The sequence below is a fragment of the Pelophylax lessonae genome (assembly GCF_965119305.1).
Source record: "Pelophylax lessonae genome assembly, chromosome: 2".
Taxonomy (NCBI): domain Eukaryota; kingdom Metazoa; phylum Chordata; class Amphibia; order Anura; family Ranidae; genus Pelophylax; species Pelophylax lessonae.
Genome location: NC_138769.1, coordinates 382,405,635 through 382,477,723, shown reverse-complemented (window position 1 = coordinate 382,477,723; position 72,089 = coordinate 382,405,635). Strand labels below are relative to the sequence as shown.

The 72,089-nt window shown below is 43.3% G+C and overlaps 2 protein-coding genes across 2 annotated transcripts in view; one reads left to right on the top strand and one right to left on the bottom strand.

The window, feature by feature from the left end:
• Nucleotides 1-5,708, bottom strand: part of LOC309548123 (putative nuclease HARBI1) — a gene marked incomplete at both ends in the record, with an annotated part of 9,089 nt that extends 3,381 nt beyond the window's left edge. The window contains one exon of the mRNA XM_082248088.1: nt 5,586-5,708. Within this exon, the coding sequence (XP_082104214.1) occupies nt 5,586-5,708 (123 nt within the window). The remainder of the gene's footprint in view (nt 1-5,585) is intronic.
• A 20,364-nt stretch (nt 5,709-26,072) lies between these two features.
• Nucleotides 26,073-58,737, top strand: RAD51D (RAD51 paralog D). Its single transcript, XM_082247204.1, has 10 exons — nt 26,073-26,156; nt 28,388-28,449; nt 31,619-31,737; nt 37,725-37,806; nt 38,559-38,693; nt 41,721-41,816; nt 56,008-56,098; nt 57,279-57,349; nt 57,950-58,108; nt 58,199-58,737. Exons 1-10 carry the CDS (start codon nt 26,075-26,077, stop codon nt 58,280-58,282), a joined length of 981 nt encoding a protein of 326 aa, XP_082103330.1. The 5' UTR covers nt 26,073-26,074; the 3' UTR covers nt 58,283-58,737.
• Nucleotides 58,738-72,089: the final 13,352 nt, after the last annotated feature.

Sequence of the window (72,089 nt, the reverse complement as noted above, 5' to 3'; positions counted from 1 at the left end):
TACACAGTATACATGACTTTATTTACACCCTACGTGTTGTCTTACATTACCATGGTGTTAACATTTTAAAAAACACTCACCACTAATTCAGGCATGTTCTTGCTGTGGCTGCTGGAATGGAGTCTTGACTAGCTATGGTAAGGGGGTGGTTCACATGACCACTGCCTGATTACACTTCCAGCCTCATGACACTGGCCATGTTAACCTCCAGCTCTATTCTAATTTCTAACAGCCATGATGAGGCTTGAATTGGGGTAGATGAGTATCTGACAACTTTTAACTGCACATTACTGTAAATCAATGTAAAATCTGTAAATAAGGCAACCTGAAATTAGAGCTTAGGCTCCTTTTCTTTTTATTCAATAATCCTAATAAACTCTGTGCTTTGTGCTGTCTACTAATTAAATATACCAATCCTATGAATAAGCAAATACATTGTAAACATATAGGAATAAAAAAATAAAATAAAAATGGTGTGTAACACTTTCCACAGAGAACGTGCAATATGCAGCAAAATCCAATATGCTTATCCACCACAACCACCACATGTCATGCACTGCTTATCAGAGGATGAGACCCCTTAAAGTAGAACTATAGGCAACAGTTTTTTTTTTCATTTTGAATAGAGTAAGGGAGGGTTTAACCCCTGTAAGGTTTATCTTTCTCTCGTTGGGGAGATTTACCTTCACTTCCGGTTCCATAGCCAAACAGGAAGTTATAGGAAATCCTTGCAAATTAAGGGAATTCTTGGGGACTACCCCCCCCCCCCCCATCACCAGAACTAGTGTCCCTGTTGGAACACGTTTCCTCTATTACTTTTCTGGGGACAACCCACAATACAATTTTTTTTTTTTTACTTTCACTTTCAATGATAATGGTAAACAGGACAAATAGAGAGGGTGATTTTCCCTAATGGGGACACAGACAGGCATAAAAACCCAATAGGTGTTCTAATCCCTTTCCATTCAGTCCAAAACTAAAAAAAGTTTTGCCTTTAGCTATACCTTAACTATAGAAGGTCAAATGTAGTGGCCCCTCATTTAAGGGTATAGTATGATATGTAATGGATTCCCCAAAGAAGGTATACAACATAAATGGTGAAAAAAGTTTTGTATGCTTCCAAAAACAGCTTGCAAATGATCCCCCACTGTGGCCTAATAACATAGTTATTGTAGTTATGCCCAGGAAATGGTTATTGCAGTTAAAGGAGAATTAAACTTTATAGGAATTCTGCTTTGTGTCCTTTTTTTTTTTTTATCTAGATAGCGCTAAAAAAATAGGCCACATTTATCAGCGTGACTGGGTGTCTCTTATTATCCGACATATTATAAAAATAGAGTATCCCAGTCTGAATTTTCACTGAATAAAGCTGGCCATAAGCTGGCCAATAGGCTGAATGAAAGAAAATCAGATTTCCCCATCCACACAAACGAGGTGGATAGAGGAATCCCCCCTCTGGGACATTGTATTCTGACAGTGGGACCTGGCTGCTGCCGCTGATAAAGAAACAATCAAAATATTACAGCGCTTGCTCAAAAAATATGAATAACCACACATGTACCATACTATAGAGTCAGTGAAAATACTACAAAGTCTTTCAAGGTTGTCTTGTAAAGTGCTCAAGTGCTCCAAACTCCAAAAAACAAAGTGCCGAAGTACTTTATGTAAACATGCCATGAAGTGTACCACACTCCCCTCTTGTATCCCCACTCACCAGAAAAAATGGACCCACAGCTTTGCAGTCTGAGGGTCAACCAAGCTTGTATCTGGTGAGATGGAATCCAGCTTGCTTAGCAATTAAATCAGGTCCTACCAATTGTTGGTCTTGACGTGGTTTTAGTGACCTTGGAACTCAGTGAGATAAATGGTACCCATAGTGAAGTACAGTAAAAAAACATGTATTGCGCAGAATAAAAAAAAACAAGAATTGCAGATAACATCCTGTCCTTGATGATGCCCTGGGGAGGGGCGAAACGCATTAACGCATTTCTGGTTTTCGTCCAACAACGACGTCACTCCGTGTCCTCTGTGGAACGCACGCCATCAGCGGCGAACCCGAAAGAGCCTCGAGCATTGTTTTATGCCTGTGTTATCTGCAAATCTTGAAAGTGATTTTTTATTCTGTGCAATAAATGTTTTTTTTACTGTACTTGACTATGGGTAACATTTATCTCATTGAGTTTCGAAGGTCACTAAAACCACCTCAAGACCAACAATTGGTGGGACCCAGTTTAATTACTAAGCGAGCTGGATTCCATCTCACCAGATACAAGCTTGGTTGACCCTCAGACTGCAAAGCTGTGGGTCCATTATTTCTGGTGAGTGGGGATATGTAAGGTTCTGGCACTCTCAGTGCCTCCTATCACATCATTTCCGGGTGCTTTCCATCTACCTAGATAGATGAAGCACATATAGGTGTGTTTCCCTTTAAGAGTGCTGACATCATCACTGAGTGCCGGACTGAACAGCTATTTAAATCACCAGCTCTCACTCACATGGGTTCATTCAACCTGCTGTGTGCCTAGATGTGCCTTGATGCTAACCTGTCTTGAAGCTCTCATGCTTGTTAGCATACCTCGCTGTCGGAACCACGCTGCGCTGATCCCTATATCCCGCTACCGGATCATCCGCTCTTGTCGAACCTCTCCTCTGCTACATTGCTACTAGTGATAAGTACCCCACAGGGGAAACCTCAATAACCTTCATACTAAAGCTTACACTGTCTAGCTCTGCATACTAAGGACTGTTACTACATCTGCACTATCTAGATTGCTAGCTCTTGAGCCTACTATCATCTGCTCTTGCACTGGGTTAGTCTCTCCTTTATGTCATCTGCTATCCTATCATCTACTACCATACATAATTGCTAACCTATCTGCATCCCACCTGTTACTATCTCATTCTCAAGAACATTCCTCTCAAGTGTCTGTCACCTATCGTCTCAACTCAACCTGTCTCTTCAGCCTATCACCTCTATACTACTATATACATAGATCACTCCAGGAACTTCTTATTGAGTGTGTGTATTTACTTGCTGAATTGAGATCATCCACACATGATGAGTCTTTGGGAGTTGGGATTGGTGTCTCAGCGTTTCTCTACATGACTACTGAAGTGGAATATTTCTGCAGCTGTAAATCCACATCATACATAAAACGCAGGAGCGTTACAGGATACAAGAGGGGAGTGTGGTATACCTCACAGCATGTTTACATGAAGCACTTCCACACTTTGTTTTTTGGAGTTTGGAGCACTTGAGCACTTTACAAGACAATGTTGAAAGACTTTGTAGTATTTTCATTGACTCTATAATATGGCACATGTGTTGTTATTCATAATTTTTGAACAAGTGCTGTAATATTTTGTTTCTTTCTTTATTAGCGGCAGCAGCAAAGTCCCACTGTCAGAATACAATGTCCCAGAGGGGGGATTCCTCCATCCACCTCGTTTGTGTGGATCCATTATTTCTGGTGAGTGAGGATACAAGAGAGGAGTGTGGTACACGGTACACCTCAGGGCTTGTTTACATAAAGCACTTCAGCACTTTGTTTTTTGGAGTTTGGAGCACTTGAGCACTTTACAAGACAATCTTGAAAGACTTTGTAGTATTTTCACTGACTCTATAATATGGCACATGTGTTGTTATTCATAATTTTTGAGCAAGTGCTGTAATATTTTGATTGTAACTTTCTGAGTTTTGCACTTGGTGAACAGCAGCTGCCCATTTATCATCTTTTGACCATATTATTTATTTACATAGCGCAAGTTCTTATATGAATTTGCTGATCAAGAAAGTTCCTTAGCCCCTAAACAGAAACTGATTGGGGACAGATACTAGTTGATCGAAATTCAGCTGGTCCCTGCTGAACCAGCTAACTTTCAATCAGTGTATGACCAGTCTTATGCTGGCCATAAACGGATAGAAAATCGTTAGAAAAAAACATTTGGATATCTATAGATCTTTTAAACATGCATGCGATGGTGCCATCATTGTATCGATAAAAGTTGCCTAATTATCAATATTTTTATCGGTCGATAACAACATAAATGGCACATTTTTCATCGATAGCTTACACAATGTGGGGTTACACTTTAACACGCGCATGCGCTGTAGTTGTTTTTTGATTGATTACACTATTAATGTTTAGAAAATTGATAGTTTAGGCTCAAAAAATCCGACATGATGGTTCGTTTTTTTGCCATAAATCGTTGCATTTCAGTAATCGAAATTAGCCCACTAATGCTTTGTAAGTCACACATTTGAGCGTGTCAAATGCTTTTTCGAACGATTTTCTAAACGTGTGTAGCACCATCTAGTGTGTGCTAGTTGGTGAGATTGGATTTAGGATTAGATACGTTTTACCCTTTAGGGTCCTTTAACATGGGCGTTCCAATCAGATTTGTCTGTCAGTTTTGCAAATAGATCTGAACAGAAACTCATTGTTAGTCTATTTGAGGCAAATGTATAAGTATCACATAAATTACATCCATTCTGTTCAGCCCTGATTCAGCAGGGGATGTGTTCGTGATCCCCTGCTAAGTGAAGTGGATGTATTCCACGTGAAAAGGCTCTTAAGTTGAACATACGCTAGGAAAATTCAGTTCAAAAAATTACATTTTAAGAACATTTGTTTAAATTTCTAATCATTAGTGGGGTCAAATGGACATTCGACACCCGCTGATTGTTTGTTGGCACCCGCTGATCGTATGGTACACAGGCAGAATGGCGATCTGCCTATGTAAACAAGGCAGATTGCTGTTCTGTCAGTAAGAAAGGGATTGATCGTATGTTCCTGCAAAGCAGGAACATGGATCCATGCCTTCCCCTAGTAAAAGCATCTCCCCCACTGTTAAAAAGCTGGTTAGGTATCCAGTTAACTCTTTGATCGCCCCCTGATGTTTAAGCCCATCCCATGCAGTGTCATCAGTACAGTGACAGTGCATATTTTTAGCATTAATCACTGGTCCCCAAAAAGTGTTGGTTAGTGTCTGCCACAATATCGCAGTCCCGCTATAAGTCACTGGTTGCAGCAATTACTAGTATAAACATAAATAAAAAAACAAATGAATAAAAATATTTCATAGTTTGTAGATGCTATAACTTTTGCGCATATCAATCAATATACGCTTATTGGGATTTTGTTATCAAGCGTATTTAGCAGAATGGAAAGAAAAGGGGGTTCAATAACCCCCTTTTATCTATGGGATAGTGACAGGTATAGCAAAAGTAAACTAGAGCTAATTTGGCGGGCTTAGAGTGTGAGGAGACCTTGTTGCTGGGGTAGAAAGGGTCTGTAGCGCTCTGATAGGTGAGAATAAGCCCCAATCAGCTTAAGCTTGCCCCTTTAGCTAGGGAGAATAGGTTGCATACCTATTTCTTCCTGTACTTCCCGCCTCAAGAGCTCACCTCAGCGCTATTAAAGGGAGCTCATCAGTGACTGGACCTCACATCACCTCACAGAAGTCAGCAAGTGCTGTTCTGCTGTTCCCTGCCTCAGGAATCCATTCAAGATGAGTTTTCTTCGGCGCCTCACTACGTGCAGGGGTAGAAGGAAGAGAAGCATGGATGCATTGTCTGGCCTTACCGTCTTCTGCGAGTCAAGTGGAGCCGCCGTGAGCCGTGTCTCATGTGTCACCTGTGCTGGAGCCATCTGCCGGATGGAGCCGCAGACCAGATGAAGTGGCCGTCGGAAGAGGATGAGCGTCATTCAACACCGGAGCCGGACGAGGAGTCGCGGTCATCGGCGGAAGCGCGCAGGAGCGGCGCCCCGGGGCCTTCTACAATCTGCCGGTGCAGCGTAGGAGAGACGCGCACCCCGCCGCTGATTCCCCCACCCCGCAAGGGCCCGGTCAACATCCAGGCGGACCCCGCTCTCATCACCGGGTGGCAGAAGAGAGAGTGGCAGGACAACCTCCTCCAGTACCGGACGGCTGGCCCGAGTCTTCAGGCAGCCTCTGCTCAAGCCCCTCAGACGCCGGAGCATCCCTCCCACCGCAGACCAGGTGAGGAAGCTAACCCCCTTCATGTCAGTTGCAGGGCTTCTTTCCTTTAGCTCCTGCCAGCTTGTCTCCCCACAGAGGATTTGCAGCAGCTGACTGACAGGAGCGGCGAGTCTTCAGCGTTGTCCTCCCCTGTTGTAATTTCAAAGCTGTTGCAAGGTTTTATGAATGAATTGAAGTCTCTTGTGATTGTTTACACTGCCTATGCAGCAGCCTCTAAAAAAAAAAAAAAAAAAAATAAAATATTTCTCCTATTGCCACCTGGGCGCCATCTAGTGGCCCTTGGGCAATAGGCACATTAACGCATGATTTAATTGAAATATGTACATATAAAGCCTTGTAGAAATTACTTTTCTTTATTTTAGGTTTGTTGAATACGGAACCAGTGTTGCCAACCGTCCGTAGATTTACGGACAGCCCGTTAAAACAGGGCACTTTTCTCCTGCCCGTAAATGCCCGTAGCAGGAGAAAAGTGCCCGTAAATCTACGGCGGCGGCGGCGGCACTGTCAGAACTGCGCATGTGCGGCGCGCAGTTCCGGAGATCCCCGTCGGACGAGTGCCACGGCCCGCCTCTGCCTCAACCCCCGACGCCGCCTCCGCCCCCGACCCGGAGTTAATTACATCGGACGAGTCACTCTGCCACCCACGGCCCGCCTCTGCCTCCACCCCCGACACCGCCTCCGCCCCCAAGAGTTATTTACATCAGACGACGAGTGCCACCCACGGCCCGCCTCTGCCTCCGCCTCTCCTCATTTAAGTTTTCCCGCCTGTGTCCCTGGCCCTGCGTGATGAAGCCGGCCCGGGAGTCGGGACTGGAGGAGGAGTACGAGACTACGGGGGGCGTGAGCTATGGAGGGGGGTCACCGTCACCACACCATCACCTACCTATCCGTGCTGCTGGGCACCATGCTGGCCACTGACCGACCGTCCGATCCACCGCAGGGTAAGTCAGACTCAGACTGAGCCGGATCCTCTCATCTGGATGGAAGGGTGAGGGGGGGGGCACACACTGGCCCTGGCATCACGAGAAGTTGGAGAAGATGTTTCATGTGTAACTTGTACTGCCTTGCAATGATATGAGGGGAGCTACTTACCTACCCGTGTAATATCAGGGGAGCTACCTACCGGGTAGGTAAGTAGCTCCCCTGATATCACATAGGTAGGTAGATGGATGGGTATGTCCTTCATGTCCGCAGTGTCTGCCCACCCCCTTCACCATGTCCGCACAGTGTCTGCCCACCTTCTGTAACATGTCCGCACAGTGTCTGCCCACCTTCTGTAACATGTCCGCACAGTGTCTGCCCACCTTCTGTAACATGTCCGCACAGTGTCTGCCCACCTTCTGTAACATGTCCGCACAGTGTCTGCCCACCTTCTGTAACATGTCCGCAGTGTCTGCCCACCCCCTTCACCATGTCCGCAGTGTCTGCCCACCCCCTTCACCATGTCCGCACAGTGTCTGCCCACCTTCTGTAACATGTCCGCACAGTGTCTGCCCACCTTCTGTAACATGTCCGCACAGTGTCTGCCCACCTTCTGTAACATGTCCGCACAGTGTCTGCCCACCTTCTGTAACATGTCCGCACAGTGTCTGCCCACCTTCTGTAACATGTCCGCAGTGTCTGCCCACCCCCTTCACCATGTCCGCAGTGTCTGCCCACCCCCTTCACCATGTCCGCAGTGTCTGCCCACCCCCTTCACCATGTCCGCAGTGTCTGCCCACCCCCTTTACCATGTCCGCAGTGTCTGCCCACCCCCTTTACCATGTCCGCAGTGTCTGCCCACCCCCTTCACCATGTCCGCAGTGTCTGCCCACCCCCTTCACCATGTCCGCAGTGTCTGCCCACCTTCTGTAACATGTCCGCACAGTGTCTGCCCACCTTCTGTACCATGTCCGCAGTGTCTGCCCACCCCCTTCACCATGTCCGCAGTGTCTGCCCACCCCCTTTACCATGTCCGCAGTGTCTGCCCACCCCCTTCACCATGTCCGCAGTGTCTGCCCACCCCCTTCACCATGTCCGCAGTGTCTGCCCACCCCCTTCACCATGTCCGCAGTGTCTGCCCACCTTCTGTAACATGTCCGCACAGTGTCTGCCCACCTTCTGTACCATGTCCGCAGTGTCTGCCCACCCCCTTCACCATGTCCGCAGTGTCTGCCCACCCCCTTCACCATGTCCGCAGTGTCTGCCCACCCCCTTCACCATGTCCGCAGTGTCTGCCCACCCCCTTCACCATGTCCGCAGTGTCTGCCCACCTCCTGTACCATGTCCGCAGTGTCTGCCCACCTCCTGTACCATGTCCGCAGTGTCTGCCCACCTCCTGTACCGTGTCTGACCAGAGTCTGCAGACTCTGATGTAAGGGGGAACTCTGTGCTGGCTGGGTTATGGTAACCCAACCTTCATGTAAATTAGAGAAATATGTTTTTTGACTTTTGTTTAACTTTAACACATTGCTAATAGCACTAGCTATATGTTTATAGTTAAAATATTGATATTTGCACGCTTTAGCACTGAAAATTGTTATTTTAGGTACTTTTTTCAGTGTCCGTAAAAAATTGGTGCTGTCCGTAAATTTTGGACGTTCTGCCAGTAAATTTCCCTCCGGGGGGTTGGCAACACTGTACGGAACATTTTCTGTGTAACACATTGAGAGCGAGGTACTTTAGCACACATAGAATTTACACCGTCAAATTACAAGGCCCTTGCAAAAAAAAAAAAAAATGATATTAGATAAATATAAATAAATACATAAATAAATAAATAAATAATTCAACAAAATATGCATGTCTATGGGCAGCGTGGTACAACCTTCCCTGTTCATTACACATGGCAGGGGGTGCTTTCCTGTATAGCAGTTTATATTGCCTGTGCTTTATTGTTCCTTTCTCAATGGCAATAAATCAGCTCAGCTCAGCTCAGCTAACCAAATTAAGAGATTCTAGAGTGACTCGAGGACAGACTTTGGAAGTAGACTGTCATAAAAAAAAAAAATATGTTACTAAAACACGTAAGTACTCTAGTTTGTGTTCAATATTCAGCATTTTTGTGTAGTGGTGAGTATGTTAGTATTGTGGTAAGTATCCCCGCCTGTCATGGGTTCGGTTCCCCGACGGGGAGGCATACATTTTAGGTCCAACAATGATAACACCCTGTGTGCTCACTGTTGTGTGTCATTATTTTAGGCTTATTTCCCATTTTTAATAAAATACATAAATGAAAGAACAAGGGGTTCATTACCCCCTTTTATATATGGGAACGCCAGTGAGTCTCGACACAATGCTCCCGTTCAGCTCTACCCATGATAGGGGAAGGCCACCTTAATAACCGTGGCTTTGGTGAAGGGTTCACTTTGCCAATAAAATACATTTTCAGGTTATTGTTGTAAACTTCTTAGAAACCTAACATCTGTTTAAGGACATAGCTGTTGATAAAATCATTACTTAATCTCCTGTCGGGAACATTTTTGCTGGTCCTTTTGTTCATCCCACAGAAAAGGAACCATATACATACAGGCTTGTTTCACCATTTGTTATCCCCCTTTGGGGAATCTTTCAATGATGTAATAAGCAAGGATTTAGCATCTATCCAATACTCCACTTTTATGCCTTGGCTGATGGCAGAAACGGTCGTCAAGTCTGGTTCTCGTTTTCCGCCAGCTCATCTTGATTTCTTTAACTCCTTAGGTTTTTTCTTTATGGACCGTTATTATTTTGACAGGTTCCCCCCCCCCCCCCATGGGCTGCTTCTTTTCATGTTTTATTTTGAATGTTTTTTCATCTTTTAAGGTGGATCATTTACTATAAGTCCAAATTTAATGACTTTGTACATTATTTCGATGATTGTTTCAGGTCAGGGGGGATATTCGGACTGTTTGCATCTATTATACCTTTTTTCGATCTGCGCGAGCAGTTCAGCATTCCTATGGCGCATGAGAAGACGGAAGGGTTTTGTACATGCGTCCAGTTTTTTGGGTATTACCACCGATTTCATGCTGATGGAGTTCAGACTACCTCGGGCTGATGATGATCTGTAGGCGCTAGGTATTGTTTGAGGAAGTGCAATCGTTGTTAGGTTTGTTAGCTTTTGTATCCAGGACCATCCCTTCGGTAAATTATTCGCTAGTAAATCGTATTCTGCCGCCTCTGGTTTTAAATCTTTCACAGCTCATATCAGATTGTCTCTGTTGGTATGGTTTTGGTTTCTGATTTATTTTAAGGTAGGTCTATTTGGCAGGAGGAATTTTTCCTTGTAAAAGATTTTGCTTTGTGGTTTCGCTACTATCTGGGGCACCTACTGGTGCGCTGAATCTTGAAACAGATGGGTGCAATTGGGTTGCGCTCGCAACAGTGTTCTCCTAGAGCCTTTTCCCTTAGTGGTTGCCCTAGAAATTTGGGGACATTGCTTTACGAATAGACGCATTATTGTGCGGACCGTTAATAGGGGATTTATTTTCGCATGAATTGTTTGCCCTCCAAATCGCCCCCGTGATCAAATTATTGAGGTGTCTTGTATCCAGATGTCTGTTTTTAAATATCTGGAGTAAGGCTACTTTTGCCGTGTCAGACCCCTTGTCTAGTCCACAGATGGAAAATATCTTTCAGCTGTTTCCCAATGCAGATCGGACGAGTTTTTTTTCGGTACCCTGCCCATTTGCGGAACTTAGTTCGAGTCTCGTTTACAGCAATATATCTAAATTTCTAACCCCGGCTAATATGGCCGGATATCAATCGGCATGGTCAATTTGACTGTCTCATTTGCATTTCCTGGGGGAGCCGCAGGAGCGTTTTTTTTCTGCACTTTTGGTCTTGCCATTTTGAATTTTATTTTGAAACAATACTCTTGGTCTCACATCGATAAGACAATAGCTGGTGTTTCCTTTTTGGCCAATTTGCGTAATTACCCCCCCCCCCCCCCTGTTCATCATTCTTCTCGGTCCGGCAGGTTTTAAAAGGCTACCGAAGGAGTTATTGGCGTCAGGATTCTAGGAAACCCGTTACACCTAAATTTTTAGAAATGCTGTGTACAGCTTCGGTGGCTGTCTGTTATTCATTCTATAAGTCGACTCTGTTTAAGGCGGCCTTTTTTTTCCTCTGACATTTTTGCTGCCCTGGGGATTTCGGAGCTTGTGCCTGATGGGAGGTATAAGGATTCGGGTTTATTGCTATCGGATGTTTGCTTTCTTTGACTCAGTCAGTCTACTATTGCGTGATTTGAAAACCGACCAATTGGGTGTGGGTAAGTGGATACATCTACATTAGTACAACGATTCTATAATATGCCCTGTATTGCTATTAAAAAAAAAAAATTTCTGTTGATTAGGTTCCCCGGCTCTGGGGTTTTTTCATTTCTCACTCAGTTTAACCTTTATCCAAGTGTCAATTTTATGCTGTTTGATGATTTTTGATTATGATTTTTAAAGTTTGACCATCTAAAGCTGTCATACATTCATTTGGGTTCGGCGCAGCTACTGCAGCTGCCAGGTTGGACGTTGATGATGAAGTTTTCATACAAAGTAGTAGATGAAAGTCGAGTGCTTACCTTTTCTTACATTCGCACTAATTCTCTTTATTGATATTTTAGGTCACAGGTTTTCAGTTTGGCTCGTTGGCCATTCATTCGTGCATTGGGCCCGGTCGAGAGCTAAAAGGAAGATTTATACTGAAAATGTTGGTCTGGATTCTCAGGATTTCCAGGTTCAATGGTTCAGTAAGCGGGGCGTGCACTAGTCTGAATTCATTTTAAAGTTTGTATGTTATTGCAAGTCATTTACCCTCCGGACGTTCTTATGGTTCATCTGGGGGGGTATTAACGTCAAAAGCTAAGTTAAATCTTTAGACTTAATTTTCAGAATTAGTGATGTTTTCCAATTTCTTGAGTTGTCCAGTCCTCGGACGGTTTTGTTTTCTCTGAAATAATACCTAGGTTAGCATGGTTCAAGGACTCACATTTGAAACCATTGGAAAATATCAGGAAGCAAATTAACAGGGCTTTAGAAAATTGTTAGGCAGCGCTGGGATTTTTTCCTTTAGACATATTGAGCTAGAGGAAGGAATTGGCAGACTATACAGAAGCGATGACACTCACTTATAACAGCTATAGGTCCACATACTGTATCTTTAATGCTAATCGTGGCACTTTTGCCAAACGGGCCATGCTGTGGTGTGGTGACAGGCGGGCGTGAGCCGCCTGTCTGGTGGATAATTTATTTATGGATTATTTATTTGTTTTAACCTGGGCCGTAGTGGCCGGGTTATTTTGAATGCTTTGAATTGATGTTTCAAGTTACAAGTGTTTTTAAAAACAAATTATAAACGGCCGCGGCCTTTTTATCCAACAGTAAATGTGCAGTGTCATCATTTTAGTATAAGCTTTAGAGTATAAGAAATCCTGTCTACTATCCCATGGAAAGAAAAGGGGGTTCAATAACCCCCTTTTATCTATGGGATAGTGACAGGTAGAGCTAAAGTAAACTAGAGCTAATTTGGCGGGCTTAGAGTGTGAGGAGACCTTGTTGCTGGGGTAGAAAGGGTCTGTAGCGCTCTGTTAGGTGAGAATAAGCCCCAATCAGCTTAAGCTTGCCCCTGTAGATAGGGAGATTAGGTAGCATACCTGTTTCTTCCTGTACTTCCCGCCTCAAGAGCTCGCCTCAGCGCTATTAAAGGGAGCTCATCAGTGACTGAACCTCACATCACCTCACAGAAGTCAGCAAGTGCTGTTCCCCTCCCCCCCCTCCCCTTTTGTTTTGTCGCGGCCAGTATTATTATTTGTAGGGTCACCTTTGCATAATGCAGAGGGGGACGATATTCTATTGGTTTTGTTCAATGATATGTTTTGATTTAAGTTTGGATAATTTATTTATGGTATGGATTATTTATTTGTTTTAACCTGGGCCGTAGTGGCCGGGTTATTTTGAATGCTTTGAATTGATGTTTCAAGTTACAAGTGTTTTTAAAAACAAATAATAAACGGCCGTGGCCTTTTATATCCAACAGTAAATGTGCAGTGTCATCATTTTAGTATAAGCTTTAGCCCCGGTTCACATTTGTGCGAGTGCCGGGTTCGCATGTAATATCGGAGCGCACTGCTCCGACATTACATGCGATCAGCTGTGCGGTGCGAGTTTAGCCATACAGTTTGTATGGCTAAATTCGCATCGCACCCGGAGCAAACACGCACAGGATGCATTTTTGCAGCTGCATCAGGATCGGATCGCACAGCGGTTCACACTTGTGCGATCCGCTCCTGTGCGAACTGCACGATCGCACTGCGATATGCGATCAAACTGGGGGTGTCATTAAGATTACATTGACACCCCCAGCGTATCGCATATGGCAGTGTGAACTGCCGGGGGTGCGTGTGCGATGCGGGAACAGGCTGCGAATTCGCAGCCTTCCCGCATCGCATAAATGTGAACCGAGCCTTAGAGTATAAGAAATCCTGTCTACTATCCCATACATATTCGCCTAAATTGATGAAGAAATTTGATTGTTTCATTTTTTTTTAACCAAACTTTTTTTTTAGTAGACATGTACAAGTAGAAAAATCAAACTTTTCCGTACATTCATAGCATAACAAGTTGCATGACAAAGGTAAACAAATACAGTCGAGCAAGTGTCACTAAAGCTTCAAAACATCGTTGAACCCTATAATTTCTTGCATAGCTACTGTGAAGGTAGTTCTTTCTCCACACACTAATAACTACTACATATCATAAAAACTCATACTTTTCAGATAACCTGCTAGGTTAGGAATGGACAGCAAAGAGATACTCGTCACCCCCAAAGGGAACACACTGTGATCGAGTACCCCTTAGTACTGCTATTTTAGGAGGCAAGTGCGCCACTACCGGCCCCCTTAACCCAACAAGGTTAGGCTGAGTCTATCAAAATTTTAGCTAAAAGAACCACCGCCGCCCCCAGGCTGGCCTACAATAGGGTTCTCCTGGAGCCCGTCGTGAACCTAAGCACGAGATTAGGCTGGACAAGGGTAGGAATAAAGGGGTAAATAAAGGGAGGTATGGAGGGGGGTGGGGAAGGGGGGGAGGGAGAGGGGAACAAAGAGAAGGGGGGGAGGGGCAACTGGATGCCTGCCACTGGAGGAAAAGCCCTGAAATTGCTCAGTCGCTTCAAGCTAGCGTCAGAGGACCTGAGAATCCTAAAATATCTGTACTCAACACTAAACATTGTCAGTAGAAGCCTTCAGCCAAGAGTCCCAATTCTTATGGAACTGTACCCTCCTCTTGATATCAGTAATACAAGGGATTGTAGGAGACCTCCAAAGTGCGGCTATCGCTATTCTAGTGGCAAACAATATATGCGCCGCTATTATTCTACTTTGAAAATGGAGTTCATCCACTCCTATACTTAAGAGTGCCATAGCTGGGTTCAGGGTACACTGTCGTTCACATATGTGTGAGAGTAGAGAGGAAACCTGTCTCCATAGTGGGTGGACCTTCGGGCAGTCCCATAGCACATGGTACAAGTTACCCCTATCCTGGCACTCCCTCCAACACAAAGGTGAGATGCTAGAATCTATCGCGTTCAACCTAGAGGGGGTCATGTAGTACCTATGCAGAATTTTTTGGGCATTGTCCCAATGGTCAACACAGGCCGAAGCCTTGGTGTTAATTCTTATGGCGGCAGACCACTTAGTTATGTGATATTCTTGATCTAAGACTTGTTCCCACTTTAGCATAGGTTGGGATTTACGCACTAGCGAACACTGATGGAATAGCCTATAGAAGAGCGAGATACCTTTACTTTTAGATTCCTGGGAGCCTACAAGGAATTTCCAGATATGGAGGGGCACAGTAAGATTGGGGAGGGGGGTGCTTATATGCAATGAGTGTATACGGTCAAGGTGAAAGCTTCCAACACACTGGGCTGTTGGTTAGTAGGTTCATGAAAATTGAATCCCTGCTGTCGCCAAATGGATACTGAAAGACCCGGAATCAAGTGTGGGTAAACGGCTAATGGGATGGAAAGCTTTTTTACCCTCAAGTCGCCAAAGTCAGTCCTGGATTGTTTCATTTTTTTATTGGATGTGTTTTATAGCAGAAAGTAAAAAAATATTAGCTTGTTTTTTTTCTGAATTGTCAGTCTTTTTTTATTTATAGTGCTAAAAATAAAAACCACAGAGGTGATCAAATACCACCTAAAGAAAGTTCTATTTGTGGGGAAACAAGAACATACATTTTATTTGGGTACAGCATTGCCTGATCACGCAATTGTCAGTTAAAGTAACTCAGTGCCGTATTGCAAAAAAATGGCCTGGTCATAAAGGTGGATAAATCTTTCGGAGGTCAAATGGTTAAATGCGTTACATGACTACTCTTGAGAAATCTGGTAAGCAGGTACCTTATCACATTCTTGGTGACAGTGGCTGCTGGTGACATTGGTTTGGTGTTGAATTCATTTAACCACTTGCCGACCACCCCACTCAGAATTACTGCGGCAGGGCAGTAGGTGACTAGATCTATGTGATTATGTGCACATGGAATCGGCGGCGCGCGCCTGTGCTCCCGCTGTGATTAGACACAGCGGGAGCCAGACCGGGGGAGGAACGGACTGGATCGCCGCCAGCCTCCTGGGATCTTCATAGAAACTGACCGTAGACCCGCCTGCTTATGTAAACAAAGCATTCCCCTACACAGTCAGTAAGCACAAACAGGCATACATTTAACCCTTTGATCACCCCAAGTATTAACCCCTTCCCTGCCAGTGTCATTTATACAGTACCATTGCATATTATTTAGTACTGATTACTGTCACTGGTCCCCAAAAAGTGTCAATAATGTCAGTTAGGGGTCCGATCTGTTCGCCGCAATGTCGCAGTCCTGCTAAAAATCACTGATCGCCACCATTACTAATAAAAACAAAAAAAAATAAAAAGTCCAAAAATCTATCCCGTAGTTTGTAAACGCTAAAACTTTTGCGCAAACCAATTAAAATACCCTTTTTGGGATTTATTTTACCAAAAATATGTAGCAGAATACAAATTGACCTAAACTGATAAAAAAATTTGGATTTTTAATTTTTTTTATTGGGAATGTTTTATAGCAGAAAGTAAAAAATATTGCGTTTTTTTTCAAAATTGTCGCTCTTTTTTGTTTATAGCGCAAAATCTAAAAAACGCAGAGGTGATCGAATACCACAAAAAGAAAGCTCTATTTTTTGTGGAAAAAAAAGAACATCAAATGTATTTGGGTACAGCGTCGCACTGCAATTTTTTGTTAAAGTAACGCAGTGCCGAATCGCAATAAATGGCCTGGTCAATAAGGGGGTAAAACCTTCTGGAGCTAAAGTGGTTTAAGGGGTTGTAAAGGTTCAGATTTTTTTTTTTTAAATAGCAAACATGTTATACTTACTTGCTCTGTGCAGTGGTTTTGCACAGAGCAGCTATGATCCTCCTCTTCTGGGGTGCCTCGGCGGCGCTCCTCCTCTTCATTGGGTGCCCCCACGGAAAGCCATTCGGTCCGTTCTCATCCGATCCGCTGGACGGATGGAAAATAGAGTTTCCATCCGTCCAGATTTGACGGATCGGATCGGGTGTCAACAGACATGTCTCCGCTGACATCTGATGCCCCATAGAGATGCATGGGGGGACCGTTCAGATCCGCCAAAAAAACGGACAGGCGGATCTGAACGGTCCATCTGTGTGAAAGGGGCCTTAGAGCCTTGCTCTCCTCAATAGGAGATCACATGAAAACAGACCTCCTGCCTGTTTTCATCCGATCCGATCCTCCAGACCGAAGGAAAATAGGGTTTCCCTTCTGTCTGAATTTCAAGGACAGGATCGGATCGCATAGCACCAGGTGTTATAGCACCATAGCACCGCTGACATCCGCTGCCCCATAAAATACTAACATGCCCCATAAAATACTAAAATACTGACAGGCGGACCTGATCGGAAAGCCGTGTGAAAGGACCCTTACTCTGTTGTCCCGCAAGGACTGAGTCCTGGCCAGTGTCCTGGAAAGACAGTGGGGTAGATTTACTAAAACTGGAGTATTCAGAATCTGGTGCAGCTGTGCACGGTAGCCAATCCACTTCTAGTTTCAGCTTGTTCAATTAAGCTTTGACTATAAGCTTAGCAAACTATTTCAAACCGGCATTTTAGTCCGACTTCAGGGGCGATTTGAGAGACATCTGTGCAGGTACATGCACAGATGTGTATTGAAATCGCCCCCGAAGTCGCCAAAAGTAGTGCAGGAACTATTGTTAGGAATTGGTGCAACGCCGCGCCAATTCAGAAGGTGCCGTTGCCAGCAAAAGGCTCTGATTTGGCATGCGATTTGACATGGCATTCCTGCACAACCAGTGTGTTGCTGCTTCTACACCCCCCCCCCCCCCCCTTACGCAGCTGAGAACATAGAGAATGTGATCATTTATTTTAAAAAAAGGGAAAAAAAGGTATTTATAATGTTTTTTTTTTTTTTTTATATGTAGACAAAAATGTTTTGTCTTCCATTTCTATTTTAAACAGAATGGGTTGTTTTACAAGGGGATCGTTTACAATCACCTTAATATCTCTATAAACGTTTTAGGTCACAGTTCCAGCAAAATTATCTTTTTATTTTATGCCTGGTTTTATATTTCACATAAGTATCCAGACATCCCAAGTCTCCTGCGAGGTGCGGGAGTCTCCCACATTTGAGCTGCTGCTCCCTGACACCCGCAAGTGCCGTGTGATATCCCGGCTGTCAGAACAGAGCCTATGCTTCCTGTATAGTTCTGGCTCCGTCCTGGAGTGATACCAAATGCACTCCACCTGTGAGATGAGAGATACAGGAAGCATCGGCTCTGCATGCTTCCTCCAGCGCCGCCCATAAAACTCCATTGATCATGTGACTCAGAGGAGCGAGCATTTCTCGGCAGCAGTATTCACCAGCAGTACTAGCCAGTGGTACCCACCAGCATTATCAGCCAGCATTACCCGCAAGCAGTACCAGCCAGAAGTAACCACCATCAGTACTAGCCAGCAGTAACCACCAGCAATACCAGCCAGCAGCACCCACCAGCAGTACCTACCAACAGTACAAGCCAGCAGTAACCAGCCAGCAGTACCCACCAGCAGCACCGGCCAGCAGTACCCGCCAACAGTACCAGCCAGCAGTACCCACCAGCAGTACAAGCCTGCAGTACTAGCCAGCAGTACCCACCAGCAGTACTAGCCTGCAATACCTGCCAGCAGTACCACCAGCAGTACCTGCCAACAGTACCCACCAGCAGTACTAGCCTGCAGTACCACCAGCACTACCTGCCAACAGTAACCCCCAAGCAGTACTAGCCTGCAGTACCACCAGCAGTACCTGCCAACAGTACCCACTAGCAGTACTAGCCTGCAGTACCACCAGCAGTACCTGCCAACAGTACCCACTAGCAGTACTAGCCTGCAGTACCAGCCAGCAGTACCACCAGTAGTACCTGCCAACAGTACCCACCAGCAGTACCAGCCAGCAGTACCACCAGCAGTATTCGCCAGCAGTACCAGCCTGCAGTACCAGACAGCACTACCACCCTGCAGTAAAGCATACTGTAAATATCCCAGCATGTGCAGTGTTTCTGACTCCTACCACCAGGACCACCTCAAATCACTGAAGTGGTCATGGTGGTTAGAGTGTTCCTTTAATATCTCTCAGAAGAAGTAAACCTCTGTATACTGATTCCATTTCATTTCATCATCCTCGAGTTGTGTTAAATGGGGGGGGGGGGGGGCGCGGAGTGCCACCTCCCCCGAAATTAATTTTTGCAGGTTGGGATGTCTGTGTATCCTTCTAGACTTAAGAGTCTGATTGATTTTTCCCTCCCTCTGTATTTTCACGTATAAAAGTCTGCTACACTAGAAGAAAGGATCTATTTATGATAGATAAGTATCTTCACAAACACACGAAGCTGCATGCTCAGACGAGGCATGGCTGGAAGAGAATAGAGACAGGGACACAGAGCGAGGATGCTGATTGGAAGAAGCGGTGTCACATGATCTGCAGTATCTCATCCAGGAAGTGTGAGCACGGAGGAGTGGATGTGCCAGTATACTGTGTATGAAGTAGGAGGCATGTCTGTAAAGGAGAGGACAGTGTGATATCAATGGACTGTGCTGGGCTCTGCACTGCAAGGCAGTAGAAAGGAATTTCAGAGAGAACTGCAGGAAGGCTGAATGGTAGGAGGAAGAATACTGTCTATGGCAGTCCTTGTGTATTGTGTGTAAATCTAGCTCTGTGTGCACTGATAATGATTTCACTCTTTTTTTGTTAACACTGAGCAGGTGATAAACGCTGGGAAAGTATGTTGCCCATGCAGATCACATATAGTGACATGCCTAAAGCGGTAGTAAACTCTAAATTGTACCTATATAAGGCTATAAGAAGGCTTACCTCTAGGTAATGTATATATCTCCTAAATGTGCACTGTTTAGGGGATATTTACTGTACATGCAGCCAGTGACATCACTGGTGCATACTCTCCTAAGGAACGGCCACCTTCGGAGCTCTGTGCCGTAAATGACGGCTCCTGCCCGCATATGCGGGAGTGACGTCATCACGGCTCCGGCCAGTCACAGAGCTGGAGTTTATGAACCTGGGAGCAAGATGGGTGAAGATGGAATCTGTCTCCAGGGATGACATTGCATCACTAGAAGGCTTCGATTTCAGGTAAGTTGCACATGCGATGCATACTAGCACATTATGCCTTTCCCTTGCAGGTAAGAAAAAAAAAGAAAAAACGCAGCGGTTTACAATCGCTTTAAACCCAAAAGTAAACATTTATTATATTGCAACTTACCAATTCTTAGATGTATTAGTTTCCTTTTTTGGGCTTGCTTTCTTCATCTGGTGATCCAGCCAGCAAGTCTGTTGTTTTTCAAAAGAACAAGCGCTTTTTCAGATGTATCAGTTACAGGGAAGTGACAAACCTTTGGCAGGGGTGCTTATAATGATCAGCTTTAATTTATTTGTGTAAAACCTTTATCCCAAAAGGAAAATAAAAAAAACTCTGTAGCTGCTTATAAAGTATTCGCTGGAGGTTGGCTTCAGTTTGTTAGTGTACCTAAATCCGCTTGTACATTTACCCCCCCCCCCCCCAAGAATGCAGCTATTTGCTGTGCCTTCTATGCTCCTTCATCCAGAGTGAAGGCACCCTAATACAGGAGGTGTGTTACTAGCCAGATCACCAGGTGTAACAGGGAAAAAAGCCTAAAAGAATAAAACGAATGCAGCCACCACATCTAATGACTAGTGAGCTGCAGTATATCACAGTTTTGGGGGGGTTACTATTACTTTTAAGTGTGTCTAAAAGCTATTTTTATTCAATTTTGGATAGAGTGAGGGAGGGTTAAAACCACGGTCAGCTTTTTATTGCTGTCTGTGCCTTTGTGGCACTCCCTCTGTTTGTGCTGATGACTAGGGATGCACCAATATCGGTGCCAATACCGAGCATTTACTTGTGAAAATCCTCCCAATACCAAAACCAATGCTTTGTGGTGCGATTTGCGACAATACAAAATGAATATGAGCAAGTCACACTGCAAAGAATCGCATGTGATTTGAACAGAAATGCGGTGCTTTTCCTGTCCGAATCTCATGCAATTTCCCCACGCTCATGTGTGTTTATAGAAAGGGAAATGGATATTGGGCAGTTTATTAAAAATGTTTTAAATCTCATTAAAGTGGAAGTTTAGTCAGGCTGGCCCCTTTTGTAGGTATAGCTATGTAAAACATTAAAAATAAGTGTCTATACTGTTTAAAATCCAGTATTACACTGTCTCATCCTGCTCTGCACATGCTCAGTTGCTCTCTGGTATTTTTAGACACTATTGAATTTGTAGAGGCCGATCTGCTGACAAGCCTTAAAGAGAATTTAGACCCTCCTATTCTTTACATCCAAGGAAGCTCCCTCTGTTTGATCTACAACTGCCATGGTGTTGCACATGTGATCAGTTATGACTCAACCATTTGATGGTTTGACAGTTTGGTTGAGGACACAAGCAAATGTGACAGTAAGAATTGCAGGAATGTAACTGTTTCTTGAAACTGTTAAATCAATGGGTTTAGTTCAACTTTTATGATTTACTGCTGCTCAGCGGCTCTGGGTTTTCAGCAAAATGGCAGCATTCAGTAAGAAGAAACAGGAGCAATGCTGGGAGCTATTTACAGCACACACTCCTTTTGATGGCATAATTCTTAATGTGGAATGTATATACGTTCCTTGCTAAAAAACATTATTTTTTTCATCAAATTGTTATGGGTAAAGTTTCGCTTTAAGTACATATCTGTCCCGGTCCTGCCGATGATAGCAAATCACAGCCGCTGGAGGAGATATAGAGATGGTGCGCTCCCCAAAATCTCCTCACGTTTGTCCTATACCTACAGGTGTCCTGGAACTTTTCCTCCAGCGCTGTGAACACCTCTAGTGGCTGTGACTTTCTATTATCGGCGGGACCGGGACACTATGTCGATTTTTCATTTGACCAGATATGCACTTAATGTGAGTTATAACATTTTTAGTAAACTGCCCACTAGATGGCGATTCTCTTTACACACACACACACACGCGCGATGAGGGAAATCGCAGGCACATTCCTATTCAGATTATGTTTTTTGCAGTGTGATTTGCATCCATTTATTTTGTATTGATACAAATCACACCACAAAGTATCGGTACTCCGTATCATGATTGCTTGACCGAAAGTATTGGTACTTGTACTTGCCGATAAAAAACGGTATGAGTGCAACCCTACTGATGACCATCATCACCAGGATAACCGATGATAATGTGAGGGAAAATCCAGCATTTTGATTTGTCAGGCAGGCAGAGAGTAGGGTTGCCACCTTTTCTGGCAAGAAACATTGCCCTTCTGGTCTCTTTCCTATTAACTACGGGGACAAGGCATGTTTTTACTGGCCAGGTGACAATCCTAGCAGTGAGGGGCAACCTTCAAGTGGAGCACTTGTTACAGTGACAACTGTCTAAGGCCCTGGTGCTCAACCTGCGGCCTTTTAGCACTTTTTGTGCAGCACTTGGGGCCCCTGCAGACACTAATCTATGTTTACCTATTGCCCTGTTTTAGTAGTGATTTCTATTAGTCTCATATACTATGTCTCCAGTCTATGACTATCTCCTGAAGCATGTTCCCAATCTCCAACAATTGCTATAACATACTCACAGTCTGACAATTTCCTGTATCAGGTCTGCAGTCTCTGACCATCTCTTGTATCATGTCGGATCAGGACGGTATCAGTAGTTCGTTATCAGTTTTGCAGATGACACAAAATTGGCCAGGGCAATAACTGCACAGCATGAAGCAGATATCCTACAGAATGACCTGGACAAAATAACGGAGTGGGCAACGACATGGCAAATGAGGTTTAATGTGGAGAAGTGTAAGGTTTTGCACTTGGTGACTAAAAACACAATACACGCTAGGAGGGGAACCCTTGGGGGAATCAAAAATGGAGAAGGATCTGGGAGTCTTGGTTGATGATAGATTAGGCAACAGCATGCAATGTCAAGCGGCAGCTGCCAAAGCCAACAGAATATTAGCATGCATAAAAAAAGGGATGTATTCCAGAGATAAGTCTATAATCCTTCCACTTTATAAAACTCTGGTCTGACCGCATCTGGAGTATTCTGTCCAGTTCTGGTTGCCAGTCCTCAGGAGGGATGTGTTGGAGCTGGAGAGAGTCCAGAGAAGGGCAACTAAACTAATTAGGGGATTGGAGGACCTTAACTATGAAGAGCGGCTGCAATCGCTCGATTTATTCTCCCTGGAGAAGAGACGCCTGAGGGGGGACATGATAGCAATTTTTAAATATCTCAATGGGGATCTCAGCTTAGAAAAAAAGCTTTTCAGTCGAAGGGATTGCATGAGGACTCGGGGGCATACAATGCGATTAGAGGAGAAGCGTTTTAACCTCAGGCAATGTGGGGGGTTCTTTACTGTTAGGGCTACAAGATTGTGGAATTCTCTACCACAAGAGGTGGTTTCTGCGGGTAGTATGGTGGCTTCCAAAAGACTATTAGACGTACATCTCAAGGATCAGAATATTCAGGGCTATGTGAGATGATTACAGCCACACACACCTACACAGGTTGAACTGGATGGACTATTGTCTTTATTCAACCTCACCTACTATGTAACTATGTCTGCTGTCTCTGAGCATCTCTTGGATCATGTCCGCTCTCTCTGAATTTTATGTGTGGCCTTTGGAGATGTAGTTATGTCTGCATTCTCTGACCTACTAAGAAAGTGTTTTAAAGTGGAGTTCCACCCATTTTTAATAAATTGGATTACATAAATCTATGTAATCCCCTTTAAAACGACTTTTACCAATGGAAAGTTTTTTTTTTTTTTGCTAGTAAATACCTGATTTTCTGCTTTATTTATCCTCTTCTCACTTCCGGGTCTGGTCGGCGATGACGTCATTCGGCGATTCGCAGTGTGTGCTGGGATGGCATGAAATCTCGCATTATTACACAGGAGATGAGCTGCACTGTGTGCTCCGCCCCGCCTCCTCTCAGTGAGCTGTATGTATGTAGTGTATTGAGGTTGGGCTCCGCCCCGCCTCCGCCCCGCCTCCTCTCAGTGAGCTGTATGTATGTAGTGTATTCAGGCCGTGCTCCGCTCCGCCTCCGCCCCCGCCCCCGCCCCGCCTCTTCTCAGTGAGCTCAGTGAGCTATAATGCTTTCAGTCCTCGCTCACTGAGAGAAGGCGGGGCGGAGGCGGGGCGGAGCACGGCCTGAATACACTACATACATACAACTCACTGAGAGGAGGTGGGGCGGGGGCGTAGTCGGGGCGGAGCACAGCATGAATACACTACATACATACAGCTCACTGAGAGGAGGCGGGGCGGAGGCGGGGCGGAGCACAACCTCAATACACTACATACATACAGCTCACTGAGAGGAGGCGGGGCAGAGCACACAGTGCAGCTCATCGCCTGTGTAATAATGCGAGATTTCATGCCATCCCAGCACACACTGCGAATCGCCGAATGACGTAATCGCCGACCAGACCCGGAAGTGAGAAGAGGATAAATAAAGCAGAAAATCAGGTATTTACTAGCAAAAAAAAACAAAAAAACTTTCCATTGGTAAAAGTTGTTTTAAAGGGGATTACATAGATCTAAAGTGAAAAAAATGGGTGGAACTCCACTTTAAGAATGTGTTTTTTTCAAAATTGACAGTATTTTTTTGTTTATATAGCACATATTAAAAAGCCCAGTAGTGATTAAATACCAACAAAAGAGAACACTTGGTTTAGAGAAAATTATATAAATTTAATTTGGGTACAGTTAAAGTAGCGCAGTGGTGAATAGTAAAAAAATGGTCTGGTCGTGAAGGGGGTAAAACATTCTGAGGTCAAGTGGTTAAAATAACAAACACGTTACCTGCTCTGTGCAATGGTTTTGTGCCCGAGCAGACCTAAAAGCAAGCCCCCCCTCCCCCCTGGGGGAACTCGTGCAGGTTGGCTCACAAGCCCAGCCATAAGACACACAGAGCGCGGCTCAGTTTTGCCCCCAACTCCTTCCTCACTGGCTCTGATTGTCAGCAACAGAGCCAATGGTTCCTGCTGCTGTTCCTGAGCCAATGATGTGGCTGCGGGAGGAGCTGCATGCCATTGCAACTGACAGCTTGTAGTTCTCAATGATCTTGTAAGGGCCCTGGCGAGGCTCTCATTGTTCAATGATCTTCCTGGACTTCAAGTGGTTGTAAGGGCACAAGGTTTTTTACCTTTATGCATTCTATGCATGAAGATAAAAAACCTTCTGTGTGCAGCAGCCCCCCCATTCTCCCTTTAATACTTACCTGAGCCCCCTGTCGATCCAGCGATGTCCACAAGAGCCTTGCTTCTTCGGGGACTTGCACTCCTGACTGGCTATTGGCTCACTGGCTGTGATTGCCAATCAGGAGACGGAGGGGTTGGGCCAAGCCACGGCTCTGTAGGTGATTGAACACACAGAGCAGGCTCAGGTGGCCCCATAGCAAGCTGCTTGCTGTGGGGCCACCCGACAGAAGGGAGGAGCCAGGAGCGCCCACATGGGACCCAAGGAGAGAAGGATCCGAGCCACTCTGTGCAAAAACACCGCTCAGAGCAGGTAGGTATAGCATGTTTATTATTTGAATGAAAAAAAAATTAAAGCTTTACGATCACTTTCAGTAACTGTCTGTCCATATGGAGGTGCAGGCAGACGGCTATAGTGACAGTCTGTAGGATCTTGACAATGCGCCCACGTCCCCTGATCTGCTGATCCTGAGTGCAATGCTTCACAGGCTCCTTAGAAAAAAAAATAAACAATGAAAATTTTTTTTACCTGCAAAAAATGTGCATTTAGTATTTTTTTAGGGTGAACTTAGCCTTTAAAATGAGGCTGCCATCACACAAGTCATTTTAACTTCTGCCAAGTGCCCTCCATGGTTTAGACTTGGAAAGGTGCCCTGAGCTCATTGTATGTAACATTCATGCTAAGCCAATCCCTTCAATGGCTACCTCCAGTAGGTACGTGGTAATGGAGGCTGAAAAAAGATGCGGTGCGCTCTTCTGCATTGTCTTGTGAATTAGTTAAAATAAATATAATATAGTTATAAAGTATATACTGTATTCAGTTCATCTTTAAGTATAGAACAGTAAATGGACTCTTATATTTCATATCTTAAACTATGTTTTATTTTATTTTTATATAACAGTTCAATGTTTACAAATATATTTCTGTTCAATAATGATTAAGGCTCCGTTCACATGTAGGCGTTTTGGGGCGTTTTTCTGCTCTAGGATCAGCTCTCAAAACGCCCAACAAGACAAATCCTATTCATTTCAATGGCCCCTGTTCACATCTGAGCGTTTTGACGCTGTATACAAAACGCCCAACGCTCAAAAAAGTACATGAGCTTCTTTTTGGGCAGATTACAGGCATTTTCCATTGGTCTCTATTCAATCTAAAAACGCCTGCACAAAAATCGTGGTAAAAACGCGCGAAAACGCTACGCTCAGGTGTGAATGTAGCCTTACAATAAGGATTTTACAACTGCATCTATCTCATTCGACTAATCACTTTTAATGTGTTTGTCTACAGACATGGTGATTTTGCGAGAGGGGCTTTGTCCTGGATTGACATCTGAGATAATTACCACACTTAAAAGAAATCATGTGAAAACAGGTGATTTTTAGTTTTTTTCAGTTTCAGGTTTCACTTAAAAGACAACTGTACACTTAGTAGGACTGGGCTGGTATGTTCTTACCCCCCTGATTACAGCCCTCCTGGTAAAATACTTTTCTTCCTCCTAGGTGCAGCAATAATTACCACACAGCTCTGCCCGATACCACATTGTCGTTCCTCAGACGATGTCTCAGCTGGGTTCTATTCTTCCCCTATGAGAGATGGCAGCATGAGTGGTCCAGCAGAGTACAGCTCTCTAATAGGAATGAATGGACCCAGGTGCAAATGAGCAGTAAGGCCGGCCATACACGGGATGAATTTTTAAAGGATTTTCTTTAGAAAATCTTATCTAAGAACTTTCGCTTGAATTTTGCACCATTAGTGGGCTGCAGCAACAGTCGACTTTTGTGTGGCCATCAAATTTGAGTAATCAGGCATGTTGAATTAGAATGATTTTCTAATCAATGATGGGAGAATTGTGTGAGAAATATAATAAAGAATGAGCACAAGAAAAGAAAATTCCTGGAAAAAAAAAAAAATTCCCGGCCACGAAAATTATTTTCTGCGCAACATGAGGTGAAATTGAATGTTTGATTGGTTAAATTTCAAAAATCAATGGTGGCACCATCAGATCACAAAACGCATAACGTCTGATTTTAGAAAGAAAATAAGTTCAGAATTTGACCCATGTATGGCCTGCATTAGAATAGGATCCAGCAGGGACATTTTCAGTAGAAAGGCTGTGCAGTGCCAGGCAGGACCAGACAGCAAAAGTCCCTGGCATTAGGGAGAGGAGTAAGTATATAACTAGGAGGGTGGCAGTCGAGAGTGGGGGCATAATTTAAAGTACAAGTGTACAACATTTTATGTTAACAGTATTATTGATAATGCAGTTTATTATCTGCCTGTTCCTTACTGTTCAGTGATTGAATGTACATAAGCAACTAGTAAAGCTAGTCTCAAAAAAGAAGAGGGTTGTTCTGCTAATTACACTGCATAATTTGTCTCCTTAAAGGAAATATGTCATATGAAAAAATGAAAGCTGCCGTTACCCTCCTTAAAAAAATGCTAATAACCTTGGTGTCCTGCAGAACTGCTAGCTTTAATACTTTGAAGTAAAATGAGTATGTATATAAACATTCACTTTAGTCTCTGACACACACACACACACACACACACACACACACACACACACACACACACACACACACACACACACACACACACACACACACACACACACACACACACACACACACACACACACACACACACACACACACACACACACACACACACACACACACACACACACACACACACACACACACACACACACACACACACACACACACACACACACACACACACACACACACACACACACACACACACACACACACACACACACACACACACACACACACACACACACACACACACACACACACACACACACACACACACACACACACACACACACACACACACACACACACACACACACACACACACACACACACACACACACACACACACACACACACACACACACACACACACACACACACACACACACACACACACACACACACACACACACACACACACACACACACACACACACACACACACACACACACACCAATTTGGGAAGAAGCCATCAATGCACCTGTCCATCTTTTGCTTTGTGGGCAGGAAATCTATGCAAACAAAGCGAGAACATACATATTCAATGCAGGTAGTGCTTGCAGATAAACCCATCTTCCAAAAAGTAACTGTATTCCTGTGAACAATATGGGCATACACATGGCCGACTAGGCTTTCTCCAGGAGATCAGTGTATTTCTGCAGCAGGTATAGCCAGGTGTTTCTACTTAGTCAAAGACAGGTAGCCCCTATATCAATGATAGTCTGACACTGTGTGTATCTTATTGCACATGGAATGATTACCTGCATTTAGGGATGGTTGTGCACCACTGGATGCAGACAGATCATGCCCAGGGGTGGGTACACATCCCTTGTGCAATTACATGTAGACCGTGTCAGCCTATCAATTATTTGTACAGGCTTCTTCTCCGCGGCTGATCGGAAACACCAGACCTTACCCGCTGCAAAAATACTGATTTGGGTGGTGTGCAGCCTTATTCATCTATTTGCATGAGACCTTTACATCAAATGTTCTAGTTGTCCTATTCTTAGAAATATTTTACATTTTTTATTTGTTTATAGTGGTTGATTTGGTGGCTTCAGATTTAGAGGAACTTGCTCGGAAATGCTCCTTATCATACAAGGTAATGCTTTATCAGAGACTTTGCACATCCTATGTTCACCAGTGGCATCTTTAAAAAAAACATTTAGTTAGAAAAATACACAATCACTATTGCTGACCTCCTAGAAATACTAGTTACTTGGCTGTTTTTGGCTTCAATGTTTTTGTCATTGTTTTGGATAAGCATGGAGATTAGAGAGTCGGAGAGAAGTCAGAAATTCTGCATACATGTTTGACATCAGTACCCCTAGAAGTATTAAAACCACTTGAACAACATAATAAACAGGCAATAAGCATTTTTTGAGGGGTAAGTTATCTTTTGCAGTATAATATTGTGTTACCCCAGGCTTTAAAAGAGAAAAAAAAAAGAAATTCTGCAGATTTAAAGTGCAGCTATTTAGAAATGCTTGTACATACCAGCAGCACCCTTCAAAAGTCTCCCATCAGAGCAGGAAGTGGTGTCCAGGCTTGCCACCACCTCCTGCGCCACACATGGGTGACATTGCTTTTAGAGGAAACACAGAAGAGGGCGAGGGGGTAGAATGTAGGTGTATAGAGGTGGGATTGGTAGGATTAAGAGAGGTTGAGTGGGGAGGAAGAAGCAGCCAGGGAAATCAGGCGAGAGGAGTCCTGGCTCCCAGTGTCAAAGCATGACTGCATCACTATAGCTGACGGACATCCCAGGTGTAACCCAGAGGTAAGGACCTCAATGTATTCAGCTGGGAATGTAAACTAGTTCTAGTAATTCCACTTCTGTTGTAAGGCTTCTTCTGTTCCCTTGATATTGGAAAAGAGATCCTAAATGATTTTTATTTTGTTTATTCTGCAAACCAATGCAACAAAAGGGGGGGGGGGGTTCTTGATTAAGCCCAAGGTGCTTGGATACAATATCTTGTAGTATTCATTAGGGGCTGATGAGAGGGCTTTTGTTTTACTTGTGGTGGAGTAGGAAGGAAGCGAGGTCATGGAGATGTGGAAATCTGTACATTTTGGGGCAATTTATCCTTCACCCTTCCAGAACTTTGAGAGTTTGGGACATGACCAGAAATATGAAGAAAGGAACCTTCACCTTCCCCGTAATTGAGAACAAGAGAGCAGGATGCTAGGTTGTCTGCATTCTCCTCCTAAGGCTTTTTCATATTCTGTTTCCTGTGAGCCGGTGCTAACCACTGGTTTATGTGCAAAGTACAATGGCCTCTCCTCTTCTTTTTTTTTTTTTTTTTTTTTATTTTTTGTTTTTCTTGTTTTGCGAGGGTCAGCTGTAATTTATTTGACCACTTCTGTAAGCACTGTAAAGGCTGTGTCTCATCTCTGCTAATGAACAGTAAGTACAGCATGGAGACTGTATGTCTAACTGAACCCTGTTTAGCTCACATGGATTCAGAAGGTTTTAAAGGGCACGGGCTATGTCCTGGTGGGGGAATATAAAGTAGGGGGTGATAAAGTTGGAGAATTCTACAAAAAAGATAAGAGCAGAATAAAGGGGGGTCTTTGGTGATTGCTGTCAGTGATGGCCTATTAGATCCTGTGCCAAAATGTAATATCCTGGTATGACCAGTTTGTGCTAGGGACTGTGGTTAAATTAGTTTTTTCCACACAGACAACTGCTCACACAATACGACTTTGGTGCACCAAAAAAACAAAACAAAACATGTGAACCTTGGAAGAGCTTACCTTGTCCCTTAGGAATCATGGTGATCATTTCCGGTAAACAATGGCTTCATTTCATCACCACAACAGAATACAGAGCCCTATTGATATCAACCTAACCTAGGACTTGTTACTCCTTTCTCTTACCTTTAAACCCTCTAATAGTGGCCAGTATAGTCTTTCACAAAAGATTGGACAGCTGGTTGGCATAGATGGGACAGCCAACACATTGTCATATGCAGTTAATTTTATATCTGAAACTATGAATACAAGTGTAAATGCGCATACTGTTTCTTGGTTTGTTGGCTTCTATTGCGTACTTCACCATGATCCATTACATTAAAGCGTAACTAAAAGCAAAACTTTTATGTTTTGGATAGAGTGGAGATGGATTAGAGCCTACATTTGGAAAAATCCCAATTTTTAGGTTACCATCAGAACACTAATAAAGGGGCACACTAGTCCCGGAAACACACTGGGATTCCCTCACTTTGAAGGGATTTCCTCTCACTGGCCATGGAACAGGAAGTGCAGGGAATTCTCTCCAAATGGGACACAAATAATAATAATAAAAAAAAAAAAAAAACCTGACGTGATTTATTACCCTCCCTTCCAAAATGAAAAAGTTTTGCCTTTTAGTTACACTTTACCACCATAGATGCACTTGAATGTAAATTATATACTATGCACCCACCCTGTATTATGTCCTTTGTCTTTTCTTTTGAAAATCTAAAAAAAAAACATAGACCTCACACTGGTGCCGTCACCATGCCTGGCGTGCTGCTGCTGACGGGAGTCGGGACTACTGACTCAGACGAGAGTGTGAGGTCTATGTCGCGGATTGAACACCCATGTTGATCTAATCGGGGAAAGCTGCCCACCCCATTTAAAGGAGAAGGGGATCAGCGCCATTCCTACATCAGTGTCTTTTCAAGCCTATTTGGTTTATCTTTTTGGTAAGAGCCCATTATTGTCTTTGCACCGGTGTTATATCACATGGTTGGAGGTGGACATCACGTGAAAAGTATATTTTGGATTACATTGGATTCACTTATTGCACTTACCTTTTCACCGCCGGGTAAGGAGGAAATTCACCAGGTGGAGGGACATCACTGTTATCTATTGATTTTGTTGGATTCCTTTCAAACCTGTATTTTGCATCATATTGATCACAAATTAAAGAGAAACTCTCACTTTGGACTGTTGGACTATTTATTGTTTGTGCTTTGTCACAACACACTTGCATTTAATTTACACATCTTATTTGTATCACTGTTGGATCATTCACCAGCACCAGTTGTTTATATATTTTTATATGTATACCTCATTTTGAATTAGCGCACCTTTTTTATTTATTCATTCATTCATTTATATTTCTGGTAGTAGCTTTTTCAGTGATCAGCGCACCCCCTTTCTAATTACACATATATATATATATATATATATATATATATATATATATATGATTCTTTCAACAAATTTAGGTTATGAAAAGCATGAGCAACTAATGTTTGTGTGTAATAGTGGATGTTGTATTTCAGGCACTTGTGGCAGTTAGACGTGTGCTGCTTGCTCAGTACTCTGCATTCCCCTCAAATGGTGCAGACTTGTATGAAGAGCTGAAGATTTCTACAGCAATTCTTCCCACAGGCAACAGCAAGTAAGAATTCACACACATGAATATGAGAGTACATTGCTTTTTCACAGTTCAAATGTTGTGTTCTACAAGACATATTGTTTAAGTATATATATTATTAAAGCATAACTTTAACAGGGCTAAAGGGTCAGCAGCTCTTGCCAAGTTCTTCTTCTGTCACAGCGTCTTCACTTTCCGACCATTGGGTGGCCACTGATAATGTAACTCCAGTGTGCATGCACAGAGTTTGCATAACTCCAACACCCTGCTCCTTTCCCAGAATCTTGCACATAGTGGGAGTGTACACAAGGTAGGTGGTGTATAAAACCAAGAGAAAGTTGCAGACCCTTTTTTTTTTTTTTTGGCAACCTAACCCAGCAATATTTCTTTTTTTTTTTTTTTTAAGGACTTAGTTCTGCTTTAATTGGGACTTTGTCTTTATCCTATACAAAATGGTTAATATTTAGATAGGAAAAAAAGTGTTTCCAAAGAATCCTGGACCTTCAGGACTAGTTCACACTATATTTTATTAAGTTCTGTATGTGTTTCCGTATGCGCGTTTACATGCATGTTTTTTTTTTTTTTTACAAATAGATTTTTCTTTTATTAAACATATAAACAGAACAAGTAATTACAACTACATTACATTACTCTGCACAAGAAGAAAACAAAACAAAACAACAACAACAACAACAACCAAAAAAAAAATAAAAAATAAAAAAATTAAAAAAAAATATATTTTTAATAAGTTCCTACTTCTGTCATTATGGAACAGGTGAGATTGGCACGCCTACAGCATCAATCCAAGCTGACCACACTTTATCAAATTTTTTTGGGCAATTCCTGCTACCGTATGTGAAACGGTAGAATGGAAGTGTCTTAGTAACGGCAGCTATCCAAGTTGATCGGGTGGGAGGTTCGGGTAGCTTCCATCGCAAAAGGATTTCTCTCCTGGCGTAAAACAAGGTATACATAATGCACATTTTATCGTATCTATCCCCTCCCACTTGTGTAAGGTTACTCAGTAGAGTTACCTTTGGGTCCAAGGGAATCGTAATGTCAAAAATTTCCCCAATAGTATCTGTCACGGCCTTCCAAAAGGTTGCCAGCTCCGGACATGACCAAACTACATGTATAAAAGTACCAATTCCATGCCCACACCTGGCACAGAAGGGATCTTTCATAGGATATATCCTAGCAAGACGTTGTGGCGTATAGTATGCTCTGTGTAAAAATTTAAGTTGTATAAATCTATCCCTAGCCGCTATCATTGAGGGGATATAATTATTAACCGAGTCCTCCCAATCTTCAACCGTCAGGTCAGGGATATCGTCCTTCCATTTATTATAGATTTTCTCAAGAGACCAACCATGATCTGTTGAAAGGATAGAGTATATAGCAGAGAGAGTTTTCCCTATTACCTTGAACGTTAACCCTTTCTCCAAAGGGTCTGATTCCAAGATAACAGGGCCTTGAAACTGAGCCCGCATAGCATGACTAAGCTGGTGGTAACGAAAAACCATAGTGGGAGGCAATGAGTAGGTATACTGGAGTGCGTCAAACCCTAGAAGTCTTCCATCTTTAATAACATGTTTCATAGTGACAATCCCTCTGGCAGCCCATACCTGGGGTTCAGGAAGTTGGTACAAATGTAATAGATTAGGATTACCCCACAACGGAGTGTGGGGGGGATATATGTAGAGGTGTATTATATATCACCCGCGCCCGCGTCCATATCCGCAGCACCGTCTTCATCAGACTGGTTATTTGAGGATGTGCCCGTTCACCCCGGAAAACCAGATTACTAAGGGCCGCATAGGAACCCAGCAATGCTGCTTCTAGTGTAACTGCGGAGTTAGTTTTGGGTTGGGAAAACCACCACCGGACCGTCACCAGTACAGCCGCCCAAAAGTACAGCTTAAAATTAGGAAGCGCTAAGCCCCCTTTTGCAAGTGGAAGATATAACGTACGTTTTGCGACTCGTGGAATACGCCCGGCCCATACAAAGGTTGTTACCAAACTGTCTAATCTCGAAAAAAAGTTTTTAGTCATATCGATAGGGGAGTTACGAAAAAAATACAAAAATTTTGGAAGATAACTCATTTTTAATAAATTGATTCTACCAACCGGGGATGGGGGAAGCATGCGCCATGACGCACACCTTTTATTTAATTGTAAAACTAAAGGGTCAATGTTATTTTGTTGATACACATCCAATGTTGGACCCACTTTGATACCCAGATACACCATGTCCTGTACCCATTTCAACGGTGTCTGAGTATCAATTAAAGGTACCGATGGATGAAGTGGAAAGAGGACAGACTTAGACCAATTAATACGTATACCTGAAAAACGACCAAAAATGTCGAATAATTGTAGGGCCCTATGTAATGAAGTGGAAGCATCAGCCAAATAGATCAGAGTATCGTCTGCATACAAGGACAACTTCTCTTCGATGACCCCGACTTTAATGCCTCGGATTTGTGGGTCCGCCCGTAACATAATTGCGAGCGGCTCCAGAGCCAAGGCAAACAAAGCCGGAGACAACGGACATCCCTGCCGGGTACCCCTCAATAGAGGGAATTTACCCGACAGCGATGAGTTAGTGCGGACCCTAGCCGTGGGGTTCCCATAAAGAAGCTTAATCCATGACACAAAGTTAGGGCCAAACCCGAAACTGGCTAAGATCTTCCAAAGAAATGGCCACTCAACAGAATCAAATGCTTTCTCGGCGTCGAGGGAGGCGACCACACCTGCTCCCTCCCCCGACGCCAAGGCCATATGTGTAAACAATCTCCGGATATTGATATCCGTGCCCCGTTCAGGTATGAATCCAGTTTGATCCGGATGAATCAAATCTGTAATAACACTATTAAGTCGAGTAGCCAAAATCTTTGAAAGAATCTTCCCATCTACATTTAATAAAGAAATAGGTCTATAGGATGAACATAATGATGGATCCTTCCCTAATTTAGGGATAACGACAATAACTGCTTCGCTCATTGTTTTAGGGAGTTCCCCCTCGTTTAGAGATCCTACAAGAGTGGCTAATAAATGCGGGCCCAGAAGGTCCATATGGGCCTTATAGAATTCGACAGGAATTCCATCCGGTCCTGGTGTTTTGTCCGGTTGTAAGGAAGCCACCACTTCTTGGATCTCCAAAAGAGTAATAGGGGCATCTAATTTGGCCCTATACATTGTTTAATGTGTTCTGCAACTTTGATGCATTCCAGGCTTTTTTTTCCTCGTCTCAATTAAGGACATATGCGCTCCATTGCGTTTTTGATGCATTCCAGTGCATTTTTTATGTTTTACTGCCTTCCAGTACAGGGATCAACCCATTATCGGTGAGGCCGATTATCGGAGGCTGATATTCACTTTTTTTTAAGTATCGGCCACAAACTTGCCGATATTGCTTCAAGTGGTTGTACCGGAGTGATGCCTGCAGCTAGAGGCATCACCCCGGCACCGTTATTTAGAGCCAGTCGGCTTTCTGAGCAGCCGCTCATTTGTCATTACAAGGAGGGGGAGGGCACGTCCCCACCCCACCGCCTTCCGCGCCTCACCCAGGTCCCCCAACCCACCTGGAGACCCGAGCGACCAGCTTGCACGTCCGCCGGCTGCCGAAGACCACATTCGGCTTTGATCGGGTCTCCGATGTAAAAACCCAGAAGCGATGTCATGACATCACTTCCAGGCACTGGAGCCTTAAAGGCACCAGATTTTTTAAAAAAAAGACCACATTCAAAATAGCCAAACTTGTCATTTTGAATGCTTTTAAGTGCAGAAGAGGGGTTTGGGGTCTTTTAGACCCCAGATCCCTCCATAAAGAGAACTAGTCACTGCCTATCACTGTCACGGGATGTTTACATTAAAAGTGATCAAAAAAAAAAGACAGTGTAAAAAAAAAAAAATGTTAAATGTGCAGAAAATCGGCACCTAATATCTGCTATCGGCCTGAAGGGTGACTGGAGAATCGGTATTGGCCCTGAAAAAACGATATTGGTCAATCCCTATTCCAGATACATTCTATGTAGAAAAAAATGAAGCATGTTCTTCTTTTGTTGACTGTACTGGATTGCACTGCAGTGGTGCGAACTATGCCATTGAAATCCAAGTAACCCACTATCCATACGTTTTTGATTCAGAAAAAAACACTGGACTGCATGTGGTGTGAACCAGCTCTTAAAGATGTGACCTCGTGGCTGTTATTGTGGACCTGTCTTCACTATCAGGCAGCTCATTAACCAGGAACATACAGTCAGTCAAGCCTGAAAATCCAAATTCTTGAAATCGTGTTTCATGTCCGTAATCCACTAGGTATTGAAGCAGGATCAGAATGACAGACCGAGATCCTGCATCTTTAAAATCAAGTCAATAATAATGACAGCAGCTATATTTTTATCCTTGCATCTGATCTGAAGTTCATTTGTAGAACCATGAGAAAATCAAATACAGCATGTTTTCATGTGCTTTCAGGGAAATGGATTGCTTTTGAGACGTGTTTGTCATATGAACATACTGCTTTCTAAATTTCTTCCATAGAGAAAGAAAAAAAATGCTGACATAAGGCATCAACAAACATACGGTAGGTGTTTGCTGAGAGCAAATTCACATGTGGGGTGACAGACTTTTTACCGCATGGTAAAACATTTGTCACCGCAGGGACATACAGGAAACGATTGTTTCCTGTGTGTCCCATTCACACTGCAACGCAGCTTAGCACTGTGCTGCAGCATGCAATGAAATTCAGACATGCTGCATTTTATTGCAGCGCATCGGCTCAAATCGCTCTGCAGTGTCAGGCAGCACAGCGCGGTTTACCGCCCGACATTGCAGTGAATAAAGTATGTTTTGTACACTTTAAATAAAGCTTGTACAGAAAAAAAAAGGGGAAGGTGTGGTGCGCTGAACCGTGCACTACACTGCCCCTAGCCAGCCAGCAATGCAGAGTGGCACTGGCTGGAGTGGTGAATCGCTCCAGCTGCTTTGCGATTTGTCTGAGGGCCAGTGTGGATTGGCCATGAATCTTTCAGGAGCCCATAACCTTACTTTAACCAAACATTTAACACAACCTAAAAATTTAAACAAACCTTGGAAGTCATTCAGATTCAAAACAGGAATACACGTTTGCATTACTATATTGTAAACGCGTACATATTTATTGAAGTAAACTTTTTTTTTTTCCTTTAAACATACCTGTTGAGAACTAGTAAAAAGTAATCAGTAAGCTCTCCTAGCAAACCAGGTAATCGCCAAAATTGTTATATTAGTTATGGCTTTCCCTCAGATATGAAGTAAGGGGATATGTATATCCTTTTATCTTAAAAAAGGATACTTTTTTTTCCCCTACTAGAGCTGCGTATATACAGTAAATGTATACGGGTATATACTGTAGTGCATATAGACTTTCTATATGCACAGCACCACCTAGTGTCAAAGGAAGAAAGATTCACAGCTCCTACCATAAGTTGTCTCAGTTTTCTGAGGTTCTTCAATCTTGAAACTTAACCTAGCCTATAAATGTAGTCTTGTCCTTTCCCTAATCCCTAACCCTTACCTTTTACTCCTAACACAGTGTCAATCTTCCTTTACTGAAAGCAGAACTGAACTCCTTACCTCTCCTCCAGTGATGTGATGTCTGTGAGTTCCTTCCATGGCATTTTCTCTGGGTCCTCTTTTGGGTTTCATTATCTTGATTGGCTGCAATGCATCTCCAGTGCAATCCTTAATCCTGACTCCAAGGCATGCTGAGAATGTATGTTGAGCTGCGCAGCTCAGTGTACATTTTAAAGCATCTTGAGAACAGGAAAATGAGAAGATTTGTATTGCATTAAAAAATATAGTAATTTATCTTCTGCAATAAAGCAAAACCTTCCTTTTTATAAATGTTTGATGTGACAGTAAAGCTGCTTTAAGTTTAAATGCAAACAGCACTGAATGGTCATCACCAAGAGTAGCTGACTTGATATATACAGTATATTATTTTTTTATTCTATCTTTGCTTCTAGACTGGACCTCCTGTTGGATTCGGGTTTATACACTGGAGAAGTCACTGAGATTGCAGGAACAGCAGGATGTGGCAAAACACAGGTTTGAACAATGTAATTTATCTGGTGTAAAATAATCATTTAGAATGACTAGATCTTGTAAATATAGATAGATGGAAATATTTAATTGACCTTTTATTGTTACAAATGATGTTATTTATGTTGATCTGAATATTGTTGGCTTAGTTCGTTTCAGTGTAGATGTTACTTTGTACCGAATTTACATCTCTTCGTCAATAGACTTAAAGTGTTGCTAAACCCAGGACTCTGCATATCTGGTCTCCCAAAGTACACAGAACATGGAAATGCTAATATTTTAGTAAATATAAACTGCTAAATCCCTTTTCTTATCAGCAGTATATTGCAGTCTTGTGACTTCTATCAGTGTCCGGCCAAGCGCTAGTTAAAGCTTGTAGGAGTGTCCTATGAGGCTGCATGACCCCTGATCCTCTGTGTGGACATTGCTGATTGGCCCTGTGCTGATCACATGCACCCTCCCAAAAAACCTCTCTAGCAATACACACTAAACTAAGCATGTGCAGAGTGCCTCCAAGGCTCTCTACAATAAGCAGATGGATTGGTGATAGTAAAAGAAGGGACTGATCAGAGAAGACCGGATCAAACAGCTTTTTTACACAATACACAGGATTATCCCCTTAGGTTCCACAGTGAGTATACAAAGCATGCTTTACTGCATATACAGACTGATTTTACTGTTGTGGGTTTAGTAACACTTTAAAGAGAGGCTTATGGTTTGCTATAGGGAACCTAATTCCAAAATTTGCTTTGTTTTAGATATGTCAAAGCATTGCTGTAAATGTGGCTTGCAGCCTAAAGCAGAGAGTTTGTTATATAGACACCACAGGAGGTCTGACTGGCTCTCGTCTCCTGCAGTTAATACAATCCAGGACAGAACAGGAGGATGAACAGGTAAGCAGTGGCTTTGTACCCATAAAAATTCACAGTTAGGGGATGTTTGATGGCCTACGTATGCCTGATGAGTGCAAACCGTGCAACAAACAAAGGCCTACTGCCAGCTTCCAGCATATTATAGGAGCCCAGTTGATAAATGTATTTAGGGGTTTTCACAGGGGAAAAGTTACCCATTTATTATTATTATTATACAGGATTTATATAGCGCCAACAGTTTGCTCAGCGCTTTACAATTTGAGGGAAGACAATACAGTTACAATTCAATACAGGAGGAATTAGAAGGCCCTGCTCGTTCGAGCTTACAATCTAGAAGGGGGGGGGGGGGGGTCAAGTGACACAAAAGGCAATAACTGTGGGGGGGGGGCTGATGGAGAAAATGGAAGTATAGTTGTTAGGTGTGGATCGGATAGGCTTCTCTGAAGAGGAGGGTTTTCAGAGATCGCTTTTCAGAAAAGCTAATAGAGTGGGAGATAATCGGACAGATAACGGTAAGGAGTTCCATAGGATTGGAAAGTCTCTGGTAAAGTCCTGAAGACGAGCATGGGAGGAGGTAACGAGGGAGCTAGAGAGCAGGAGGTTTTGAGAGGACCGAAGAGAGCGATTAGGTTGGTATTTTGAGACTAGGCTAGTGATGTAGCTGAGGGCTAAGCTGTGGATGGCTTTGTAAGAGGTTGTTAGTATTTTGAATTGAAGTCATTGGGTGAGCGGAAGCCAGTGGAGGGCTTGACAGAGAGGAGCGGCGGACACTGAGCGATTGGTAAGATGGATGAGTCTGGCGGCAGCATTCATGATGGATTGAAGGGGGGGATAGCCTGTGTAGAGGTAAGCCAATGAGAAGGGAATTGCAGTAGTAGAGGCGCGAGATGACCAGGGAGTGAACTAAGAGCTTTGTTGTGTATTTGGTTAGAAAGGGGCGTATTTTGGAGATGTTGCGGAGGTTGAGGCGGCAAGATTTGGACAGCGATTGGATGTGGGGATTGAAGGCGAGTTCAGAGTCCAGAACAACACCTAGGACCTTGGCATGCGGGGATGGGTTGATAGAAATGCCATCAATATTGACATAGAGATCAGGGGAAGGGGCACATGGTGGAGAAAAAATTCTAAGCTCTGTTTTGGATGGATTAAATTTGAGGAAGTGGTATGACATCCAGACTGATATATCTGATAGTAAATTAGTGATACGTGAGGAGACTGAGGGAGAGGGCTGAATAAATAGATTTGGGTATCGTCAGCGTAGAGATGGTATTGGAAGCCGTGGGAGGCTATCAGCTGACCCAGAGAGGAGGTGTAGATTGAAAATAGGAGGGGTCCAAGAACAGAGCCTTGGTGGACCCCAACGGAAAAAGGAAGAGGAGAGGAGGAAGTATAATTGTAAGTAACGCTAAAGGTGCGGTTGGATAAGTAGGAAGGTAACCAGTGAAGAGTATAGTCACGGAGACCAAAGGCGTGGAGTTTTTTGAGGAGGAGGGTATGGTCAACCGTATCAAAGGCAGCAGAAAGGTCCAGGAGTAGGAGTACAGAATAGTGTCCATTGGTTTTGGCCGTTAGTAGATCGTTTGTCAGTTTTAGGAGAGCAGTTTCAGTGGAATGTTGAGGAGGAAATCCAGACTGAAGGGTATCAAGGAGGCTATTCTCAGCATAGTCGGTTGTAGACCAGACGTTCAAGGAGTTTGGATAAAAAGGGGAGCAAGGAAATAGGGCATAGGTTGTTAAGATTGGTTGGGTCCAGTGAGGGCTTTTTAAGTATGGGGCTGACTAGTGCATGTTTTAGAGAGTTGGGGAAGATGCCAGAAGAGAGGGAGAGATTGAAGATGTGGGTTAGAGAGTGTAGAAAAGGGCCAGAGGGTGAACGTAGCATTTGCGAAGGGAACAGGATCCAGAGGGCAGGTGGTTAAGTGGACGTTAGCAAGTAGGTTAGCAACCTCATCTATAGTGGCGGGGTTGAATGAGGGAAGTAGTGATTGCACCTGTGAGGATGAAGCGTAAAGCATGGAAGGTATCTGAACATCAATGATTTCCTCACAAATTGTATCAATCTTCTGTTTGAAGTGGTAGGCAATCTCCTGGGCAGTGAGTGAGTCAGTGGGAGGAGGTAGTGGAGGACGGGAGTAAAGAATTAAAGGTAGCGAAGAGTTGCCGGGGGCAGGATGACAAGTTGTTAATGAGAGTGATAAAATAGGTCTGCTTGGCAGTGTTTATTGGTGTCAACCTTTTAATTGCAACACAAAATATTAATTGCTCATACTAGCAGTGTATTTAGACATATGAATTGCTGCTAATAACAGGGACATTGATGCACAAATGTGTCCATGCACACATAGGCATTTAGAGTAGTTTATAGGCAGAAAAAACCTCCATTGCCAGTGCACACATTTACAAGCGTCAATTGTTTTTTCTGCCAAAACACTGCTGCCAGTAGGAAAAGAGTCTAGGAGAGATAGCAAAACATCCTGTGTGCATGAGGCCTAAGTCATCACCTCTACAGACTTTTTTTTCCTCCCCTGAATCTATTCTGCTCGGTCTGCTTTCTACCAGTAAGTGAAAATTCCACAGCCCCCTCAAATTTCTGCCCTTGGCCCATTGCACTTTCTCTCCTTTAAAACAAAAAACATGATGAACATATGGCATACCCATACACATAACCACAATGCTTACATTTTTAAAATATTTTGGAAAATACATAAATATAGAAACCTATGCTCAACACTCTATTTGTAAATGAAAAAGAGTGTAATGAAAAAAAAAGAAATTAAGATCCTAGAACTATATTTTGTACTGACTGCTTACAATCACTAGATCTCACTAACATTTTAATGAAAGCATTGATGTCAGACTTAAAGCCAAATTGAATTCTTGCTATTCATACTATTGCAAAATATCACAGTAAAGTGACTACTGTCATTATTGCTGCTATGTCTGTATTTATCAGAGTTTTTGTGGACTTCTCTACACCTTTTTCTTGAAAGTCTGTTCACTAATACAATTTTAATATAATTTATATTTATCTATTTTGGTCACTTCTAGATTGCATCTCTTCAGAGGATTGAAGTTTTCCATGTGTTTGATGTGTATAAATTATTAGATGTACTACAGGATTTGCGGCACAGTTTATCCCGACAGGTAAGAAAGCCAAAATGGGAATATTTATTATATTTAAGAGCTCATCTCTGGGATTCTATAAATCTCACATTATTTCCTGCTGGTCCCCTAATGCTATTGATGATCTGTTTATTGTGATCAAACTATAAATGTAGGCAAAAAGCTAAAATATAACTTATTGTGATTTCATTACTTGCTGCTATTATTACGGATCACTCCTGCTAGAGGATAAGTTCACCTTTTTGTAAGATGTTACACCCATAATCAGGGTATAGCATATGTTACAGATGCAGCAATCCCCCCCCCCACTCCCTGATCCCCCGTTGTGACAGCGAGCAGGGGATCTTTTGTGTCTGTGCAGGGCTCCGCCTATGCGGCCATTGGCTTATAGTTCTCAATAAACTACCAGGGCGCTGTTGCATGTTCTAGGTGGTTGATTAAGGCTTCCTGTCAGTGTGTAACTGCCTGCTCGTTCGAGGTACTAGCAGGCAGCTTACACATGAGACAGACCGAGCCTTCTGGTAGATAAAAATGACAAACCAACATCTTCCTCTGAAATAACAACTACACATCCACGTATAATCACAAAATTTGGGGCCCAGTGGGGTCAAGTCAAAGATATCCTTGAGAGACACTGGAAAGTCCTTGACTTGAAAAAATGTGGGACCAAGACCCTTAATTACAGCAAGAAGGGCCACAAATCTAAAAGACATTCTGATTCATTCAGAGTTTCAAAGAACACAGGATGGAAGAGACTGGTTAACCTCGTTACCTCCCCTAAAGGGCATGTTTGCGTGTGGTAGATGCTCAATCTGCAGGTATGTTTGGAAATCGGATTCCTTCGTTAGCTGTGATGGCGCAAAATCTTTTCAGATCAACAGTTTTATCAACTGTCTCTCTACGAGAGTAATTTATCAACTTATATGCCCATGCGGTAAAACCTACATTGGTAAGACAAAACGCCAACTGAAGGTTTGAATAAATGAACACATAACAAGTATCAAGAAAAAGGATGATAAAAAAACGATACCTTTTACATTTTCTTGAGCATCACAATGTGGATCCCAGGGGCCTAAATGTGAGGGGCACTTATGCACTCAAACTTCCTCTGCGTAAAGGGGACTTTTTCTCCAACAAAAATAAAAACTTTGGATCTATAAAATGGGTTCCCTTGCTCCGAGAGGCCTGAATACTGAGTTCAGCTTACAACCGTTCCTTGAACAGTAAAGATACCTAGGGGGAATCATGACACTACAAGCGACGGATTGTATACAGACCTATCCCTCCACTGCTTACTGTAATATAGACTGTAATGGACTAGTATTAGGTAAACCCCTTTGGGAGAGTTTCATCCTTTGCGATCATTAAAAGCTTATGCATTATTATATACATCATTATACACAGATAGGTTAACTAATTGGGAGCAATGAATCAATTAGAAACGGGATTTGTGTCGTGCTCCACAGTGAGTGTCTGCATTGATCTAATTATCAATTTTTTCAATTTTCTCATTATTACTGTTTTTGATTATTATTGTGTTCCCTTCATTTTTCATCTATTCTTTTATTCTTTAATTTTTTCCATCTCTGTACGATTTTCTGTATTTTTTTGTATTTTGGTGTTGATAAATATCCCGGTCATCAAACTCCCGGGGGAATCTAGGGGTAACTTTTTTGGAGTCTTTCTTTGAGACTAGATTCGGGATGTGGTCACAGATTTATGTATATCCTGTATTTATTATTTCTACTTTTAATTTCTAGTGGAGGTTATAACATACATAGTATCGTTCCCTCTGGGTGCATTGATTGGTATGCTGAGTAGTGATCTGTTTCGACTCTCTGGGGGCACCTTATGGCCATTAAAAGGCATTGCTAGACTGATTGTTCCAAAATTCTCAAAGGTGTTGCTAATCAGGGGCCTTTAAAGAGAGACAGTACAGAGCACTCCCCTAGCTCTGATGAAACCAGCGCTCATTGGCTGGTGAAACGCGTCAGCATCGCGTCATTCCCAACGGCACCAACCCGGGACATCGGGTGAATTTACGCCTAACGGCTGTGGGGACCGCAAGTGCAGAGTCACGCTGTAGTGACGACTTGCCGCAAACCCGCCCCCTCCCCTACACGCTCAGTGGAGCTTAAGAGGCAGCGAGGAAGTTTCTGGCTGGGCAATCTTCACCGATATGTGGTGGGTAGGAAAGTGCGCTGATTCGATATAGGGTGTGCTGCTACCTTAGAGTGTATGTAATAGAATGTGTAAAGAAATCAGGTGCGCTGCCCTAGTGCATATGTGCAACATACAAAATGATGAAAACAAATGAACCAAAAATTCAATAATAATACAAAAAATGAAAACGTAAAAATGAAATACGTGTCCCACCACCAGCTTGGCCTCTTACCAGAAGTTAACTTCTTACCAGTTAACTTCTGGTAAGAGGCCAAGCTGGTGGTGGGACTTTGCACCTTCCAATCACAGTTCACCTTTCCCCAAGCTGGAAGTTTATGTCACCATTTTTTGCACTTTATTTATGGACTTATAACATGGACGTTTATTGCACATTGGTGTATCACTAGTCACCTTCTGGACATTCTTTGGTTTACACGAATTGCATACGTTTTCATTTTTTGTATTATTATTGAATTTTTGGTTCATTTGTTTGCATCATTTTGTATGTTGCACATATGCACTACGGCAGCGCACCTGATTTCTTTACACAATCTTCACCGATACACTGAAGACTGGACACTCTGATCCCTAAGAGTGCGGTACCAGATAGGACAGTCCTAGCTTTCAAGTATGTATCGTATCTCTCGCTTAAATATACAGAGTCTCTGTCCTATCTACAATCACCTACTAACACAGCCTCCTATATATTGGACTGCCTATTTCTTTACATCTTTGGACTGCCCGTCTTAGGACGCCACCATTGGTCAGCCCAAGGGAGAATTCCCACATATAGTTAATCTGAACTCTGTTTTTCGATTCTGGACTGACATTGGTTGCAATAAGGATCCCTGTTTGTTCCAAAATCAAGCGATTTATGAAGTGCGATACATACTAGGGACTGCATGTTTTCCCCAATGAAGATAATATAATTCTGTGCACATTACTTTAATATGCTTGGTTGCTGCAGCAATCCCTTGTTTTTAATCATGTTTTTTATATAAGGTTGTGGTCTATATTGGGAGTTTACTTCATGTAAGTTATGTCCTTTTTTCAATAAAGTATAATTTATCTATTTTCCAGTGTCCATAGTTGACCTCTTTGAGGAGATTTTCTTTTTTTCCTTCCCTTTTGGTATTCAGCTTACACAGACAGTCCGCAAGAGGCCTGCGTTACACCCACAATTTGCTGATCACGGGTGCAATGCTTTGCAGGCTCCTAGTGAAAATAATGTAAATAGTGATCGACCGATACCGTTTTTTCGTTTCCGGTATCAATATTTTGACGATCGCTATTGGACGATATTTTTGCACATTTAAAATTCTGCAAAATAAACCTTAACTGCATGAGAACTGATAAGAAAACTTCAATTGCAGGGACATTTGTTTGCATTTCACATCATCTGATTGTGCATTAATGCATAATAAAGTGCTGCAGTAGTGGACTCACTGCAATAAATTCACTACTGCAGTGCAGTCAGTGCAAAACCGCTAGAAAAAAAGCTAGGCAACGGCTACACAGTGGATTGGACTGGAGTCAGTGGACTACCTCTGCAGTATGGCACTCCCTGCAACTACTGCATTCAGTGCAAAACTGCTAGAAAAAAAGCTAGGCAACAACAGCTACACATGGTCACAGTGGATTAGACTGGAGTCAGTGGAAGACTACCTCTGCAGTATGGCACTCATTGCAACTACTGCAGTCTGCAAAACTGCTAGAAAAAAAGCTAGGCAGCAACAGCTACACACACAGTGTATTGGACTGGAGTCAGTGGAGGACAACCTCTGCAGTATGGCACTCACTGCAACTACTGCAGTCAGTGCAAAACTGATAGAAAAAAAGCTAGACAACAGCTAGCTAGTGCTACACAGTGGATTTGGACTGTCAGTGGACTTCCGCTGCAGTAGGGCACTCACTTGCTGCAATAATTTTAAATCACTACTGCAGTTTTTTTCACTTTTTCTTCTATGTTTAAACAGGGATGTGGTGAAAGCTTGCTGGGTCTATTGGCAATTTAGGCTTGGCGTCCTCCCTATATACATAGTGTTTTAAAATTATTGCAGCAGTAGTCCACTGACTCCAATCCACTGTCTAGCTTTTTTTCTAGCAGTTTTGCACTGACTGCGCAGTCAGTGCAAAACTGCTAGAAAAAAATAGCTAGACAAAAGCTAGACAGTGGATTCATTGGAGTGGACTGGTGGACAGACACTACTACTACACTTGCAAATCAATACTCCCAGTTAAGTAGAACAATATTCTAGTGCAGAAAGCATAACATTTCAGCATGTTCACCAGTTAAAACGGCTTCTTTTCTTTTCATAAATTGCTGCCACTTCACTAAAAACTTGGTACTGAGGAAAGAGGAGCAGAAAGGTATCTTCTAGCATGAGAAGCAAGTCTTTTGTAGCCTGCCTTATTGTCTTTCCACCACTGACGAGGATCACTTATTCGGTCAATTACTGGTTCCTTCAAATAGAGATGAAGTTCATCATCCAGGCTCATTATTGCCAATTCTGATGAATCCTCCGCATGAGGCCCCAATAAAACACTGAACATTGCATCTATTTGACCACAATTAATTTTTTTTTTGGACATTTTTCTCCTGCATCCTGCTCTTCCACATCAGAACCTTCTCTTCTTGACTTTTTCTTTTCGTCTGGAGGAACCTCCTGCACCTTCTGTTGAATATCTTCTGTCAGCCATGGTTTTGCCTTGGCCAATGCATCATCAGAAGAGAAAGGATGGTTCTGGTATTGCGGATCCAAAAGACATGCAAGCACAACATTTTTATTGTCCTCATGCTTCTCAAACTGTTTGGCAAGGCTGTCCCTCATGGCCTGCCTACATTTTTTAATGCCACGTGTGTTGGGTCCTTCATTCTGTTGAAGAAGCATCTTCAGGACTCTCACACATGGGATCACAGAGGAAACAGATGAGTCGTAATGACTCACCTCCAGTGTCACTTCCTCAATAGGTACGGGCATCTCAATAATGTTGGTTACTATGTCCCACTGATCTGCAGTAGGAGAAGAATGTCCTCCAAGTCCATAGTCACCAGAATATATAGTGAGAGCTCGCTTCTGCTCCAGCATCCTTTGTAACGTGTAGCGTTGAGTTCCATCGTGTTGGAACAGCCTGTATCAGGTTGGCCAAGGTTTTCCTGAATGCACCTCAGTCGCTGCTTGGCAAGAACAGAATGGCGGAAATGGCCTGCGCACTTCTTCAGCATGGTAATAATGTCCAGCAAAGCTTTCTGGTTTGACAGACCATCATTTACCACCAGTTGGAGGGTGTGTGCTATGCAACTGAGGTCTGACACTTCAGCAACTCTCATACCTTTTAACCATGTTTGCTCCACTGTCTCGCAGCACAAGCATCACTCGGTCTTTGGTGATTCCCCATTCTTCTAGCTTGCCTAGAAACATTTCTCTAATGTACTCCCCAGTGTGGGATTCTTGCATCACTTTTGTATTCAACACCAAATGCCTTCTTGTCCATCCGCTTTCAATGAAGTGGCATGTAAGACTCATTAGTGATTCTGTTTGTCCTGACCAGCAATCAGTCGTGAATAAGTGTGAGTTGCCAGCATTCTCTGGTTGCAGCATAGTCTTTACTTTGTCAACGACCTTTTGGTGAATCTTTTGCAGCATTTCAGTTCGATAAAATTTGTCACTCTTCAGTGTGTACCTTGGCTCAAGCATGGAAACCAACTGCTTAAATCCAGAGTCAGACACTATTGTAAATGGCTGGTTATCAGTGACCATCCCAGCATTTGGGATCTTCTATCAGATTTTAGCTACCTGTTTTTTTTTAGCTACCTGTTTTTTTTTCTGAAACATATCTGTTATTGTTGCCTGGGATAGTGATGTTTCACGTTGTGATTTATTTCATTTTTTCTGTCCTGCATTATACAATTCAACATGATGAACTCTTGGATGGGCCCAAAGATTACACATATTTTTGGTTTTTGCAGTTATTGCAAAAACAATGTAAGCATGGGATCAAGTGTTGCACAGTGCTGCTGATTTTCCTGCAGATGGAGAAGAGAAATAGTCCCAGACCACACTTTTAATTTTTCTATCTCAATCCATCTCCATTGAAACTATAGACAATAATAATACAGGCTGGCTGGCACCCTGTGGTGGGTGGCTGGCTGGCACCCTGTGGTGGCTAGATGGCACCCTGTGTGGTGGGTGGCTGGCATGTACAGGCCCAGGGTCTGTCGTTGGCGGTACAGTCAGGACTCAGGTAGGGCCTGTGGCTGGCTGGCTGGTACACAGTGGGTGTGTGGAACTAGGTGGCTGGCTGGCACCACGCAGGTGTGGGTGGCCGTGGCGGCTGTGTTACAGAACGTGTTCCTGTGATTTTGAAGGACTACTAGATCACTCACTGTCCCGACCGACTGTGCAGCATGCAGACTCCAGTGTGGCTGCAGCGGGTAAAATACACTGTAACGAGGCAGAGGGAGGCGGCCTAAGAGCTGCCCAACATACGTGGCGCAACATACGCAATGACATCACGAAAATATCGGTAACTCCAAAGGCCGATTCCGATATATCAGGGAAAGTGCCTATAGGCCCCCGATATATCGGTGTTGCCGATTATTGGTCGATCCCTAAATGTAAATGTATTTTTTTTTTTTTTGTTTCTGTAAAAAAGTTGTGCATTTTTTTGTTTTCAAAAAGAAAGGTGTACTTATCTTTTAGGGAGGAGGGTTAACACTGGGGCCCCACATCATTTCCCCCATATCTTTCTGCCTCACGTTGAGCTACACATCTAATCATACTATGGGATGTTAGTTTTCTGTGCGATTGGTTATTGGGTGTGATTGTGGGTGTTAAATAAGTGGGTCTATATGGTTTATATATTATCAGTACATGGGGGGCAGAGCAGGCTGGCAATAAAGGAAGATGGGTATTAGGTTCTTACGGCATTAACATAGTACCGTGCACTGTTCCCTTACACACAGATGTAATGACATCTGCAAAATTGTTAAGTTGAGACTACACAGCTGCAGTAAGCTAAGGATAAAGGTGCTAGTAGTGTCTGGTCCCCTGGATAGGAAATTCCAAACAGAAAGACTCTGAAATCAACAATATATAATCCCTTTGCGTTCTAGGAATAAATATAGGCGGTATATTTTTGAGCTGAAACCTCTATGCACTAAAGTGATTCTTTCCCTTTAAGGAATCACTAAGTTTAGAAACAATTATATAAATGGGTGCCGCACTGCATAGATTTCTGTGTTGAACATATATACAACAGAAAATATATACGATTAATACACCTGTGATGTTATAAACTATTCCTACAATTTTTGTTTTTCAAAGAAGTGCTAAAGTGTCTCAATACATATTGTACATAAGTAAACATAAAATGTCCAAAAACAACATATATGAACAAAAAGTAAAACAAAAACCATGTATAGTGTATATATAATTTTTCTTTTCTGTATTTTGAAATACAATTGCATTCAATTATATTCAATTATTTTCAATCACAGTGCAATCTTCACCAGCAAAACAAATTCAAATGTAGAATTCTTGTGCTCCCAAGTGCTGATCTACATGACACCTCCTCTATATATTCAAAAAGTGCTCCCAGAATTCCCCACTAGCTGATGCACTCATTAGATTTTTTGTGACCCCTTAATTTACAGTAATACGTTGGTTCAGAACAGCTGTTTTCAGTATATTGCTTCAGGCAGCTTTCCATAATTCTTCTCCATTTAAGACAACTCTATTTCTCCAACTCTATTTCCACCATCTAACAAGAGGAGAAAGCCATAGTGCTAAACTCTTTTTTTTTTAAATATCCACAGTGCATACTCACATTAAAAATATATAAACATGCTCGCAAGAAATAGGAGTCTCATTGCTGATACACTAAGAGCCTCTTGCCCTGCTTCCAGCATGGATTAAACCCATCTGGAAGTGATGTTACTGTAAATGATATCATGGACCTTATTCCCACCCAATTCATTTTGTCTGTCATTGACATCAGGTAAAATTAGTGATGTCTGTAAGTGAAGTCTAGCAGACTTCTGAAATTAGATATAGACCAGAGTAGGGATTTAAGTCTGTATATGTTGTTTTTTTTTTTTTTTCTAAATGTATTATGTTTTTTTTAATATCCATTATATAAGGCTTTTTGGTAATGTTAATATGTAATTTTTATTTTACCTTTTCTGGTAACAGATAAGGCGCTTAATGAAATTGGTTGCCTTTTGTATAGTGTTTCTGTGCAACACGTGCAAATTTTGCCTCTTTTGAAAGTCTCACTGGGCACACAAAAGGGTCTGTTTATTAAACATTTGTTGGACGATGCCAGAAGCATTCGTGCAAGCTAAACAAATTGATCCCTTATTTTTTTTCTAATAGACTAATTTCTGTATCATTAGCTGAATCTAGTAGCTAAAACTATTGGTGCTATATAAATCCTGTATGATAATACTAAAAAATAAAATAAAGTATATTTTCTCACTGAGGTATTTTGGAAAACTATACTGCAGTTTGCCCACTAGATGGACCTAATGATACTGGTATTAACCACTTAAGCCCCGGAGGATTTGGCTGCTAAACGACCAGAGGGTATTTTGCGATTCGGCACTGCGTGACTTTAACGGACAATTGCGCGGTCGTGCGACGCTGTACCTAAACGAATTTGGCGTCCTTTTTTTCCCACAAACAGAGCTTTCTTTTGGCGGTATTTGATCACCTGTGCGATTTTTTGATCACGCGCTATAAACAAAAAAAGAGCGTAAATTTTGCAAAAATAGCAATATTTTTCCCTTTTTTTTATATGAAATTCCCCCCAAAAAAAATGTAAAAATCAAAATTTTTTAATATTTTCGGCCAATTTGTTTTATGCTACCTATGTTTGGTAAAAAAAATCGCAAAAAGCGTATTTTGATTGGTTTGCGCAAAAGTTATTGCGTTTACTAACAAAGGGAAAGATTTTTGTCATTTTTGTTGTTTTTTTTTTAACGCGTAATGGCGGCGATCTGCGATTTTTTTTTTTTTGCGGTACTGCGACATTGCGGCGGAAAGATCGGACCCTTGACTGACATTTTTGACACTTTTGGGGTTACCAGTGACATTTCTACAGTAATCAGTGCTATATATATGCACTGTTACTGTAAAAATACACTGGTAGTGAAGGGGTTAACTTTATTTGAGAGGGAGGGGCTGTGTGTGTCCCTAGGGGCGTGATTCTAACTGTGATTGGCTGTGGCTTCAACTGTATGCAGAGTGATCAATGGATCTACATAGTAGATCCATGTGATCAGCTCTCATACAGAGAGGAGAATGACAGGCAGCTTGTTTACACAAGCTGCCTGACTTTCTCCCTCTCCCCCGCCGATCGCAGAGTGGCCGGCGGCGATCGGGTCCGCCGGTCACACGCGCGGGGGGGTCCGTGACCACGCGGGAGCGGGAGCGCGCCTCCGGCGGCGCGCGCTCGCTCCCTAAACCCTCACAGGCGAGCGACGTAGACCTACGTCACTTTGCCTGTGAGGGGCTGACCGCCGCCGTAGATAGTCGTGCGGCGGTCGGCAAGTGGTTAAAGGCTTTTTTTTTTTTTTTTTTTTTTTCTGTTTTTTTTTGTTTTAAATAACAACCATCACATCTTTTTATACGTCATTCCATGTTCAGCAGCATCTAAATTTGTGAGCAACTAATTTCTTGGTTTTAAACAACCATCACACCTTTATACTTGTCATCAGTTTTCGGCAGCACCTTTATTTGTGAGCAACTAGTTTCAAGGATGAAGCACACTAAAGGTCAAACCAGAACAAATATATGTGATGAGCACCTTGAAAATTCATTGAGAATTTTTACTACATCCATCAAACCAGATATTGATGCGCTAGTTTATCAAAAACAATGTCAAATATCACACTAGTTTTATGCTGCCCTCTTTTACTTTTTATATTGAAAAATCTGACCAAAAATTCAGTTTTATTACTCAGGTACATTATCTACCAGTGATCATTAACTTGTGATCTGCCCAACCTTTTTCTGCTGATTTAGCTATCCTTATTGTTTGTATATTTTGTATGTGGCCCAAGAAAATCCCTCTTCTTCCAATGTGGCCCAGGGAGGTCAAAAGCTTGGATACCGCTGTATTAGAGGGAATTTAATCTCACTTTAGAGAGATTTCCTCCTATTTTCTGCTGTGTCTTGGGAAGTGAAGAAAAGTCTCTCTAATAGAACAGAAACAGTATAAAACACGACAGGAGTTTTTACTGTCCCCTATTCTACGCAAGACTAAAGTCAAACATTTTGGCTATAGATATACTATAAGCATATTCTTTCAGTTATTTCTTTGGGACCATCATAGGCTGGGTTTCATACAAAACCACTTTCTTTATTAAATACATAAAACATTTGTGCAAGTATTCATTTCTAATTCAGAAATGGGTAAAAAAAGTCCTTACAATCGCTCTTGGCAGTACTTGAAGATAGATGTGGCTTAACTCATTTGATGCCTATAGGTTACTATAGAATCTTAGCATGTTCCTGTTTTAAAGGCACCAATTTATTAACAAACTGAGTTAACCCTTCTAATTGGCTGATATGTTTGACAGGAAGACTCTTCAGCTAATCAAAATATATTTTCCTATTTATTGTACTATATTGCACTTGCACTGGAAACATTATTTGTACTTGGTACCTGTTTTAACTTGGTCTAATTGGCATTAGTCACACACATTACAGTTTAATTATTCAACCTCCTTTAGATCTACAAATAACTAAGTAGTAAAGTCCAGAATTACTGGATATTTAAGGTAGTTCTTTATATTATTTAGTAAATCTAAAGGTAATTGTAGAAAGATTGTAATGTGTGGTGAGCTTTAAATTACACTCTGAGAACAAACAAACCCATTAAAAGCAATAGGCACTTGAAATTGCAGTTGCATTCTGCAAGGGCATTTGCTCCAGTGCTGAGCAAATAGGGTGGAGCTTCACTTTGCAAAGAAAATATGCAGCATTTTTGCTTGCACACAATTTGGATGATGGAAGTCATCAGAACTTGCCCTTATTTACTAAGCTCTGAAGAAAATTCCCTTTCAGAATGCAGCAGGACTTGCAATGTCCACAGTCTATTTGCCTATTGCTTTAGTGGTGTCTTTCTGTGTATTTGCCTTTTAATAAATGAACCCCATTGTGTCTTTTACTTTGCATATTTAGCCTGTTTTCATAATGGCCCATTGCTCCTTATCCTTATGTCCTGGTGATCAGTCTCTTCAAACTGAATAGTCATCAACTCAGTGTGTTTTTTTTTTTGTTTTTTTTTTATACTTTCCTGTCACTAGCCCAAGTAACCCCCAGTCTCCACTCACTCTAAAACCTTCTCATAACATGGGGCCTGTGATTCTCCCATCAGAAGGTGCATTAGTCTGTGAGGTAGTGCTTCATTATTATATACCCCTCAGGTGTGATTTTTATTCAAGGATGATATGATTCAAGAAAGCCTGATTTCGTTTTTAAAAAAGCTCAAAAAAGTTTGGTGAATGGTATCCGAAAACAAACCAAACAGAAGATACAAATTACCTTTATTGGCTTTCAAAATAATCAGCATTATTCACAACACACTTTTGGCAACATTCATAAAGCTTCTGGAAAGTGTCGGCAAAGGCCACCTTAGGAATCGATCGCAGAACCGCTGTCACACATTCTTAGATTTCTTCCAATAAATGCTGAATGGGTTAAAAATTGTGAATATACTAAAAACGGTGCAAGTAACTTGATCTGTGTAGTGATAATATAACAAAATTCAGAGCTAAAAAAATGATCTACTACATCCGTGCAGATGGACAAATCTGAATATTGTGTTTATATAATAAAAATATAAGGCTCAAAAAGATGCTGAATAGGTTAAAAATGTTGAATCTTCTAAAATAGGTGCAAGTGTTATGATAATAAAACAAATGTTTCAATAAATAACTAAATGTTTCAATGATGTCAAAACAAATAGACAAGTGGATGATTACTGTAAATGGACAATATAGGTGGAAAAAACTTCTACTATTCCTTCAAAAAAACAATCGTGTATCAAAAAAGTGACAGAATTGCTAAAAAATCAATATCAAGTGAATGCAAATATAATAAATAGTGTCCCAATATAAATAAATAAATTTAAAGGATACAAATGTGAAGCCAATGAATACCATATTGCAAGATGTCCCAATCATATATATAATAAATCGTGTAGTACTGTGAATATCCCAATCAATCCAAAAAATGTTACAAATCTGCGCCAAAAAGAACTGTGCAAAAAATGTCCACTCTTATAAACATAAAAATTCCACAATATACAATTTAAATGAATCCAAATAAATATAATATCCTAGTGGCATAAATGAGTAAAATAGATACTAATGTGAAACAAATTGTGGAATATCTCAATCCTAATATAAAGATGAAATCAATCGTATTGCACTATGTATGTCCCAATCAATCCAATGTAAGTAAAAAAGAATTATACAAAAAAAATGTCCACTCCTAAAAACATAAAATTGCACAATAATGTCCGAGATCTGATGCAGAAAAAATGGAGTAAACCAGTAGGTAAAATTCCCCAATCTTGATGCTCTAAAGTGTGTAGTGGCCGCTTACCTCTAACACACAAAAAGAACGCATGTGTGTAATCCAAATGATGAAAAGGGCTTTGCTCCAACACCGCTCTACAGACCGCTCTTTTTGAATGAATGGATGGCGGGATCCTTATGCTCCGTGATGTGCCTATGATAGTACGGCTTCTTCACTATAGCATCTTATACCAAAAGCATCGATCTCATGGGGATGTAAAGGAAAAAAAATCGCTCATGGTGCAGTATCTATTGAAGATACTGCTATAAATTGGGAATAGATCTTCCGCTTACCCAAATATTCACAGAGGAGAGTGTATACCGTGTCCTTGCTAATGCCCAATTCTTCTGGCATCAATCGTAGAGTTAGTCACCGATCTCGTGCCAGCATTTGTTGCACTCACTCGATTGAGTCTGGGGTTCTGCTTGACAGCCAACCTGAATGTGGCTCATCTTCAGTCGTTTCCTTCCCGTGGCGAAATCGTTTGAACCAGTCGTAAACACATTTTCTCCTCGCAGCTTCCGTCCCTGCACCAACATTTCATGCATTTCAGTTTCCGTTTTCCCAAATTTGTAGCAGATCTTGATGTTTACTTGTTGCTCCATTGCACTGTGGCGCTACCTCTAACATTGACTACGTTCAACTGCCCGCAGGGGGTTTACCCTTACGATCACGTGTACTCCATGCTAGATGGCGCTTCTCAATGTATCTCTGGATAGCCATGTGCATGCGTGCACACCTGATCCATGTTGCTGTTGAGATATGTCTTTCTGAAGGAATTGATTTAATTTTTTTCCTGGAGTTCAGCTTCAAAGGCTAAATTCACATCTTTTTGCAGGTGAAAAAAAATGAGCATTTATTAACTTTTTTTTTACTCTGCAGCCTGTAAGACATTGCTCCCGCGTTCAGCAGATCACAGGTGCAATGCCAGGATCCTGCAGACACTCGGTACAGCTGTCTGCCAATACTTTGTATGGCCAGACAGTTATTGAATGGAAGGAAGAATTAATGAACTATGAGGACGCTCACCAGCTCCCTCACAGTCCTTTTAGAACTACAAGCTGTCAGCCGCCGAGGTTAACAGAAGATGTAGTATATTAACTGGCAGAACTCTGTGAATGCATGACGTGGCTGTGTGGGAGAAGCCCTGCGCGGCCATGCTGTTTTTAAATTGTGACAGTGGGTGCGGGGAGAAGATCCCATGCCCGCTGTCACAGGGATGGAGGATCAGGGGGAGAGGGGGCAGGAGCTAGAGCATGTTAAATGTTCCACCCTAAATCGAGTGGAACATATGACATGCTCCAAAGGTGAACTTATGCTTTAATCAAGGTTAACTTAACTTAAAACCCATGTATTCCCTCTTGCATTAATTAGGGTTTACTTGGAAGACCAGGCCCTGGTTACATGTTACATCTACCTTTTTTCATTCATAACTAAAATTATATTTTTTTTCTTCTTAGGTGGTAAGATCAGGAGAAGTTCTGAAACTTATAATCATTGATTCAGTATGTGCTGTTATCTACCCACTGTTAGGAGGAAAGCAGACAGAAGGTAGGAAACCAACAAAATATGTAAAAAAAAAATGTGCTTTAGCCACTTTACCACCGGAGGATTTTGCTGTCTTCCGTCCAGGCCACTTTTTGCGATTCGGCGCTGTGCGAATTTAACTGACAATTGCGCGGTCGTGCGACGCCGTACCCAAACGAAATTTACGTCCTTTTTTTCCCACAAACAGAGCTTTCTTTTGGTGGTATTTGATCACCTGTGCGATTTTTACTTTTTGCGCTATAAACAAAAAAAGAGCGTTTATTTTGAAAAAATAACAATATTTTTCACATTTTTTTATATGAAATTCCCCCCCAAAAAAATGTAAAAAATTAAATTTTTTTAAAATTTTTGGCCAATTTGTTTTCTGCTACCTGTTTGGTAAAAAAAATCACGATAAGCGTTTTTTGATTGGTTTGCGCAAAAGTTATTGCGTTTACTAACTACGGGAAAGATTTCTGTCATTTTTTTTTTTAACGAGTAATGGCGGCGATCTGCGATTTTTTTTTTTTTTTTTTGCGGGACTGCGACATTGCGGCGGACAGATCGGATCCTTGACTGACATTTTTGACACTTTTGGGGGTACCAGTGACATTTCTACAGTAAGTGCTATAAATATGCACTGTTACTGTAAAAATGACACTGGCAGTGAAGGGGTTAATTTTATTGGAGAGGGAGGGGTTAATGTATGCCTGGTGCTTACTGACGTGTGGGGGGGGGGGAGGTGACTTTGTGAGACAGGGACAGATCGGATGTCCAGCTATGCTGAACAGTCCGATCTGTCACTCCCTGTCACTATGGAGATCCGCCCGCTCTGTTTACACAGGCGGGTGGATCTCCTCACTCGATTCCCCGACGATCGGGGAAGAGCGGCGGCGATCGGCGCTGCTCCTCCCCTGGCCCGACTCCCGCTGTGACTGAAAACAGCGGGAGCGCGCTTCCGGCGGCGCGCGAGCGCCTCCTACAGGGGGATGAGTCCAGCGACGTAGGTCTACGTCGCCGGACGGGATCGTGGCAAAGTGCCGCAGTAGCCTCCATGTGAGCAGAGGTAAAGTGGTTAATTATGAAAATGACTGTTTATATTTGATTCAACTTTTATTCTACAACTGTAATTTTCCTGTGCATCTGCTTTCTATGTGTTGTCATTTGTTAATTTTTTACACAGATTTCTCTTACCTTTTTTCAGGAATGGCTGCCATGATGCACCTGGCAAGGGAACTGCAAACCCTGGCTCGTGATTATAGCCTCGCTGTTTTTGTGAGTTTTCCAAAATGTTTTTCAACTTTGCACTGAGAAGGTAGACTTACTTTGAAAAGATGCCAAGTTTTGGCTTACTGTAGTATAATCTCCACATTCTGATAACAGAGTTTGCTGCAGACGTTGTTTAAAAAATTAGCTCTACTGGTCATTGTGGCCTGTGCCATGGTAAATATCATAAGGCCAGTACGCACTGCACTGCTAGTTCTACCAACACAAGCAATGTTGGTGTGGCATTCTCCCCTACTGTGCCATTGGCTGCGAGCACCGATCAGCTAGTTTTCCAGCATGTCCCTTTTACAAATGCCGTTCGTTAGACTGGCTTTTGTCAGACGGACTGTTGTACACACTGAACGAAAGTTGCCCTATTCCAGCTGATTTTCGGACAGTGTGTACCCAGTTTTATGTTACTCTATTGTGTTCATATGTAATAATATTGTAATTCTATCATACATTAGCTTTCTATATGATGGCTCCTATAATAATATGATCTTATGAGCTCATATGATCTATTTTATAGCTCAAGATACTTCAAATAACGTTTCTGCTTGTTCATTTAATGGTTTGTACTAAATGATCATGATTGGTACATCTCTCCAGGCATCTAACCACATTACCAAAGACGGTGCAAGTAGGATTCGTCCAGCCCTGGGTCGTTCATGGAGTTTTGTGCCCAGTACTCGTATTCTGCTTTATAGACAAGAAGGAAACGCCCAAAGTGTCTTTCGTACAGTGTCACTTGTAAAATCACCTCGACAAGTAAGCTTTTTATTTGTAAAGAAATTATGCAGTTGTATTTATCATCATGGTCAATTGTTATTGTATTTCTGTTTCTGTTTGTATTCCCAGCCTTCAAACTTGCAAGTGGAAGTGGAGATTGGCTGCTTTGGGACGCTAGAAAGAAGCAGTACAAGCACAACTTCTGAAGCATGATATGGCAGTAGGGAAAATGGACTTTGCATTTTGATTTGTTACTAAAAGCACTGAAATACCTTTGTATATTTAATGTTTGTGGGAGAAGGAAATGTTACTTTATACCATAGTTGTATCATTTAATTTTTTGCATATATTTTCTGTGTGGCTATCTGGGGGTTCCGAGTAGAATTGGATAGTACTTCATTCAGTGCCATAAGCAAGTAATACCTTTTTTTAAAAGGTATGCATTTGAAGGAGAGCATTTGGGATATAACAGGCTGGATGAAGAATTTGCATCACACTGCCTGCTTCAGCTTGTTTTTGTGTGGTCAGAGCATGTTATTGCCTAGTATGGCCCAAATTGTAAGAAAGCTAGTTAGCTAGGGTAAAAATAAAACCGGCATGCAATTTACAGAGAACCATATATCAGTGGTGTATTAGATAACTGGGGCAGATCATTTTGTAATATACCCCCCCCCCCCTCTCTATAAGTCAAAATGTATTTTCAGTTATCACAGTGAAAATATGCTAATAACAATTGGCTGAAAAGAAAAAGCAACAGTATATTTTTTTTATTTCAAGCACAATACATTATTCCAGTGAATAGTAAGACAGTCAGTGTTATTGGCATGACCGCTGATCATCAATGATCAGCATTTTTTAGAATTCTCCTTATATTGATGATCAGTCAAAGGAAGGAAGAATGCCTATTCCTTTGGTGGACTGTAGGAAAAATATCCTTACCGTTGGTGGTCAATAAGAAGAATGGCTCCTACATTTTGGTCACTTGGAGAAAAATTCCCCTTACACCGGTGGTCAGTTGGAGAAAAAAATGGCCCTTACATTGCTAGCCAATGGGAAGAATGCCCCTTACACTGGTGTTCTGTTGGAGGAAGAATGTCCTTTATTTTGGTAGTCAGTTGGAGTAAGAATGGCCCTTATAATTGTGGTCAGTTGGAGGAAAAATGTCCCATATAATGCTGGTCAATGGGAAGAATGCCCCTTGCATCTGTCATCAGTTGGGAGGAAGAATGCCTTTACACTTTTGTTTACTTGGAGGAAGAATGCCCCTTAGGCTGGTGTTCAGTTAGTGAAAGATTGCCCCTTATTTTGGCTGTCAGTTGGAGGAAGAATGTCCCTTACAATGGTGGTAAACTGGAGGGTCGTGGCCAGCTGGGAAAAGAATGCCCCTTATAATGGTGGCCAGTTGGAGGAAGAATGCCCCTTATAATGTTGGCCTGTTGGAGAAAGAATGTCCCATATATTTCTGGTTAATGGTAAGCATGCTCCTTACATCTGTCATCAGTTAGGAGGAAGAATTCCCCTTACACTGGTGTTCAGTTAGAGGATGAATGCCCCTTAGGCTGGCGTTCAGATAGTGAAAGAATGCTCCTTATTTTGGCTGTTAGTTGGAGGACGAATGCCCCTTATTATGGTGGTAAACTGCATGAAAAGAGCCTCTTTATAATGGTTGCCAGTTGGCGGAAGAATGTCCCATATAATGGTGGCCAGTTGGAGGAAGAATGCCCCTTATAATGGTGGCCAGTTGGAGGAAGAATGCCCCTTATAATGGTGGCCAGTTGGAGGAAGAATGCCCCTTTATATAATGGTGGCCAGTTGGAGGAAGAATGCCCCTTATAATGGTTGCCAGTTGGCAGAAGAATGTCCCATATAATGGTGGCCAGTTGGAGGAAGAATGCCCCTTATAATGGTAGCCAGTTGGAGGAAGAATGCCCATTATAATGGTGGCCAGTTGGAGGAAGAATGTCCCATATATTGCTGGTCAATGGGAAGAATGCCTCTTACATCTGTCATCTGTTGGGAGGAAGAATGCCTCTTACACTGATGTTCAGTTGGGGAAAGAATGCCCTTTAAGCTGGCATTCAGTTGGTCTATGTTGCATTCTATGTATTCTATGTGTTCAGCAGGCCTCCTCAGCCCCCCTAATACTTACCTGAGCCCATCTTCATCCAGCGATGTTGCAGGAGTGTCTCAGTTTCCTGGGACTTCCCTCCTCATTGCTAAGACAGCAGCGCCACACAATTGGCTCCCGCTGGTGTCGATCAAAGTCAGCCAGCTAATCAGGAGAGGGAGGGGGCGGGGCCGTGTCACGGCTCTGTGTCTTAATGGACATAGGGAGCTCTGACTCGGCTCAGGTGCCCCCATAGCAAACTGCTTGCTTTGGGGGCAATCAACAGGAGGGAGGGGTCAGGAGCACAGAAGAAGGACCCGAGAAGAGGAGGATCTGGGCAAAACTCTGACCTCTGAGCGAAACCAACTGCACTGAGCAGCTTAGTATAACATGTTTGTTGTTTAAAACAAAAACCAAAAAAAAACTGAGACTTTACCATAACTTTAATGGAAAACATAAGGGTCTGAAGGGAGAGACGTGGGGCTGATGGGGGGTTGAGCGGTCGCTGGTCTCGGCACTTCCTGGATCCTTAGGCGGGGTACCGCTGATGTCCGTTCCGGAATGGAGGTGAAGCGGGCGGTGCATGCATTCAGAGCATGCATGCTCCTTTATCTGGCGGGACTGCCTCATTTATAGATTCCAGGAAAAGGTGGCCTATATCATTTTCTGCTTCTATTTAACCACTTCAGCTCTTACACCTGTTCACCCCTTATGGACCAGAGCAATTTGCACATTTCTGATATGAGCCTGTTTATTCAGGGACAATTTTGTCATTACTTAAAATAACAATGTAATACATATATTTGCTTTTTAAGGACAAACAAGGCTTTCTTTATGTGAATATTTTCCTGCAACAATGATTTTTTTTTTTTTTTGCACAATCTTTAAACAAACATAATAAAACTAAACAAAAGGCACTTTTTCTTTTTTTTAAAAATAAAATAGATAAATAGTGTTACTGCACATAAAAAGCGTGAATATTTTTTTCTGTAAGGCTGCATTCACACTTGAGCGTATCGTTTTTTACCGCAATTTTACCGCGATTTTTACCGCGATTTTACCGCGATTTTTTCAGGCGTTTTTCATTGACATCTATCAAAAACGCTGGTAATCAGCCCAAAAAGAAGCTCATGTACTTTTTTCAGCTACAGGCGTTTTGCAAAACGCTCAGATGTGAACAGGGGCCATTTAAATGAATGGGGATTTACTTGTTGGGCGTTTTGGAAGCGTTTCTTTTGAGCGTTTTTGGAGCTGAAAACGCCCAGGTGTGAATGGAGCCTAACTTGTCCTGTTTAAAACGACACTAAAATTATGGTTTTGGTACAAAGCATTGCAAAGTTGTTTACAAATGATAGAAAACGGAAAATTTATATCAAATACTTACCGTAATTTTCCTTTCCTGACGGACTCCATGGCAGCATACGTATCGGGTTTGGCCCCGCCTCCAAACCTACCCATAGGACCTCACTCCCATAAATCTTTGCTCCTGTTCAGCACACGTGTTCTGTAACTATCCTCCACAGAAATCCGGGAGGGAACTCCTGCTGCCATGGAGTCCATCAGGAAAGGAAAATTACGGTAAGTATTTGATATAAATTTTCCGTTTTCCTGACAGACTCCATGGCAGCATACGTATCGGGAAATAACTCGCCGTACACACAGGGTGGGCAGGTGCTGAACAGAAAAGTTTTAATGCATTTTGTCAAACAGACAGGACTTGCAAACCAAAATTCACAGAAGAAAGAGCCGCTGGCTCAACACAGTAATGGGATAAGAAAGTGTTAATAGAGGACCACGATGCTGCTCTGCAAATGACTTCAGGAGCCACATGTCTGGATACTGCCCAGGAGGTAGAGATGCTCCGCGTCGAATGAGCTGTAACTACTGCTGGAGGGGTCAAGCCCTTAGCCCTATAAGCCCACTGGATGGTCTGGATGATCCAAGAGGAAATGGATCTCGTCGAGGCTCTTGAACCTTTGTTTTTTCCATAAAAGGTAACGAAAAGATGTTCTGATTTTCTGAAAGAGGAAGTGGCATTTAAATATCTCTTAATACACTCTCCAACATCCAGCGGATGAACCGAAGATTCTTCCTCTTCCTGTCTAAAGGTTGGTAATACTGTTTCTATGTTTTCATGGAAGACAGAGGTCCTTTTTGGTCTCGCATCCAGCATGGGGATGAGCACCACTCTGTCAGGAAAAAAGGTTAAGAAAGGCTCTTGTGTCCCAAAGGACCCAATTTCCGACACTCTTTTTGCTGAGGTTATAGCCACCAGAAACACTGTTATCAGTGTAAGCTCTCTTATGGTCAAAGAATCAAACATGTCTTGAATTTGACTCGCCAGGAAATCCAGAACTAGTGGCAGATCCCACTTGGGAAACCTGGGTTTTCTCTGAGGTCTGATTCTCACTGCCCCTTGGAAGAACTGACGAATTAGGGCATGAGTGGCCCAGGAGATCCCTGTAAAAGCAGAAATAGCCGAGACCTGGACTCTGAGCGAACTCACTGATAGAGGCAAATCCAGTCCTGATTGGAGAAAGCTCAATACATCCTGGATCTTAATTGAAGATTGAGGATCAGGCCTTGTATTCAGTTGTGCAGAAAATTTTTCCCAGATTCTCTGATACACCCTGTTCGTTGAGCTTCTTCTAGCACTAAGTAGTGTCGAGATTGCCGTTTCTGGACAGCCTAAAGCCTGTAACCTCCTCCTCTCAACATCCAGACCTTGAGATGTAAACGGTCTGGGCATGGATGGAGTACAGACCCCTGGGACAACAGGTCCGGTCTGAAGGGTAGCGGGATTGGATCTTGGACACTGAGTAGCGTCAGAAGGGGAAACCATGGCCTGTTCGGCCAGAAGGGAATCACCGCCACTACCTCCACTGGCTCCGACCTGAGTCTCCGAAGGAACTGCAACACAATCGGAATTGGTGGGAAGGCGTATGCCCTGTGGAATCTCCACTGATCCGAGAGTGCATCTATCCCTGATGCTTGTGGATCTCTGAATCTTGAGTAGTACTTCGGCAGTTTGTGATTGCAGGGGGAGGCGAAGAGATCTACCTCTGGAGAAAACCCCAATGTTAGGATCCAGTCGAACGTTTCCTTGTGAAGGGACCACTCGTTGTTGTCCAGATCCACTCTGGACAAGAAGTCTGCTTTGACATTCTGGACTCCTGGAACATAAACCGCTGAAAGATTCGAGAGATTTTTCTGTGCCCAGGACATAATCGGCTCCACTTCCCTCAATAGGGACCAGCTGCGTGTACCCCCTTGTTTCCTGATGTATGCCACTGCTGAGGTGTTGTCCAGGCGCAGCATGACAGGTTGGTCTTTTGTCAGGTGAGCAAATGCTCGAAGAGCTTGGAATGCTGCTCGGAGTTCTAGTATGTTGGATACTATTCCTCGAGTGGAAAACTCCCACCTGCCCTGTGCCACCTCCGACAGACAGTGGGCACCCCAGCCTATGTTGCTGGCGTCCGAGGTAACCACTACCCACGGAGCTGGTTTCAGAGAGTGGCAGTTCAGCAGGTGGTCTCTGCATAGCCACCAAGGAAGACTCGCTCTCATTGAAGGGGTTAGGAAGATGCGTTGATCCAGATGCCACGTATCCCATTGCTGAAGGAATCCCTTCTGAAAGGGTCTCATCCTCCACAGGGCCCACTTCACCATGGGGACTACTGCGACCATAGTCCCGATCACCTTCAGACATTGACGTGCCTGAAGATGAGAGGATGAGAGGGCAAAGCGAATCCTGTCTCGGAGAGTCCCTATCTTTTCCTCTGGAAGAGAGATAGTCGCCTTCTCTGTGTCGAACAGAGCGCCCAAGTAGATCAGGGACTGAGTTGGAATCAGGTGACTCTTCTCCTTGTTGAGTAACCAACCAAACTTCTGGAGAGTGGACACGACCTGCTCCAGATGAACTAATAGTTGGTCTCTGTCTTGGGACAACAGGAGTAGATCGTCCAAATAGTGGTGAAGACGGATACCTTTCAATCTCAGTAGGGCTACCACGGCCAATAAGATTTTTGAAAAGGTCCGTGGAGATGTTGAGAGCCCGAATGGGAGACAGATAAACTGAAGATGTAATCCTCCCACTTCGAACCGGAGAAACCTTTGAAAATCTTCGTCCACAGGGACATGAAAGTAGGCGTCTTTCAAGTCGATGGACACCATCCAATCTGCCGGCTGGACTGACTGCTGTATGGACAACAGGGTCTCCTTTTTGAACCTTTCTTTTTTTATGAATTTGTTCAAGAAGGTCAAATCTATTACTGGTCTCCATGATCCGTTCTTCTTTTGGACCAGAAAGAGCGGAGAATATATTCCTTGGCCTCGCTCTGACTCTGGAACGGAGATGACAGCCCCTTGAGCAATGAGAGCTTCGACGTAAGAAAACAAAATCTGACGCCTTTCTTCTAGACATGGTATGGCAGTAGGCAGGAACCTTGAGCCTGGCCTCTCCTTGAAGACCCACTTGTGGCCTGAAGACACCGTCCTGACGGCCCAGGGGTCCTGAATCGAAGCCGCCCAGACATGTCGGAAGGAGCGTAGACGTGCACCCACCCGACATGTCTGAGCGGGCCCACCTTCAAAAGGACTTAGTGGGCTCGCGGTCCCCAGAGGAGACATTCTTTGTCGTCTTCCTGGAAGACTGTCTGGATCTCCAGTTCCGGTTGAACTCCCGACCAGGTCTATAAGAACGAGCTTCCCTGGCCCGGTCAGGCACAAATTTTCTGGTAGGCTGTCCTTTCTTGACGTTGAACTGGCGCCGATCCTGGGGAAGAAACCCAGACTTACCGCCTGTAGCCCGGGTTATGGCCTCGTCCAGTTTATTCCCGAAAAGGGAGGACCCCTCAAAGGGAATACGGCACCAAACTTGCTTTGATGCCGGATCCGCCACCCAAGGGCGGAGCCAAAGAGCTCTCTTAGCTGTGACCGAGGACAGCATAACTCTTGCCAATAGACGGATCAAGTCTATGGAAGCCTCCCCAAGGAACGACGCGCCCAGCCTAAGCTCCTGGATTGGAGCGCTTCTGGCCACCTCCTCCGAAACAGATCTGACCGATTCGTCTACCACATCAGCCCAAGACTCCATGGCCTTGGATAGAGCAGCCAAAGCCAGGACTGGCTTACAGGCCATACCTGCTGTAAGGTAGATTCTCTTCAAATCAGAGTCCATCCTTCGGTCCAACGGGTCTTTAAATGAGACCGTATCCTCTAAGGGAAGGGTCACGTGCTTGACCAGTCTCATGACTGCTGCGTCAACTAGGGGAGGGGACTCAAGATGTTTCACATCATCCTCTTTGAAGGGGTAAAGTTTAGCCATCTTGGATACTAAGGAATTCTTACGTTCCACCTTTTTCCACTCCTCCAAGATGATTTCACCCAACTCTCCCAGGAAGGGAAAATTAACACGCTCCTTATTGAGCTGTTTAAAGTACTTCTTCTGCTTGGGAGGGGGAACAGCTGACTCCTCCCAATTTAAGGTCTCTCTGACCGCTTTAACCAGGGAAGGCACCAAGGTATATTCAAAACCCAAGCAGGGATCCTCATCTTCAGAGTCGCTACCTGACAAGAGCATCGACTGATGGCTTGTGTGGGCTGACTCGAAATCTTCCTGTACCTGTAGTGCTACAGGGGAGGGGCTTGGGGAAGCCGTTGCAGTGTCTTGAGAACGACTGACACCCAACTCTGCCAAAGAGTCCTTAACCACTCTCTTGACCAAAGCCTCAATGCGCTGATCGGAAGTATCCCTTTCTCCCGCAGCCTGGGAGAAACATCTATCACAGAAAAGCTTCCTCTCCGGGACACTAGCGCCACAGCCTCTGCAACCTGCTTTGTCAGGTCTCCGTGCGTGGCTGGCTGAAGTAGATGATTTTTGATGATGTGAGCCCGAACGGGACTTTCCTGTAGAGTGCCGGTGGCGAGAGCTTGAGCGTCTTTCACTTCTTTGAGAAGAGTGCCTAGTCTCTGAACGAGGAGGGCTGTGAACAAGAGAAAAAACAGAAAAAAAAACAGACAGGAAGCTAGGAACACTTGAGTTCCTACCCCCACCCCCTATAACCCACAGCCCCACTAAGAAGCCCCAAATACCTGTTAGGGGCGGGCTGACCACCGGAGGGCAAAGTAGCTTCCATTCTGATGCTGACCTACAAGAATGAGCCGGACAGCAATGTCAGAAAACCAGCAAAAGAGGAGGGGGGGGGAGGCTCCCAAACTGGGGCCAGTACTCACCAAGAACCAGAGGTTAGCAGGCAGAGCGGCAACGAACAGCAGGCGTCCAAAAACCGATCAGATGCGGAGTATGGAACACCCAGTATCAGCAGTGTGTATAAACACAACACTGCTGACAGTTCTGGGGTTTAAATATGGCGCCTGGTGACGTCATCAGCGCTCGCCGCCGACGCCAACTCACTGCGCATGCGCCGCGCTCTTACTGCGCACGCGCGAGAACCAAGCCTCGTTCTGGAGGCGCCGCACATGCGCAGTAGCGCACCGCACCGGCGGCCGGTCAGGAAGTGAACCGCTGACCGGCCCCGGACCACTAGCCACCAGGGAAGGCAGGAAAGACCAGGTAAGAGAAAAAAACATATAAACAAAGGCAAATATAAGCATATAACATAGCTGCCATGGAGTGTACTCACGAACCGCAGACCACCAGGGATGGATGCACACCGGACTTATCTCTTTCAAGGGTACCGGCCACCCGCAGCAGCTGGGCTTTTTGGCCAAGGCTGCTACATCTTCGCCCCTCCTCCATACCCCGCAGCAGCTGGGGCTTATTGGAGAGCTCCATACCCGACAGGTAGAGCCATCCATCACCCGGAATCCATCTTCAGGTAGGATATCAGGTAATCCTTTGGAGGACAAAAAAAGAACACGTGTGCTGAACAGGAGCAAAGATTTATGGGAGTGAGGTCCTATGGGTAGGTTTGGAGGCGGGGCCAAACCCGATACGTATGCTGCCATGGAGTCTGTCAGGAAAGTACATTTTTCAATTTTGCGCTTTTGTCAGTGTGATATGTGTAAATCTATGTAAAAAGGTGTAAAAATATTATTGAACAAAGCAAACAAAAGCTGAAAAAGTTTAAATATTTGTTAATAAAATATAAAACAAAGATAACTGCTTCAATACTGGGCACTTTTACCCCCTTCCTTCCCAGGTAAATTTTTCACACTTTGAATGACACATTAGCGGTCATGCAACACTGTGCCCAAATGACTTTTTAATAATTTTGTTTACACAAATAGAGCTTTCTTTTGGTGGTATTTAATCACTGCTGGATTTTTTTTTTTGCTAAAAAAACAAACATCAAAAAGACCTAAAATTGTTTTCTTAGTTTGTCATAAAATGTAAATTAGTAATTTTTCTCCTTCACTGATGTGTGCTGATGAGGCAGCACTGATTGGCATCACTGATGGGCACTGACTTGCATCACTGCTAGGCACTGTTGGGGCTGTATTGATGATCTCTGTAAAGAGCCGATGACCACGCTGATCACATGTTTTGTGTGTTTACAATCATTTTAACTACTTCTCCTTAAGGTGGACATCCTAGAGTTTAGGTAGGTAAATCTGAGTGATACCTGCAGCTGCAGGCATCATTCAGATATCTTCTTCTTTTTCAGCCGGCGCTTCCCTGTCATGCAAAAACAGTCATAGCGGCTGTTCAGCCCCTTGATTATTTTAACATGTGCCCCCTCCCTCCCTCCCTTCCTGCCACCCTTCGGTGCTTCTACCATTTTGCGTTTGGCGAACTGGAGAAGGAATCGGCCAGTGGCGCCGTTTTATTGTAGAGCTGACTGAGGACCAGGCGGGTCTCTATGACCTTTGGAGGCCGGGTGCAACACTATGACATCGTTGGAAAATGTAAACACTGCCGTGTTTATTGGGGTTTTTTTTTTTTTTGTATTTATTATTTTATTTCAATTTCAAGGAGAATTATTACACAATATATAAGGCAAAAAAAGGAGCAAACAGACAAAAACAACATCATCTTGCCTATTACAACGTGTGTTTACACTCAACACAAATTCTTATTTTTTTGAGATTCAAGTAATAATTAGTATCACATTTAACTATATGGCAAAGGAGAAGCATCATCGAGACAGCAAGGCACTTCAAACTCTCTACACCTTACTCTTCCCTCTCCCCCCCTTAACTATTACCTTTCTTCCCTTTATTCTTCCTCCACATTTTGTTTAATAAAATACCATAAATTTCATATTTTGTCTCTGGCTCTACTTTATCCTCCTATCTATCCTTTTTCCCTCCCTCCCTTCCCTCCCCCTCCTATTGGGGTTTTTTTTAACTCAGGCTATCCAGACTAGAGACAAAACCTGGAAACTTATAGACCCCAGATCTCGCTGTAAAGAGGACCTGTCATGCCCTATTCCTATTACAAGGGATGTTTACAGTCAGCAGGTAGAAGCGAGCGCATACCTACGTCTCTCCCGCATATGTAAACGACGTTCAAATCACACATGTGAGGTATCGCCGCAAACCTTAGAGCGAGCACAATAATTCCAGCCCAAGACCTCCTCTGTAACTCTAAACAGGTAATCTGTTAAAATCTTTAAAGCGGCGCATTACCGAAGTTTGGCGCCATTCCACGACCGGACCTGGTAACTATTTACTTGGTGTAACATCATCTTTCACGTTATGCTAAAAAAAATCAGGCTAACTTTAGTGTTTTTCTTTTTTTATTTCTTTTTTTTATTCATGAAACTTTTCTAAAAAAAAAAAAAAAAAAAAAGTGTTTAAAAAGAATGCTGCGCAAAAACTGTGTGCCATAAAAAGTTGCAACGACCACCATTTTATTCCCCAGGGTTTTTGCTAAAAAAAACATATAAAATGTCTGGGGGTTCTGAGCAATTTTTTAGCGTAAAAATTATGATTTTTACATGTAGGAGAGGGGTGTCAGAATGGGCCCTGTATGAAAGTGATTAAAGGAGTTGTAAAGGCAGAATTTTTTTTTTATCCTAATGCTTTATATGCATTAAGATAAAAAAAGCCTTCTGTGTGCAGCAGCCCCCCTAATACTTTCCTGAGCCCATCTAGATCTATCAATGTTGCAAGAATGTCTCAGCTGCCTAGGACTCCCCTCATTGGCTAAGACAGCAGTGCGGTGCGATTGGCTCCTCCTATTGTCAATCAAAGTCAGTCAGCCAATCAGGAGGCTGGGTCGCGACTTCGTGTCAAGGTTGGAGGCACAGGCACTATCATTTCAATATCTTTTTGGAAACCTAAATTTCAGAGTATACATATTTATTCCTTTGATGGAGAAGATCACTAGCCACCCCTGGCAACAGCTTTTCTCTATCGCTCATTGACAGACGTAGTCCTCGGTGATACAGCACCTTCGGGTTATGTTGCCTCCACAGGAGTAGGACTAGACAGGAAATAAAATGCTCTGGCCACACCCTAGGGGCAGTCCCAGAGGGTATATCCTCTCTCTCTCTGCCTCAGCAAATCAGTTTTTTTCTGTCTAGTCAGGAGTAAGGACCTAGATACCTTGCTGGGATCTTCGGTCCTGGCAGGATTTTTTTCTTAGAAAAGAATTTTTTAAGACAGCTTTTTTTCTCCAGTGTTCCTGTGAGATCTTCAAGCAAGAAAGCTGAACTGGGCGACGGGCTGGATGTTGAGATCCAGTGGTCACCCCAGTTCAGCCTACGAGCGCGTGCAGGCCATAGCTCCGCGCTGGGTCGGCCGCGACATAGTCCCACTGGACGGGGACTGACCCTGCGAGTTAAACGTCTCGCTGAAACGCCAAAGACCATGAGTCACGGCGCCCGTATTGGTCGACAGCCCTCCTACCTCGGTGGAGAGGGGTACTGTCAGGAGTTGGCGCCCGCCTGGTTCCGGTATGGTGAGTAGTATGTTCCCCCTTTCCCCCTGACGGGTCTTGTGGTGAACGCGGGCCCCTCTCTGTAATGGTAAGGATGGGTTCCCCTCTATCCTACAACATGTCACAGATCCCCCTAATTGAGTGTGATTTTTGTGTACAAGAAGCCAGGAGGCTTGGTTTGGGAGCTGACAATCTAATTGTAAAGATGTGTAAATGATTGTAGTCAGTGGCAGTACTAGAACTTTACTGTGATAGTATAAGGTATCCTACCTGTCAGTAGCCACAGGGCGATGTCTATACATGTATACTGCATTCCAGATCATTCCTCCAGCTAAGCAGCGGACCGCATACGGCCCGCTAGGGTCCGGTACCTCCGACCACGCTGACCACCATGAGGGTGAAGGGTTGTGAGGCCGAGATCCTTCTGCAGACATGCCGCTATTCTGTGCAGGCCGCCGCCATTGTCTGGTAGATCGCACGAGGCCGCCATTTTGGTGTAGCCTCGTGTCTCCAGCATGGGGGCGGCCATGTTTGAGGTGACTTAAACACCTCATGGAGCCAGGGGGAGGAGCCGACAGGCGTGTTAAGGGGCGGAGCCGCCTCTTTTACCCAGGAAATAGGGCCAAAGACTTCCTGTCTGTAACAAGACAAGCACTGAGCAAGCTGATGAAAACTTCTGTGCATCAGGGATGAGCCTTGGGGTCTGTCTCTCTCTCTGTGGGGTCCAAAAAGGCAGGTAACACTGAGGGGCGCTGTTGCGACTGGGGGACACAAAAAAAAAAAAAAAAAGTTTTTTTTTTTTTTTTACTTTGTCATTTTTTGTTGCTGGCAAGTTTCTTGTATAATCATTGACCCTGCCGCATAGGTATCCCCACCTGATCCCCTCAAGGTGGCCGCAGGACCCTCCAGTACCCCACTTGTTTTTAATGCATTATCGGCAATTTTGGAGTCTTTGGTATCCCGGGTGGAGGTGGCCTGTCGGGGACGGGGGTCAAGTAGCGACCCCCGCCTACCCCTATTGTTTATCAGATACTTCAGATACGGATTCGGAACTGGTCAATGCAGTTGCAGGTCCCTCTTAGGGGGCTGTTGTCTCAGGTAATATCTCCTCAGCAGTGAGGAGCACGTTTCTGCCTCCGCCATAGCACAAGAGTGGTGGATGCACTAGTTGTGTCCGTCCGGGAAACCTTTAGTCTTGAGGTTACACCGGCAGAGGTAGCTGAGACTGAGATTCCTTTTTGGTACTTGTTAGCCTACCAAAAGGGCGAAGGATTTTCCTTTACCCAAATGGGGTCGTTTTTAAACGAACTCCTGTTATTTCCAAACGCATGGCTAGGTGCTATCCGTTTGAGGAATTCCTCTTTATAGGATAGACGGTACCACCTGCTGTCTTGCCACAGACTGTTAGGATAAAAAGACCTCGTAACTAACGAGGACCTTCCTTTTCTGCTCATATAGAGTTGTTCGTTCCGCGAGGGCGGGCGATAAGGCGAAACCCTCCAAAGCCCCTTTAGAGGGGTTTCAAAGGGCGCTGGTCGGGTAAACAAAGAGTCCGGCTCAGCCAAGCCTGAAGAATATAGCCTGATGCGCCCCTACCCATCTCTGGGGTGGGGGGGGGATGTCTTCACCGGTTTCTGGAGGACACAGGATCGAGTTTCGATCACTTCCACCGGTGCGATTCTGCCCTTCTAACATTGAACGGTTTCAGGGGTTCTATTCGAACCTATTCACAATGCCCAGGAAAGAGGGCAAGGTGCGTCCAAATCTGGACTTGGGAAGAAATAGAGTCCATCCGTACAGTGGTGGCCTCCCTGCATAAAAGAGATTTCCTGGCGTCCATAGACATATAGGATGCCTATCTTTATATCCCCATCATCGCAGGACATCAGCGTTTTTTTCACTTTCCCAAAGATCATCCCTGGTTCCCACCAGGAGACTGAACTATCTGGGCCTAAGGTTGGATACATCCTGGGCAAGAGAGTTTCTCCTTGCTGGGAAACTCCAGAAGGTTCAGTCAACGATTCGGATGTTGCTGTCCGTCAATTGGCTGGGACTGATGGTGGCCT

Excerpts from the sequence above, each read along its gene's own strand:
- RAD51D (XM_082247204.1), top strand. The coding sequence starts at position 26,075 with ATGGTGATTTTGCGAGAGGGGCTTTGTCCTGGATTGACATCTGAGATA. Across the intron at positions 41,817-56,007 it reads GGCACAGTTTATCCCGACAG|GTGGTAAGATCAGGAGAAGT; the intron begins GTAAGAAAGCCA and ends TTTTCTTCTTAG. Across the intron at positions 56,099-57,278 it reads AGGAGGAAAGCAGACAGAAG|GAATGGCTGCCATGATGCAC; the intron begins GTAGGAAACCAA and ends ACCTTTTTTCAG.